Genomic DNA, 56,535 nt, shown 5'->3' with positions numbered 1-56,535 from the left:
AATCTACCCAATATCCAATAAAACTTCAGAAACATCCCACAAAATCTCCACAAATTTCCACAAAATTCAAGAAAAATTCCACAAAATTCAAGAAAAGCCCCACAGAATTCCAGAAAAATGCCACAAAATTCCCTAAATTTTCTCAAAACCCTTCCAAATTCCAGAAATGTCCAACAAAATCTCTAATTCATATAAAATTCAAAAGAAAAAAAAATAAACTTTTGAAAATCCTACAAAATTCCACAAAAATCTCACAAAAATCCCTAAATCTCCTAAAGACCCAACCAAATTCCTGCAACATCTCACAAAATATCCACAAATTTTCACAAAATCTAATAAAAATCCCTCAAAATTCTTCAAGTATCCTCCAAATATGAAAAAATTCAAGAGAAAATTCCTCAAAATTCTACAACAATCCCACAAAATTCCCTAAATCTTCTCAAAACCCAACAAATTCCAGAAACATCCCACAAAATATCCACAAATTTCCACAAAATTCAAGAAAAATGCCACAAAATTCTTGAAAAGCCCCACAAAATTCCCGAAAAATTGCCTCAAAATTCCCTATATCTCCTCAATATCACACAAAATTCCAGAAACCTCCCACAAAATCAGTACAAATTTCCACAAAATTCAAGAAAAATCACACAAAATTCCCTAAATATCCTCAAAACCAGACCAAATTCTAGAATCCTCCCACAAAATCTCCATAAAATCTAAGGAAAGTCCCTCAAAAGTCATTAAAAGCCCCACAAAATTCCAAAAAAAATCCCACAAAATCTCCTAAATCTTCTCAAAACCCTACCAAATTTCAGAGACATCCCATAATATCTAAACCAACTCCCACAAAATCTAAGAAATGTCCTTCAAAATTTTTCAAGTCTCCTCTAAATCCCACAAAATTCTTAAAAGCCCCACAAAATTCCATGAAAATCCCACAAAATTCCCTAAATCTTCTCAAAAACTTTCCAAATTCCAGAAATATCCCTCAAAATCCACAAAAATTTCCATAAAATCTAAGAAAAATCCTTCAAAATGCTTCCACTCTTTTCAAAATCCCTCAAAATTCTTGAAAAGCCTCACAAAATCTCCAGAAAAATCCCACAAAATTCCCTAAATCTTCTCAAAACCTGACCAAATTCCAGAAACATCCCACAAAATCTCTACAAATTTCCACAAAATCTAAGAAAAATCCCTCAATATTCTTCAAGTCTTTCAAAATCCCACACAAAATCCCCCAAAATTTCAGAGACATCCCACTGAATTCTTAAAATTTTCTCAAAATATCAAAAAATTCCAGACAAATCCCACAAAATTCACTAAATCTTCTCAAAATCCCACAAAATTCCAGAAACACCCACAAAATTCTGAAAATCCCTCAAAATCTCGCAAATTTCTTGAAAAAACCCGTAGAATTCCCTAAATCTTCTCGAATACCTGTCAAATTTTAGAAACATCTCACAAAATCTCCATCAATTCCTACAAAATTCCAGAAAAATCCCTCAAAATTCTTCAAGTCTCCTCAAAATCCCACAAATCTTAGAAAAATCTCACAAAATTCCGTAAATATCACACAAAATCTACTCAGTATCCCACAAAATTCCAGAAACATCAAACAAAATTCCAGAAACATCTCACAAAATCTCCAATTCTTTCAAAATCTAAGAAAAATCTCTTAAAACTCTTCAAATTTCCTCAAAATCCTACAAAATTTCAGAAAATTTCACAAAATTCCAAAAAATCCCACAAAATTCCAGAAGCATCCCAGAAAATTCTTTAAATTTTCTCCAAGTCCCACAAATCTCCAGAATAATCCCACAAAATTCCTGAAATCTTCTCAAAACCCTACCAAATTCTAGAAGCATCCCACAAAAGCCCAACAAATTTCCACAAAATCTTAGAAAAATCTCATAAAATTCTTTAAGTCTCCTCCAAATCCCACAAAATTCCAGTGAAATCTGATGAAATTGTTGGCATTCAGGAACACAGATGATTTTTCCCCATGGCTGCTGTGGGGAGTGTGGCCATTATCTGAGCACAAAGCTGCAAGCTGCTATCTTTCCCTGCCTTTAGTGGCAGCCTGTGGTGAAACTGAGCAGCGGCACAAAGTGCAGGCCAGGCAGGGAGCGGCCTGGCCCGGCAGCCCCGCTGTGCAAGGCCCAGCCAAGCCTCTGAGAAGGGGCTCCTGGCACTTGCCAGTCTCCATCCTCCCCGGGAAGCGCAGAGCTGCGGCCAGCCCCGCTCCCCTCCCGTGGCCTTGGCTGGCCTGGGGGGAAGGAGGCTGAAGCCGAGCCCTGCTACCTCTTCAAAAGGCGCAAAGCAAAGAGAGCCAAGAGAAATTGCCGGCCTTAGGGCTTCAAGTGCTGTTCCCAGCTTGATGGCACTTTGCAATGGGCAAAACTGCTGGCACTTCTCAGCAATGGCCTCTTATGGGCCAGGAGAAAAACTCCTCTCAGCCTCCAGCAGCTTCAACTTCCTTAGGTGTTTGTTTTTTGAAATGTCAATCCATAAGACGTGGGATTTTGAGAAAATGTAGGAAATTTTGTGGGAATTTTGTGGAAGTTTCTGGAATTTCTCTGGAATTTTGTGGGATTTTTGTGGAATTTGGTGTATTTTTTGTGGAATTTTGTGGGATATTGCAGAGATTTATGGAATTTTGTGGAAGTTTTGTGGAATTTTGTGGGATATTGCAGAGATTTATGGAATTTTGTGGAAGTTTTGTGGAATTTTGTGGGATTTTGAGGTGATTTAGGGAATTTTGTGGAGTTTTTCTGGAATTTTGTTGGACTTTGAGATAATTTACAGAATTTAGTTAAGGTTTTTTGTAGGGTGCATTTTATGGACTATTTGTGGAATTTTTCAAAGTTTTCAGGAATTTTGTGGAATTTTCTGAAATTTTTGGGATTTTGAGGAGAATTCAAGAATTTTGAGGGATTTTTGTTGGATGTTGTGGGAATTTGAAGAGATTCAGGGAATTTTGTTGGGTTTTTTGTGGAATTTTGTGCATTTTTTCAAGAATTTTGTGGGATTTAAGGAAAAATTAAAGCATTATGGGGTTTTTCCAGTACTTTTTGTGGAATTCTTCTGCAATTTCGTGGATTTTTTCGGCAATTTGTGAGATTTAAACAAAGTTTAGGGAATTTTGTGGAATTTTTCTGCCATTTTATGGGATTTTTGTGGGAATTTTGTCAGATTTTACTGGAATTTTTTGGGATTTTTTTATTAATGGAGAAGACAATGGATATTTTGCCAAACCTCCTTTCAAACAACAATACATCGATCAGCACGACAGAAAAGAGGAAAAGAAAATCTTCCCCAGTTAGAACAGAGCCAGAGTCCCACCATTTTCCCCTCCACTTTCATTTCTTTTCTCCATTTAGAGGCAAACCTTCCATCTCCAAAAGCTTCCATCTCTCACTTCCTGATGCCGTTTGCCACCCTTTAGCCTCGACCCCCACGGATCTGAGTGCTGTCCATGTGGGGCTGGGGATGCTCAGCCTGGAAAGAGAAGGGGCTGGGGAGGCCTCCCTGCAGCTCTAGGAAAGATGGGCACAGAGAGGAGAAGGCTTTCAACTGCAGGAGTGAGATTGAAGTTGGATCTAATGCAGCTGCTCTTTTCCACTCAGGCTGCTGGGCCACTGGCCCAGGCTGGGCACAGAGGCTGGGGATGCTCCATCCTTGGCAACATCCAAGGCCAGCTGGGAGCAGGGCTCTGAGCAACCTGTTCTGGGGGAAGACTGCTCAGCTTGGAACAAGATGGTCTTTAGGGTCCCTTCCAAGCCCAAGCACCCAGGGATTCCATCATTCTAGCATCTCCCTTGTCCACTTCAGCCTGGGCCTGGGCTCCTGGCACTGATGTCACAGTGCACGCTCCAGCTAGAACTTCCAGCATCCAGCAACGGCCACAACACAACCCTTGGCTCCTTGTGTCAGCACGCTCTTCACCCTGCTCCAGGCCTACCCCTGTCACCTTGCTGTCACCTGCTCCCTCATACCCCCAGCAGTCCCCAAAGCTCCCCGTTGTGTGCATTTTGCTCTCCATCCCTGCAGGATGTCTGCATTTGCTCCAAAGAAGGTATGGTACTATTCCATGGAGGTGGACACCCCGCAGCTGCATGGCTGGGCTGGAGCTCTGTGGGATAGTGTGAGAAAGGGACCCCACTGGGAGATTTTGCTACCTCTACAGGCTGGCACAGACACAGAGGAGGAGATGGAGGTGGATACACAGATGGATACGGACGAGAAAATGGAAGTGGATGGAGAGGAGACGGGAGAGGAAGAGATGGATGTGGATGTGGATGAGACAGAGGAAGAAATGGAGGTGGACATGGAAGAGCACATTGAGGAGATGGAGATTGATATGGAAGACGAGGAGGAGGACATGGTGTTGGGATGAAGAGCGATGCCAGCAGTAGAACAGGCAGGTGCTCCCCACAGGCAGAGTGGGTCCCCTGCTGCCAGCCTGGGGCTGGGCTGGGCACTCCCTGCTCAGGGACACGCTAGCCCATGCACTGGATTCTGCTGGCCATCCCTGGCCTGGCCTGGGCTTGCTTTGGGCCACACAAGCCCTGTTCCAGTGCCTGGGCCACAGCCCCCAGCCCCAGCCAGCCTCACTTCTGGCAGCAGAGTCCCACTGTGCCAGTGTCCCAGCCTGGCAGCACATGGAACACCCCTCCATGCCTGACTGCACTGACCGTGCTACTTGTTTTTCTTCTGAGGCACATCCCGGACACAGATGCCACCCTGCTGTATATACGTTTTACAGTTGTTGTGTTCCAAAACACGTTCTGGAGTTTGCTGTAGTGTTCTGCAAATGCGTTTCATGTAGTTTTGTTAGATATGTTCTTAGGTAAATAGGTTCTATAGGTTCTTGTTGTTGTTACCAATATTCTTACAATGTAAATATGTTGTGTAGTTCATTCTTGTTCCTTTTCTTCTACAAATAAACATTCTTTGTTTTTCACTCCCCAGGTCTCTTTGCATTTCCTTCGGGCACATTTGCAAAGTTGTGGATTGTTCTGGGAACAATGCTTTCAGGACTCTAAAGAGAATATCAAAACCGCTCTGCCACACTCTCAGGTGCTGCAGCTCCAAAAAGCACTGGCTCTCTTTGCTCACAGAGTCACAATTGTGCTGGCATTTCTACCACAACACAGGACAGTGATTTTTTTCTTTTTCTCCTGGAAATACCTACAGCACTTCAGGGTAGCAAGGCAAACATGAGCCTCTTTTATTGGCCCTTGAAATTGGACATGTGAAATGAGGTACACAAAGCCACAGGCCAGCTGAACCTGGCATCTCTGAATGGGTCTTCACATTCTTCCCAGGAAGATGAATGGCAATCACGATTTTGGCAGGGAAACTGCATCAGCTGGCAATTTGCTGTAGAAAATGTGCTTTCTGCTCCTCTCACAGCCACAACTCCTACCCATTTCTTGGAAGTCCTTCTTAGATAAGGACCATGTTCAACTGAGTGGCAGTGAAGCCAAATGGCAATCCAGCAATCAATTGTCCTGTCCACAATCTCCTCCATCCACGTGGAAGGTTACTCACGGGCACACAGGAGTAAGTGTAGTGGTTTAGATTTGCTAATTTCATTTTCCCAGGTGGAGCACCAAAGTTATGTCGTGGTTTTAAAGCAGTAACTGAAAAATTACTAGAAAACTTACTTATTTCTTGCTGTGAGATATGGATTAGAACAAGAGCAAAACAGGCTTAAAACTTAAAAGGAATAAAGAAAATTTATTAACAAAACTACAAGAATAAGAAAACCAGAATAAACTTCCAGAACAACCCTTTTAACCCCCACTACCTAACCATTCTCTTGTTCACATGACAACATAGAGACAAAAATCTTTGGAACTTTGGTGTTTAAAACATTCCTAATTCCTGCTAGAGTCTTTTCATCACCGTTTGTAGAGAAACAGAAGTCTTCTGCTAATCTATGGAGTTGTTCATGAGAAAATTATTTCTGTTATAGTTTTCTATTTCTGCCATGCCAGCTGCCCAGAAATCCTGTCAGCAGTTCACTCCTCCCATTTCACATCACTCTGAGGTGTGTATGGGTCAATGAGTCTAGGGATGTCATTTTAAGGATGAGTTATTCAAAGGCAAAAGTTCTCTTCATCTGTCTCTGTGAGCTTCTCTGGAAACAGAAGTTTTCTCTTTGCCTCTCAAGGCTGCAAATCTTCAACTATTACTTGTCCCCCCTCTGTTCCAGGACTTCACTGTATCACAATTACTCCACCTTTTGCTCAAAATCCGCACTTTGAACACTCCATTCCTCCCAATATACTCTATCATGAATTAAAGGAGTTTTTTTCAGATCACTATTGTCCATCTCCATAGCTTTAACAGAAAAATATTTCAGCTTAATTAAAGCATCTCCTTATTCTCCACCTCTTCTGAAGCTTAATTCTTTCCTTTACTGTCTCTTATAGTTTATAAAGTCTCTTTACATGTTGATTCCTCTCTTTTTCTCTCTCTGGGTAAAAGGATTAATCTGCAAGTCTCATCTGGGTAATGAAAAGGTTAAAATCTTGCCCAGGCTTTGTAGATGGTTCTGTGATCTCTGCCGGAGCAGCGGCTGGAGCTGTGTGCGCTGGAAGATTCTTCATGGCTGCTCTGGAGAGTGTGGTCACTGTCTCAGCCCGCCGCAGCTCAAGAGCTTTTTCTTTCTTTCCTGGGCAGTCTGTGGTGAATTCAGTCGCAGCAAAAAGTGCAGCCGAGCCAGGGAGCGGCCTGGCCCGGCCAGAGCCCGGGGCAAGCCCCGCAGGCCCCATCTCCCGGCCGGGAGCCGCGGCAGGCCCAGCCCAGCCCCTGCCCGGGCCGCATGGGCTGGGCCGGGGCCGGGAAGCCAGCTGGAGCTCAGTTACCTTTCACAGCCAGCAAACCAAGAGACAAAGAAATTCCCAGCCTTAGGGCTTAAGCTGCTCTTCACAGCTTGATCTCACTTTGCAGTGCTTAAAACTGCTGTCAATTCTTAGACATGGCCAGCTGTTGGCGAGGAGACAAACTCCCATCAGCCGCCAGCAGTTTGAACTTCCTTAGGTGTTTCTCTTTGTTTTCTTCAATGCCTTCAAAATGCCTTTTCCTCAAAACCCTACCGAATTCCAGAAACATCCCATAAAATTCCCTACATCTTCTCAAAACCCTACCAAATTCCAGAAACATCCAACTAAATGTCCTCAAATGCCCACAAAATTCAAGAAAAATGCCCTAAAATTCCCTAAATATCCTCATTAATCCACAAAACTCCTGAAACATCTCACAAAATCTCCACAATTTTCCATAAAATTCCAGAAAAATCTCATAAAATTCTTGAAACATCCCACAAAATTCCCAAAGAATTCTAAAAAATTACCTAAATCTTCTCAAAATCTTTCCAAATTCCAGGGACATCCCACAAAAGCTACACAAAGATCCACAAAATTTCAGAAAATTCCCACAAAATTCCCCAAATCTCCTCAAAATCTTACAAAATTCTTGAAAAGCCTTAGACTATTCCAGAAAAAAATCCCTCAACATTCTTCAAATCTCCTCAAACTCTCCCAAAATCTGATAAAAATACCACAAAATTCCAGAAACATCCCACAAAATGTCTTCCAATTTCCACAAAATCTAAGAAAATACCTCAAAATTCTTCATGTCTCCTCAAAATCCCAGAAAATTACAGAAACATCCCAAGAAATCTCCTCCAATTTCCACAAAATTCCAGAATATCCCACAAAATTGAAGAAAAATCCCACACTATTCCCTAAATGTTCTGAAAACCCTACCAAATTCCAGAAACATCCCACAAAATCTCCACAAATGTTCACAAAAACTAAGAAAAATCCCTCAAAATTCTTCCTGTCTCCTCAAAATCCAAAACAATTCTTAAAAAATCCCTCAAAATTCAAGTCTCTTTAATATCCCACAAAATTATGAAAAAATCCCCCATAATTCCCTAAATCTTCTCAATATCCCACAAAATTTCAGAAAAATCCCACAAAATTTGAGAAAAGTCCCACAAAATTATTTAACCTACATTTGTCTTGGCAGTTTTAGATCCCGGCTGCTCTTGCCCCTCTTCTGCTTGCCACCTGAATTTTAGCAGTACAGCTGCAATTGCCTCTTCCAATCACTGCTACCCACTGTGCTTTTGTGATGGGGAACTCAGGATTTTTGTTTCAGGCATCATGAGTAGCAGACATTAAAATGCTCCCAAGTCCCTGAGCACTAAGTCGAGGGGAATTAAAGCCACAAAGGTCACATTTGCAGTGCTCAAACACAGCCCTGTTGCTGCTGCTGCTGCTGAAATAGAATCAACTGACAGAGGCCATCACAGAAATTGCCTCTGCAGTGGCAAATAAAATGAAAAAATCCACCAGGAGAAAGAAAAACCAGAACTTCCCAATTCACTTCATTGTTTCTTCTGAGCAGCAGAAGAAAAAGGAACAGGGCACCTTTCAGGCAGCTCCACAAGCTCAGGGTTCTCATTTCCTGGGGAATCGGAGATGCAATTGGTCTTGTTAAAAGGATAAAAGCAAAGGGAATGAATTGGGAATTATTAGGAAAAATTACCCTTCTTACACACAAAGTTCACCAAGTCATTCCCTGCATTTCTCCTTTTCACTGTCTTTCTTTCATCCACTGGGAGGTCCAGCTTATCATGTTCTGGTGCTTATCATCCACTGATTGTGCTCTTGATTTCTACCACTGCAAAAGACATAGAATCATCTCAACTGAACACAGAAACAAACTCTCTCTGTCAGCCCATCTTCATGTTCCAGATCACTTTCAACATGTCCATGGGGCTGTTGGAATGATGAGCTCTCCACTGCTGGCTGCAGGCTCTGGAGATTCTTTCTCCACATTCAGCCAGGCTTGTATTCCCTCACAATTCCTGGTACCTCATCATGTTTTCTTTGGCTAGAAGAGTAACGATGAAAACCTTAGCAATGGCACAACTCCCCAGTGCACAAGGAAAAGAAAGAACAAGTTGTCAGGTTCTTCAACCATTTGTCCTGCTTTGCTGCAAGAGTTGTGCTGCACTCACAGTGTGGGGAGCCAAGAGAAGCTGCAGCTGGGGGCACATCTTGTGACAGGAGCTGCGCCTCGTTCTCCAGGACAGGTTTTTGGAAAGAACAGACAGGACTGTGGAGAAAATTCTGGGAAAATTGAAACAGCTTTTTAAAGAAATGAAAATAAAATCAAAAGAAACAACCAAAATGTTTTTCTCTATTTTTCTCTATTTATTTTTATGTTCCCCTTTTCCATCTTGCACTGTTTCTCCATCCCATTCATTCCAAATGGATCTCACCTCTAAGATTTGAGACTCGGCAAGTTTTAGACACTGTAAAATACCATGAGCTATACCCAGTTTGCCTTGCCCTGTTTTACTTGGAAAGCAATGCTGGAGACACAAGTGCAGTGCTTGGATCAGGTACAAATTCTGCATTCAGGGAATGTGCTCAGACAGTGTTTGACGCTCAGCAGGGACAAGGCACAGCAGCAGCCAAGGGCATTGCTGTGTCCCTGTGCAGGAGTCCAGACTCTGGCTCTTGGCTCACCAGGGCAAAGTTCCCGTGTTTGGCCAGGCTCAGGGGCTGCCCGGGGAGCGCGGGGCTCGGCGCGGGGCCGAGCGGGCAACGGACAAACGGACACGGGGACAAACGGCCCCGGTGCTTCAGTTGCAGCGGCAGCAGCGGCAGCAGCGACAGCAGCGGCAGCAGCGGCAGCAGCGGCAGCAGCGGCAGCCGCGGCAAGAAGAGAATTTAGCAATTTTCTGTCTCTCCTCTCCCTCTCCCGCAGTCCCGCATCCTCTCCCGGTCTCCCTTTCCCGGTGCCCCCTCCTCTCCAAGCCTCCCTCTCCCTGTGCCCGGCTGGGCCATGCCCCCGGCCCACCCCCGGCCGCAGGTGGGGCTGCCCCGTCCCCGTCCCTGTCCCTGTCCTGTCCCCGTCCCCGTCCCCACCCGTCCCGTGGAGGTCTCCTCTTTGCCTGGGTCTCTGGCTGTGCTGGGCGGGCATCAGTGCCTGGGGCTGGGGCAGCATTGCCACCCTTTGGCTCCACCTGCCCTGCCCTGGGCCCCAGCCCCGATGCAGGCTCCGGTTCCGGTTCTGGTTCGGGCCCCGGCTCCGGCTCCTCCCAGGACGCGCGGAGGACACAGGCGGCGCGGCCGCTGTCGCCGCCTCCGCTGCGGCTTCCCGGGCCTGAGCTCCGCCACTGTCGCGTTCCAATGAGGGAACGCCTGCGAATGCCCTGCCCGGGGAGGTCGGGGAGCGCTCGGGGGCCGTTCCTGGCCCCAGGCCGAGCGCTGACGGCAGCGTCTCTTCCCCAGGGAAGGAGCAGCAGGCCCTGCAGCAGCACTACAGGATCAACTCGCTGCTGGGCCACGGTGTCACTTTGACAGTGACGTGGCCAGGATGAGCATTGCTCTCCTGAGCCATATTTTCACGGATGAAGACACCCCAATATCCTGGCGCAGGGCCCTGCAGCTGGCTGAGCCGCTCCTGAAACTCCTGGACAATGTAAGGTTCTGTGCCCCAGCCACGGCCACTGCCTCCTGCCCGGACACTTTGTGTCCTGTGCATTTGCAGGCCTGCGCCAATGTGGGCCACAAGAAGCCAATGAAGAGGTCATTTTTCCTTCCATTCTTTCATACAGCCCGATAGCCAGGTGCAGCTGCTCTCCATGTTTCTCCTTCGAAGAGTGATGTCTTCGGCAGAAGAAGAAGGAAGAAAGCCCCTGAAGGAACGAGTGTACCAGAGCCTGCTCCCACTCTTTTTCCACTGCCAAGATGAGAATCGGCATGTGGCAGAGGTGAGGACTCCTGGGCTGCTGCTGCGCCTTGGCAGGGGGCTCAGCTGCCTCCTGCCCTGACGCAGGCTTGCAGGCTGCAGCCTCCTCCATCCCTTGGCACTGGGACACTCCTGTGCCCTGCCTTGTGGGGCCATTTGCGGCTCTCTGCTGCTCCCCAGGCCTCTCGGACAACGCTCCTTCGCGCGGCTGGCTTTCTGAAGAGGCCAGACCTGGAAAAAGCTGTGAGGAAGGAGAAGCTGTGGAAGTTTGCCAGGCTCGTGGTAAGGACGGCCTGGAAGTGCCAGCCTCAGGCTAGAGAAGCCCCCTGGCCCCGGTGCTCAGTGTGTGGGGCTGGCAGCTGTGCCCGTGTCCCCTGCTGCAGCCGGGGGCCGCACGGCTTCTTCTCCAGCCCCCTGTGGCCCCGAGCCGGGTGCCGATGGAGCCCCGGCCCAGCGGGGCTGCGGGCCGGGCCAGCACCGCGGCTCCTCGGACAGCAGCCGGCCCTCTGCCCCCTCCAGAGCCCGGCGCCAGCGGCTGCTGGCCGGGCCTCAGGGCTGGCCGGTCACGGGAGGCCGGGGCCGGCCGCAGGCAGCAGCACCCGGCCGAGGGGCAGAGCCCGCGCCAACCCTTCCCTCCTGCCGCTCTCTCCAGCTGGCAGACCACAGGATCCCCTTGGCCGAGCACCTGCGCCGGGCCCTGCAGTACCTGCAGGACCCACAGGAGACCCTGAGAGCGGCGGCCATCAGGGTCATCGGTGAGTCCCGAGCCCGGGCTCCCTCCCCGCCCCTCCGCAGCTCGGCCCCAGCCCCGGCTGCTGCCCCGGCAGCGGCACCCGGGCCCGGCGCCCTGGAGCCCCGGCTGTCCTCGGGGCTGCTGCTGCCGGCCTCTGGCAGCCGTGCCCTTGGGCTGGGTCAGGATGCGGCAAGGGCCCGGGCTGAGCCCTGCCGGGGCAGGAGGCCGTGTGGCCACAGGGCTGGCAGCGTCGCTGGCAGGGAGCTGTGCTGCTGGGACCCTGACAGGCTCTGTGTTCTCAGGGATGGCCGGGGAGCAGCTGAGGGGGCAGCAGGCAGAGCTCCAGGTCTTGTGCAGAGGTGAGCCACGGCAGCAGGCTGACAGTGTTGGCTATCGGGGGCAGCTGCAAGCCCTGGCCAGGCTGTGGAGGGCTCTGCTCCCTGTGCCGATGAGGGGCGGCGTGGGCAGAGCACAGTGAGATTTCAGGGCCACGTGGGGCATTTGTGGCCAGCAGCTTCGGGCTGACCCCCTTGGTCCCTGCTCCCTCCTGGCCAAGGCAAGAGCCGGCTGGCATGGCCCTGGCAGGGGGCTCTCGCTGGGCCCCCACAGCTCTGGGATCTGACCGTGGCTCTGTTTGTCTCTCTTGCAGCCCTCGAACGCCTGACGGAGGACAGAAGCGGTGCCGTGTCAGATCTGGCACTTGAAACGCTGTATGTCCTCCGGGCCATCCAGAGTGCCCGTTACTCCATTCTCCAGAGGATGCAAGACCAAATCCTCAGGGCATGGAGGACACGGCCTCGTCTGTCGGGCCTGGGCTGGCTGCGCTGCTGGAGGTGTACTCAAAGCTGACCTGAGACATTTTGTCTTCAGGGGCGACACAGGCAAGACAGGATTTTTTATTTCATAACGGTTGTTCTTTTCCTTTTTTCTCTTCTTTTTAGTATGTAAATAATATAGATAATGTTAGGGCTGAGAGGCTCTGTCTTCTGGGGCCACATGGGCCATCTTTAATTTTTGTTTCATAGAGATTGTTCTTTTCTTCGTTTCGTTTCCATCTAGTATGTAAATAATATAGGATATGTTATAAACCACAAGAGTCCCAAGACCTTTCTTTTGCTGCCCAGGGTGTGCGGGGCATAGGGGAAGAGAGGGAAAAGGGTTCTTGTGTTCAGCAACCTGCCGGGGCATGCAGTGGTGCAGGGGAAATGGCCAGAAGCCCCTTGGCCTTTGGTGGTTGTGCTGAAGCCACAAGCCCTGTGGCAGGCAGGAAGCGCCATCTGTGTCCTGCTGCCCGTGTGTTGGTGCCGTGATGGCTGAGGAGCTGCTGGAGCTCCTGTGGGGCTGCGGCGCTGCTGCCGGGCCAGGCTGGGGGAGCCCCTGAGGGCACGGGGTGCTGGGAGGCCGTGAAGGGATGAGGGGCTGCGGAGGCCCAGACGGGACAAGGCAGTGGGAAGGCACGAGGGGCATGTGTGAGGGAGTGGGTGGCAGGAGGTTCCAAGGGGACAGAAGGCCCTGGAGGAGCCGGGGGGTGGGAAGCCCTGAGGAATTGGGTGTCAGAGGCCATAAGCAGCCCCCGGGCTGCCGCCTGGTCCCTGACACCCAGCTGCTCTGGTGCTTCTGCAAAATGTCCCCCAGGCCTGCAGCAGAAGGCCTGGAGGCTGGGACATCACCCCAGCGGGAGGGTGGGGACAGCCCGAGGTGCCCAGGCTGGGCTGGCTGGGGACATGGAGGGCAGGGGGTGCTGCCAGGCCACGGCCACTGGGTGCCTCCAGGAAGGGGCAGTGGGCAGAGGCAGGGCTGGCGGCCAGCCCGGGCCCTCGCGGCTGCCCAGGCCACGCTGCTGTGACCGAGGCCCCCCTGACTCAGAGCTCGGGGCCCACAGAGCTGCTGCCACCATGGGGAGGGTGGCGATGTCTCCTCCAGCAGGGCTGCCCAGTGGCTGCTGCCCAAGCGGCTCTGGAGCCCACAGAAACAGCAGCAGAGTGTGCCCAGGAACAGCAGCAGCCCCAACGTCGGCACCTGCGCACTGAGGCGTCCACAGCAGCCGGGTGCCAAACAGGGGGAGGCTGTGGGCACAATTGCCTTTGCTTTGGCAAAAGGCTTCAGCAGAGTTGGCCACAATGGCTTTCTCTTCACTTGCAGCCTCACAGCAACGCTTGCCAGCTTCAACTGCAGCCTGTGCCTGTGACTGACTTGGATGGCCGTGCTTGAGGGCGAGCTCGCCTTCCACACTCAGGTGTCCCAAGGCAGCGGCATTGGCACCATCCTGAGTGAGAGAGAGAGAGAGAGTCTGATGGGGCAGGAGCCCTGTGCTGCAGCTGCCCTCCCTCTCTTCTGTCCAGGCACCTTAAAGACACATGAAACAAAATCCTGGACTTGCTTGGAAGCAAAGGAAGAAGCAGCATGCACTGAAAAAAAGCAGGGACTTACACGGCTCAGTTTTGCTCTCCACTTGGGCAATCCCAGAATCCCTTAGCACTTGGTGTTGCAAAGTATCATCAACATCATCCAGTCTCCAACCACCCTGCCATGGGCACAGGTGGTGTGCAGGCACAGGTGTCACTAGAACTGGGAGAACACTTCTCCATGTTGACCATTTCCTCTCCTAGATTTCAAGCAGAGATGAAAAAATCATCTGGTGAATGACAGGTGAATAGTGTAGCTCACAGAACTAGGAGTAGGAGTCTCCAGTGGCCCATGGTGTGTCCATTCAACCATTGTTAGATTGTCCAGTTGGAGCTCAGCGCGGTGCAGCCCGGGCACAGGCACCAGGCTGGTCCATTTCAGCATCCCAAAGTCTTGGTGGCTCCCTGTGCACCCATTGTCTCCTGCATCCATTCTTGATCTCCCAGTTACTGCTGTGCAGGACATGAGAACAGAGGAGCAGCTTGTTTGGCTCATTCTTGCCTTTGCTGCTCCTGCCTTATGGATGCTAAATCTGAGCCACAGTGCCTGTACAGATTACAGGCCGCCTGGCTCCTCGGGCTGCCTGAGAAAATAGCCTGGGAAAAATATGAGAAGGAATTAAAACAATTCTCAGAGATACTAAACAGCCTTGCAGGTGTTGTTTTGCAACCTGCTGTTTCTCCTTGCAAGAGAGAGTCAAGGGGGGCAGAGTGCCCCTGACCAATGATAGTGACGTAGTACTTTGTTAACCAATAAGAGTTTCCTTTCTGTACTTTTCCACGTATATGTCTAGAGACAGAGCTGAAGCAATAAACTGGGAATTCTCCTGTCGTGTCTCCCTTGAGAGTCCATGGTCGTTCCTTAAAGCCGTTCCCAATCGGAGCGACATGCCTAAAGGAATCATCAGGACTATATGCTGATGGAATGGGATCGCCAAACAGCAGGGACTTTGTCTGTAGAGTCTAAAACTAAAACCTTGTCTGACTGTTCAGACACTCTAAAATCCAGGGTGAGAATGACAGCTTTGGTATGGAAGAATCCTAGAAATCTTGACTTGTGATTTTTCTAGTCAAGGATTTTAATACTAATGTGGAACCTACAAAAATATTCAAACTTGTTTTCATTGGCAACCCCTTTGAAATGGCATCAGCAGAGCTCCAGGGGACAGGGTATGACAGTGGGGACAGTACTTGGCAGCTCATGGCTTCAGATGTGGGAGGCAGATATTTTGCGTGGGTACACATTGAAGTTCAAGTTTTCCCAGGGTTTGGATTGACTCGTCATTGCAGGTAACTTTAATCAATGCAAAAGGATGTAAAAGCACAATTTCTGGAGAATGTGCACTAGGGAGGAAATAGGGAGAAAACCTTGAACACAGCCAGCAGGCTCTGGAAAAATCTAAAAAATTAAAACTAAAAATAGATGTAGCTCTTTGACTGTCCAGGCAGGACTATTTCTGTCTGGAGGTGATTGTAAAACATTTTAAAATCTTAGGAAATTCGGGAACTCAGGAAGAAAGTTAGGCTTGCTAAAGATTATGTGAAACCGTACCTGTGTAATCAAAATATGATAAATGATAGAATTGTTAGATGTGATTAGATATAATTATTGTTTAAAGAACATGAGGAACAATGTTAGGGGGCTGGGGTGGGATAACGAGAAATCCATGCTTGGGTAAAAACAATGCATACAATAGAACAATGTAAGTTTAATAATTAATATCTAAGTTGTATAACGATAGAGTATAAAACATGTTCAACTCAAAAACAAATCGGGTCAGATTTGGGTCTGTGTACCCCTGACACCCAGAGCTCTTCAATAAAACACCTTCATATAATCATTCTGTGATGATGTGTGTTCCAGATCTCTAACAATTTCATCAGATTTTACTGGAATTGTGTGGGACATTTCTGGAATTTTGTGGATTTTTTTTGTAGAATTTTGTGGGATATTGATGAGATTCAGGGAAATCTGGGATTTTTCTTGAACGTTGTGGACATTTGTAGACATTTTGTGAGATGTCGCTGGAATTTTGTAATGTTTTGAGAAGATTTAAGGAATTTTGTGTCATTTTTCTGGAATTTTGTGGAATTTCTCTAGAATTTTATGGGGTATTGAGGAGATTTTGTGAGATGGTTCTGGAATTTTGTGGGATATTGAGTTGATTTAGGGAAATTTGTGGGACTTTTCCTGAATTTTGTGGACATTTGAGGAGATTTTGAGGGATGTTGCTGTAATTGTGTAGGTTTTGAGAAAATTTAGGGAATTTTGCGAGGTATTTTCTGGAATTTTGAAGATTTCTCTGGAATTTTGTGAGATTTGGAGGAGGCCTGAGGAATTTTGAGGAGTTTTTCTTAGATTTTGTGGAAATGGATCGAGTTTTTTTGAGATGTTGCAGGAATTTAGATGAGTTTTGAGAAGATTTAGGGAATTTTGTGATATTTTTCTCGAATTTCAATGGGCTTTCAAGAATTTTGTGGGATTTTTCTTGAATTTTGTGGAAATCTGTGGAGATTTTCTGAGATACTGGAGAAAATTGGTTCGGTCTTGGAAAGTTTAAGGAATTTTGTGGGTTGTTTCTGGAATTATATGGAATATTGTAAAGATTTAGGGGAATCTGTGGGATTTGTCTTGAATTTTGTGGACGCTTGTGGACATTTTGTGGGATGTTGCAGGAATTTGGTTGGGTTTTGAGAAGATTTAAGGAATTTTATGGAATTTCCTGGAATTTTGAGGATTTCTCTAGAATTTTGTGGGATTTGGAGGAGATTTGAAGAATTCTGAGGGATTTTTCTAAGATTTTGTGGGAATCTGTGAAGATTTTGTGAGACGTTGAAGGAATCTGGTTGGGTTTTGAGAAGTTTTTAGGAATTCTGTGGTATTTTTCTGTAATTCTGAAGGGCTTTTCCAGAATTTTGTGAGGTTTTTCTGGAGTTTTGTGGAAAATTGTGAAGATTTTGCGGGATGTTTCAGGAATGTTGTGGGAATGTGTGGGATTTGGAGACTTGAAGAGTTTTGAGGAATTTTTCTTAGATTTTGTGGAAATTAGTGGAGATTTTGTGAGAAGTTTCAGGAATTTGGTTGGATTTTGAGAAGATTTAGGGAATTTTGTGGGATGTTTCTTGAATTTGCTGGACATTTGTGGCAATTTTGTGAGATATTTCTTGAATTTGGTAAGGTTTTGAGAAGATTAAGGGAATTTTGTGGAATTTTTCTGGAATTTTGTGGAGCTTTTCCAGAATTTTGTGGGACTTGTAGGAGACCTGAAGTATTTTGAGGGACTTTTCTTAGATTTTCTGGAAATTTGTGGAGATTTTGTGAGATGTTTCAGGTATTTGGTTGGGTTTTGGGATGATTTAGGGAATTTTGTGTGGTTTTTCCTGTATTTTGTGAACATTTTCTGGGATTTTTCTGGAATATGGTAGAATTTCTCTAAAATTTAGTGAAAATTTGTGGAAATTTTGAGGAATTTTGCTTAGATTTTGGGGAAATCAGTGGAGATTTTGTGAGATGTTTCTGGAATTTGGTAGGGTTTTGAGAAGATTTAAGGAATTTTGTGGTGCTTTTCAAGAATTTTGTGGGATTTTTCTTGAATTTTGTGGATATTTGTGGTCATTTTGTGAGATGTCTCTGGAATTTGGTAATGTTTTGAGAAGATTTAAGGAATTTTTTGGCATTTTCCTGGAATTTTGAGGAGTTTCTTTTGTATTGGTTTAGATTTGCTAATTTCATTTTTCCGGCTAATGCACCCAATAAATGTCGTGTTTTTGAGGCAGTAACTAAAAAATTACTAGAAAACTCACTTATTTTTTGCTGTGAGATATGGATTAGAGCAGGAGAAATACAGGCTTAAAACTTAAAAGGAATAAAGAAATTTTATTAACAAACTACAAGAATAAGAACACCAGAATAAACCTCCAGAAAACCCTTTTTTCCCCCACTACCGAACCATTCCCTTGTTCACATGGCAACATAGAGACAAAAAACCTTGGAACTTTGGTGTTTAAAATGTCCTAATTCCTGCTAGAGTCTTTTCATCAGTCTTTGCAGAGAAACAGAAGTCTTCTTCTGCTGATTTGTGGAGTTTTTCACAGGAAAATTATTTCTGTTATAGTTTTCTACTTCTCTGATGCCAGCTGCCCAGAAATCCTGTCACCAGTTCACTCCTCCGATTTCACATCACTCTGAGGTGTGTATGGGTCAATAGGGGTGTCATTTTAAGGATGAGTTATTCAAAGGCAAAAGTTCTCTGCATCTGTCTCTGTGAGCTTCCCTGGAAACAGAAGTTTTCTCTTTGCCTCTCAAGGCCGCAAATCTTCAACTATTACTTCTCCCCGCTCTGTTCCAGCACCTCACTGTATCACAATTACTCCACCTCTTGCTGAAAATCCACACTTTGAACACTCCATTCCTCCCGATATACTCTGTCATGAATTAAAGGAGTTTTTTTTCAGATCACTATTGTCCATCTCCATAGCTTTAACAGAAAAATATTTCAGCTTAATTAAACCATCTCCTTATTCTCTACCTCTTCTGAAGCTTAATTCTTTCCTTTACTGTCTCTGATAGTTTATAGTCTTTTTATATGTTGATTCCTCTCTTTTTCTCTCTCTGGGTAAAAGGATTAATCTGCAAGTCTCATCTGGGTAATGAAAAGGTTAAAATCTTGCCCAGGCTTTGTAGATGGTTCTGTGATCTCTGCCGGAGCAGCGGCTGGAGCTGTGTGCGCTGGAAGATTCTTCATGGCTGCTCTGGAGAGTGTGGTCACTGTCTCAGCCCGCCGCAGCTCAAGAGCTTTTTCTTTCTTTCCTGGGCAGTCTGTGGTGAATTCAGTCCCAGCAAAAAGTGCAGCCGAGCCAGGGAGCGGCCTGGCCCGGCCAGAGCCCGGGGCAAGCCCCGCAGGCCCCATCTCCCGGCCGGGAGCCGCGGCAGGCCCAGCCCAGCCCCTGCCCGGGCCGCATGGGCTGGGCCGGGGACGGGAAGCCAGCTGGAGCTCAGTTACCTTTCACAGCCAGCAAACCAAGAGACAAAGAAATTCCCAGCCTTAGGGCTTAAGTGCTGTTCACAGCTTGATCTCACTTTGCAGTGCTTAAAACTGCTGTCAATTCTTAGAAATGGCCAGCTGTTGGTGAGGAGACAAACTCCCATCAGCCGCCAGCAGTTTGAACTTCCTTAGGTGTTTCTCTTTGTTTTCTTCAATGCCAATCTATCACAAAACCCTACCAAATTCCAGAAACATCCCACAAAATCTCCACAAATGCCACAAAATGCCAGAAAAATCCCTCAGAATTCTTCAGCTCTCCTCAAAATCCCACAAAATCCCATAAAAATCCCACAAAATTCCCTAAATCTTCTCAAAAGTCTACCAAATTCCAGCAACATCCACCAAAATGTCCTCAAATGTCAAAAAAATTCAACAAAAATGCCCTAAAATTCCCTAAATATCCTCCTTATCTCACAAAATTCATGAAACATCTCACAAAAACTCCTCAATTTTCCACAAAATTCCAGAAAAATCCCACAAAATTCTTGAAACATCCCACAAGATTCCCAAAGAATCCCAAAAAATTACCTAAATCTTTTCAAAACCCTTCCACATTCCAGAGACATCCCACAAAACCTACACAAAAATCCACAAAATTTCAGAAAAATCCTGCAAAATTCCCTAAATTTTCCCAATACCCTAACAAATTCAAAAAACATCCCATAAAATCTATACAAATGCCAACATATTTGAATAATCCTAAAAAATTCCCAGAGCTCCTCAAAATCCCAAGAAATTCTTGAAAAGCCTTAGAATATTCCAGAAAAAATCCTACAAAATTCCCTAAATCATCTCAATATCCCAGAAAATTCCAGAAACAACCCAGAAAATCTCCACAAATGTGAAAAAAATTCAAGAAAAATCCCACAAAATTCCCTAAATCTTCCCAGAACCATACCAAACTCCAGAAACATCCCACAAAATCTAAACCAACTCCCACCAAATCTAAGAAAAAATGGCTCGAAAATCTTCAAGTCTCCTCAAAATCCCACAAAATTCTTGAAAATCCTTAGAATATTCCAGAAAAAATTCACAAAATTCCCTAAATTTTCTCAAAACCCTACAAAAATCTGGAACCATCCCACCAAATCTCCACAACTGCCCACAAAATCTAAGAAAAATCCCTCAAAATTTTCATCTCTTTTCAAAATCCCTCAAAATCTCTTAAAGATCCCCAAAAATTCCAGAAACATCCCACAAATACCCTAAATCTTCTCAAAATTCTACCAAATTCCAGCAACATCCCACAAAATGTCCTCAAAAGTCCACAAAATTCAAGAAAAATCCCACAAACTTCCATAAATCTCCTCAATATGCCAAAAATTCTTGAAACATCCCACAAAATCTCCACAAATGCCCCCAAAATCCAAGAAAAATCCCTCAAAATTCTTCAAGTCTCCTCAAAATCCCACAAAATTTTGGAAAAGTCCCACAAAATTCCAGAAACATCCCACCCAATCTCCACAAATTTCCACAAAATCTAAGAAAATACCTCAAAATTCTTCATGTCTCCTCAAAATCCCTCAAGATTCCAGAAAAAGTCCCACAAAATTCCCTAAATCTTCTCAAAACCCTACCAAATTCCAGAAACATCCCACAAAATCCCCACAAATTTCCACAAAATCGGAGAAAAATCCCTCAAATTTTTTCAAGTCTCCTCAAAATCCCACAAAATAGCAGAAAATTCCACAACATTACAAAAAAAATCCCACAAAATTCCTGCAACATCTCACAAAATCTCCACCAATTTCCACAAAATTCAAGAAAAATCCCTCAAATTCTTCAAGTCTCCTCAAAATCCTACAAAATTTTGGAAAAGCACCACAAAATTCCAGAAACATCCCACAAAACTCTCGAAATCTTCTCAAAACCCAACCAAATTCCAGAACCATCATACCCAATCTCCACAAATTTCCACAAAATCTAAGAAAATACCTCAAAATTCTTCATGTCTCTCCAAAATCCCTGAAAATTGCAGAAACTTTCCACAAAATCTCCACACATTTCCAAAAAATCTAAGAAAATCCTACAAAATTGAAGAAAAATCCCACACTATTCTCTAAATGTTCTGAAGTCCCTACCAAATTCCAGAGACATCCCACAAAATCCCCACAAATTTCCACCAAATCTAAGAAAAATCCCACAAAATGCTTCAAGTCTCCTCAAAATGTTTCAAGATTCCAGAAAAAGTCCCACAAAATTCCCTAAATCTTCTCAAAACCCTACCAAATTGCAAAAACATCCCACAAAATCTCCACAAATCTCCAGAAAATTCAAGGTAATCCATCAAAAATCTTAACGTCTCCTCAAAATCCCACAAACATCCCACCAAAATCCCACAAAATCTCCTCAGTATCCCACAAAATTTTAGAAAAATTCCACAAAATTCCAGAAAAATCCCACAAAATTCCCTCAATCTTCTCAAAACCCAACCAAATTCCTGCAACATCTCACAAAATCTCCACCAGTTTCCACAAAATTCAAGAAAAATCAATCAAAATTCTTCACATCTCCTCCAAATTCCACAAAATTAAAAAGAAATTCTGCAAAATCTAAGAAAAATCCCACAGAATTCTTCAAGTCTCCTCAAAATCTCACAAAATAGCAGAAAATTCCACAACATTAGAATAAAATATCACACAAAATTCAAGAAACATCCCACCAGCACTCCACAAAATTCCACAAAATCTAAGAAAAATCCCACAAAATTCTTCGTCTCCACAAAATCCTTCAAGATTCCAGAAAATTCACACAAAATTTTCTAAATCTTCTCAAAACCCTTCCAAATTTTAGGAACATCCCACAAAATCCCCAAAAATTTCCACAAAATTCAAGGAAAATTCATCAAAATTCTTAAAGTCTCCTCAAAATCCCACAAACATCCCAAAAACATCCTACCAAAATCTGACAAAATATATCCAATAACCCACAAAATTTTTTCCTGCAATCTTCTCAAAACCCTACCAAATTCCAGAAACGTCCCACAAAATTTCCTCCAATTTCCAAAAAATCTAAGAAAATTCCAGAAAATTGAAGAAAAACCCCACACTATTCCCTAAATGTTCTGAAGTCCCTACCAAATTCCAGAAACATCCCACAAAATCTCCACAAATCTCCACAAATCTCCACAAAATTCATGGAAAATCCATCAAAATTCTTCACGTCTCCTCCAAATCCCACAAAATAGCAGAAAATTGCACAGCATTACAAAAAAAACCCCCACAAAATTCCAGAGGCATCCCACAAAATCTCCACAAAATCTAAGAAAATAGCACAAAATTCTTCATGACTCCCCAAAATCCCCACAAAATTCCAGAAACATCCCACAAAATCTCCTCCAATTTCCAAAAAATCTAAGAAAATTCCAGAAAATTGAAGAAAAATCCCACACTATTCCCTAAATGTTCTGAAGTCCCTACCAAATTCCAGAGACATCCCACCAAATCTCCACCAAGTCCTACAAAATTCCAGAAAAATCCCACAAAATTCACTAATTCTTCTCAAAATTCCACAAAATGTCCACAAATTTCCACAAAATCTAAGAAAAATCCCTCAAAATTTTTCAAGTCTCCTCCAAATCCCACAGAATCCCAGAGAATCCCACAAAATTCCAGTGAAATCGGATGAAATTGTTGGCATTCAGGAACACAGATGATTTTTCCCCATGGCTGCTGTGGGGAGTGTGGCCATTATCTGAGCACAAAGCTGCAAGCTGCTATCTTTCCCTGCCTTTAGTGGCAGCCTGTGGTGAAACTGAGCAGCGGCACAAAGTGCAGGCCAGGCAGGGAGCGGCCTGGCCCGGCAGCCCCGCTGTGCAAGGCCCAGCCAAGCCTCTGAGAAGGGGCTCCTGGCACTTGCCAGTCTCCATCCTCCCCGGGAAGCGCAGAGCTGCGGCCAGCCCCGCTCCCCTCCCGTGGCCTTGGCTGGCCTGGGGGGAAGGAGGCTGAAGCCGAGCCCTGCTACCTCTTCAAAAGGCGCAAAGCAAAGAGAGCCAAGAGAAATTGCCGGCCTTAGGGCTTCAAGTGCTGTTCCCAGCTTGATGGCACTTTGCAATGGGCAAAACTGCTGGCACTTCTCAGCAATGGCCTCTTATGGGCCAGGAGAAAAACTCCTCTCAGCCTCCAGCAGCTTCAACTTCCTTAGGTGCTTCTCTTTCTTGTCTGAAACGTCAACCCATCAGACGTGGCATTTTGGGAAAATGTAGGGAATTTTGTGGGATTTTGGTGGAATTTTGTGGATTTTTTCTGGAATTTTGTGGGATTTTGATGAGATTTAGGTAATTTTGTAGAATTTTTCTGGAATTCTAGAGGATTTTGAGGAGATTTCAATCATTTTGTGGGATTATTCTGTAATTTTCTGGAATTTTGAGGAGATGTATGGAATTTTTTAGAAGTTTTGTGGAATTTTGTGGGATCCATCGGGAATTTTGCAGGATTTTGGGGTGATTAAAAAAATTTTGTGGGATTTTGAAGAGATTTAGGGAATTTTATAAGATTTTTGTGGAATCTTATGGGATTTTTACTGGATTTTTTTTTTATTTTTGTGGGATTTTGTGGATTTTTTCTGGAATTTTGTGGGATTTTGAGAAAATGTAAAGTATTTTGTGGGATTTTTTCTGGATTTTTGTAGATTTTATGAAAATTTGAAGAATTCTGTGGGATTTTTGTAGAATTACATGGGATTTTGTGGAATTCTTGGGATTTTTGTGTCATTTTATCAGATTTTACTGCAATTTTGTGGAATTTTTCTTGAATTCTGTGAGATTTTTGTAGAATTTTATCAGATTTTACTGGAGTTTTGTGAATTTTGGTGGAATTTTGAACATTTTTTGTGGAATTTTGTGGGATTTTGAAGAGACTTAAAGAATTCTGTGAGATTTTCCTGGATTTTTGTGGACTTTTGTGGGATTTTTGTGGAATTTTTCTGGAATTTTGAGAAAATTTAAATATTTTTGTGGAGTTCTTGTGGAATTTTGTAGGGTTTTTTTGAATTTTATGCAATTTTGAGAAAATTTAGGGAATTTTGAGGAATTTTGAAGTGATTTGGGAAATCGTGGGATTTTTCTGAAATTTTGTGGATTTTTTCTGGAATTTTGAGGGTTATTTCTGGCTGTCTTTGAAAACTGGAGAAGATTTTGTGGTATAGTTCTGGAATTTGGTGGAATTTTGAGTAGATTTAGGGAATTTTGTGGAGCTTTTCTGCAATTTTGTGGGAATTTGAGGTAATTTAGAAAATTTAGTTACTTTTTGTAGAATTTTGTGGATTATTTGTGGAATTTTTTGAAAGTTTTCAGAAAATTTGTGGAATTTTCTGAAATTTTGTGGGATTTTCAGGAGATATCAAGAATTTTGAGGGATTTTTGTTGGATGGAGTTTGGAGTTTAGTTGTGGGAATTTGAGGAGATTCAGGGAATTTTGTTGGGGTTTTTTGTGGAATTTTGTGCATTTTTTCTAGAATGTTGTGGGATTTAAAGAAAAATTAAAGAATTATGAGATTTTTCATTAATTTTTGTGGAATTCTTCTGGAATTTTGTGAATTTTTTCTGCAGTTTTGTAGAATTTTTTCTGCAATTTGTGGGATTAAAACATTTAATAATAATAAAAAATTTAGGGAATTTTGTGGTGGTTTTCTGCCATTTTGTGGGATTTTTGTAGATATTTTGTCAGATTTTACTGGAATTCTGTGGTATTTTTTTATTAATGGAGAAGACAATGGATATTTTGCCAAACCTCCTTTCAAACAACAAAACTTGGGGCAGCACGACAGAAAAGAGGAAAAGAAAATCTTCCCCAGTTAGAACAGTGCCAGAGTCCCACCATTTTCCCCTCCACTTTCATTTCTTTTCTACATTTAGAGGCAAACCTTCCATCTCCAAAAGCTTCCATCTCTCACTTCCTGATGCCGTTTGCCACCCTTTAGCCTCGACCCCCACGGATCTGAGTGCTGTCCATGTGGGGCTGGGGATGCTCAGCCTGGAAAGAGAAGGGGCTGGGGAGGCCTCCCTGCAGCTCTAGGAAAGATGGGCACAGAGAGGAGAAGGCTTTCAACTGCAGGAGTGAGATTGAAGTTGGATCTAATGCAGCTGCTCTTTTCCACTCAGGCTGCTGGGCCACTGGCCCAGGCTGGGCACAGAGGCTGGGGATGCTCCATCCTTGGCAACATCCAAGGCCAGCTGGGAGCAGGGCTCTGAGCAACCTGTTCTGGGGGAAGACTGCTCAGCTTGGAACAAGATGGTCTTTAGGGTCCCTTCCAAGCCCAAGCACCCAGGGATTCCATCATTCTAGCATCTCCCTTGTCCACTTCAGCCTGGGCCTGGGCTCCTGGCACTGATGTCACAGTGCACGCTCCAGCTAGAACTTCCAGCATCCAGCAACGGCCACAACACAACCCTTGGCTCCTTGTGTCAGCACGCTCTTCACCCTGCTCCAGGCCTACCCCTGTCACCTTGCTGTCACCTGCTCCCTCATACCCCCAGCAGTCCCCAAAGCTCCCCGTTGTGTGCATTTTGCTCTCCATCCCTGCAGGATGTCTGCATTTGCTCCAAAGAAGGTATGGTACTATTCCATGGAGGTGGACACCCCGCAGCTGCATGGCTGGGCTGGAGCTCTGTGGGATAGTGTGGGAAAGGGACCCCACTGGGAGATTTTGCTACCTCTGCAGGCTGGCACAGACACAGAAGAGGAGATGGAGGTGGATACACAGATGGATACCGAAGAGAAAATGGAAGTGGATGGAGAGGAGACGGGAGAGGAAGAGATGGATGTGGATGTGACAGAGGAAGAAATGGAGGTGGACATGGAAGAGCACATTGAGGAGATGGATATTGATATGGAAGATGAGGAGGAGGACATGGTGTTGGGATGAAGACCCATGCCAGCAGCAGAACAGGCAGGTGCTCCCCACAGGCAGAGTGGGTCCCCTGCTGCCAGCCTGGGGCTGGGCTGGGCACTCCCTGCTCAGGGACACGCTAGCCCATGCACTGGATTCTGGTGGCCATCCCTGGCCTGGCCTGGGCTTGCTTTGGGCCACACAAGCCCTGTTCCCGTGCCTGGGCCACAGCCCCCAGCCCCAGCCAGCCTCACTTCTGGCAGCAGAGTCCCACTGTGCCAGTGTCCCAGCCTGGCAGCACATGGAACACCCCTCCATGCCTGACTGCACTGACTGTGCTACTTGTTTTTCTTCCAGGACTGAGGCACATCCCGGACACAGATGCCACCCTGCTGTATATACATTTTACAGTTGTTGTGTTCTGATAGACATTTTGGAGTTTGCTTAAGTGTTCTGTAAATACGTTTCATGTAGTTTTGTTAGATATGTTCTTAGGTAAATAGGTTCTATAGTTTGTTGTTGTTGTTACCAATATTCTTACAATGTAAATATGTTGTTCATTCTTTTTCCTTTTCTTCTACAAATAAATATTCTTTGTTTTTCACACCCCAGGTCTCTTTGCATTTCCTTCGGGCACATTTGCAAAGTTGTGGATTGTTTTGGGAACAATGTTTTCAGGACTCTAAAGAGAATATCAAAACCGCTCTGCCACACTCTCAGCTGCTGCAGCCCCAAAAAGCACTGGCTCTCTTTGCTCACAGAGTCACAATTGTGCTGGCATTTCTACCACACCACAGGACAGCAATTTTTTTCTTTTTCTCCTGGAAATACCTTCAGCACTTCTGGGTAGCAAGGCAAACATGAGCCTCTTTTAGTGGCCCTTGAAATTGGACATGTGAAATGAGGTACACAAAGCCACAGGCCAGCTGAACCTGGCATCTCTGAATGGGTCTTCACATTCTCCCCAGGAAGATGAATGGCAATCACTATTTTGGCAGGGAAACTGCATCAGCTGGCAATTTGCTGTAGAAAATGTGCTTTCTGCTCCTCTCACAGCCACAACTCCTACCCATTTCTTGGAAGTCCTTCTTAGATAAGGACCATGTTCAACTGAGTGGCAGTGAAGCCAAATGGCAATCCAGCAATCAATTGTCCTGTCCACAATCTCCTCCATGCACGTGGAAGGTTACTCACGGGCACACAGGAGTAAGTGTAGTGGTTTAGATTTGCTAATTTCATTTTCCCAGGTGGAGCACCAAAGTTATGTCGTGGTTTTAAAGCAGTAACTAAAAAATTACTAGAAAACTCACTTATTTCTTGCTGTGAGATATGGATTAGAGCAAGAGCAAAACAGGCTTAAAACTTCAAAGGAATAAAGAAAAATTATTAACAAAACTACAAGAATGAGAACACCAGAATAAACTTCCAGAACAACCCTTTTAACCCCCACTACCCACAATTCTTTTGTTCACATGACAACATAGAGACAAAAACTTTGGAACTTTGGTGTTTAAAATGTCCTAATTTTTGCTAGAGTCTTTTCATCAGTCTTTGTAAAGAAACAGAAGTCTTCTTCTGCTAATCTATGGAGTTTCTCACGAGAAAACCATTTCTGTTACAGCTTTCTATTTCTGCCATGCCAGCTGCCCAGAAATCCTGTCAGCAGTTCACTCCTCCCATTTCACATCACTCTGAGGTGTGTATGGGTCAATGAGTCTAGGGGTGTCATTTTAAGGATGAGTTATTCAAAGGCAAAAGTTCTCTTCATCTGTCTCTGTGAGCTTCCCTGGAAACAGAAGTTTTCTCTTTGCCTCTCAAGGCCTCAAATCTTCAACTATTACTTCTCCCCGCTCTGTTCCAGCACCTCACTGTATCACAATTACTCCACCTCTTGCTGAAAATCCACCCTTTGAACACTCCATTCCTCCCAATATACTCTGTCATGAATTAAAGGAGTTTTTTTTCAGATCACTATTGTCCATCTCCATTGCTTTAACAGAAAAATATTTCAGTTTAATTAAAGCATCTCGTTATTCTCCACCTCTTCTGAAGCTTAATTCTTTCCTTTACTGTCTCTGATAGTTTATAAAGTCTCTTTACATGTTGATTCCTCTCTTTTTCTCTCTCTGGGTAAAAGGATTAATCTGCAAGTCTCATCTGGGTAATGAAAAGGTTAAAATCTTGCCCAGGCTTTGTAGATGGTTCTGTGATCTCTGCCGGAGCAGCGGCTGGAGCTGTGTGCGCTGGAAGATTCTTCATGGCTGCTCTGGAGAGTGTGGTCACTGTCTCAGCCCGCCGCAGCTCAAGAGCTTTTTCTTTCTTTCCTGGGCAGTCTGTGGTGAATTCAGTCGCAGCAAAAAGTGCAGCCGAGCCAGGGAGCGGCCTGGCCCGGCCAGAGCCCGGGGCAAGCCCCGCAGGCCCCATCTCCCGGCCGGGAGCCGCAGCAGGCCCAGCCCAGCCCCTGCCCGGGCCGCATGGGCTGGGCCGGGGACGGGAAGCCAGCTGGAGCTCAGTTACCTTTCACAGCCAGCAAACCAAGAGACAAAGAAATTCCCAGCCTTAGGGCTTAAGCTGCTCTTCACAGCTTGATCTCACTTTGCAGTGCTTGAAACTGCTGTCAATTCTTAGAAATGGCCAGCTGTTGGCGAGGAGACAAACTCCCATCAGCCACCAGCAGTTTGAACTTCCTTAGGTGTTTCTCTTTGTTTTCTTCAATGCCAATCAATCACAAAACCCTACCAAGTTCCAGAAACATCCCGCAAAATCTCCACAAATGCCACAAAATTCAAGGAAAATCCATCAAAATTATTCACGTCGCCTCAAAATCCCACAAAATAGCAGAAAATTCCACAACATTAGAATAAAATATCCCACAAAATTCGAGAAACATCCCACCAGCACTCCACAAAATTCCACAAAATCTAACAAAAATCCCTCAAAATTCTTCGTCTCCACAAAATCCCTCAAGATTCCAGAAAATTCACACAAAATTTTCTAAATCTTCTCAAAACCCTACTAAATTTTAGAAACATCCCACAAAATCCCCACAAATCTCCACAATATTCAAGGAAAATTCATCAAAACTCTTAAAGTCTCCTCAAAATCCCACTAACATCCCAAAAACATCCCACCAAAATCCCACAAAATATATCCAATAACCCACAAAATTTTAGAAAAATTCCACAAAATTCCAGAAAAATCCCACAAAATTCTGTCAATCTTCTCAAAACCCTTCCAAATTCCAGAAACATCCCACAAAATTTCCTCCAATTTCCAAAAAATCTAAGAAAATTCCAGAAAATCGAAAAAAAACACCACACTATTCACTAAATGTTCTGAAGTCCCTACCAAATTCCAGAAAAAGTCCCACAAAATCTCCACAAATCTCCACAAAATTCAAGGAAAATCCATCAAAATTCTTCACGTCTCCTCAAAATCCCACAAACATCCCAAAAACATCCCACAAAATCTCTTCAATATTCCACAAAATTGCAGAAAAATCCCACAAAATTCCCTAAATCTTCTCAAAACCCAACCAAATTCCTGCAACATCTCAAAAAATCTCCACCAATTTCCACAAAATCTAACGAAAAATCCCAAAAATTCTTCAAGTCTCTCCAAAATCCCTCCAGATTCCAGAAAAAGTCCCACAAAATTCCTTCAATCTTCTCAAAACCCTACCAAATTCCAGAAACATCCCACAAAATCTCCTCCAATTTCCAAAAAATCGAAGAAAATTCCAGAAAATTAAAGAAAAACCCCACACTATTCCCTAAATGTTCTAAAGTCCCACAAAATTCCAGAAACATCCCACCAAATCTCCACAAATCTCCACAAAATTCAAGGAAAATCCATCAAAATTCTTCACGTCTCCTCAAAATCCCACAAACATCCCAAAAACATCCCACAAAATCTCCTCAATATCCCACAAAATTCTAGAAAAATTCCACAAAATTCTGGAAAAATCCCACAAAATTCCCTAAATCTTCTCAAAACCCTACCAAATTCCAGAAACATCTCACAAAATCCCCACAAATTTCCACAAACTCTAACAAAAATCACTCAAAATTCTTCAAATCTCCTCAAAATCCCTCAAGATTGCAGAAAGAGTTCCACAAAATTCCCTAAATCTTCTCAAAACCCAACCAAATTCCAGAAACATCCCACAAAATGTCCACAAATCTCCACAAAATTCAAGGAAAATCCATCAAAATTATTCACGTCGCCTCAAAATCCCACAAAATAGCAGAAAATTGCACAGCATTACAAAAAAAATCCCACAAAATTCAAGAGGCATCCCAAAAAATCTCCACAAAATCTAAGAAAATAGCACAAAATTCTTCATGTCTCCCCAAAATCCCAGAAAATTCCAGGAACATCCCACAAAATCTCCTCCAATTTCCAAAAAATCTAAGAAAATTCCAGAAAATTGAAGAAAAATCCCACACTATTCCCTAAATGTTCTGAAGTCCCTACCAAATTCCAGAGACATCCCACCAAATCTCCACCAATTCCTACAAAATTCCAGAAAAATCCCACAAAATTCACTAATTCTCAAAATTCCACAAAATGTCCACAAATTTCCACAAAATCTAAGAAAAATCCCTCAAAATTTTTCAAGTCTCCTCAAAATCCCAGAAATCCCACAGAAATTTCCACAAAATTCCATAAATATCCCACAAAATCTACTCAATATCCTACAAAATTTCAGAAAACATCAAACAAATTCCAGAAACATCTCACAAAATCTCAACAAATTTCCACAAAATCTAAGTCTGTCAAAATTCTTCAAGTCTCCTCAAAATCCCACAAAATTCCCTAAATCTTCTCACAACACTACCAAATTCCAGAAACATTCCACAAAATCTACACAAATCTCCACAAAATTCAAAAAACATCCCACAAAATTCCCTAAATTTTCTCACTATCCCACAAAATTCCAGAAACATGCCACAATATTCCTTAAATCTTTTCAAAATTCTACCAAATTCCAGAAATATCCCGCAAAATCTCCAGAAATTTCCACAAAATTCAAGAAAAATCCCTCAGAATTCTTCAAGTTCCCTCAAAACCCCAAAAAATTTTTCAAACGTCCCACAAAATTCCACAAAAAATCCCACAAAATTCCCTAAATCTTCCCAAACCCCTACCAAATTCCAGAAACATCCCACAAAATCTACACAAATGACCACAAAATCCCATAAAAATCCCATGAAATTCCCACAGCTCCTCAAAATCCCACAAAATTCTTGAAAATCCCCACAAAATTCCAGAAAAATCCCACAAAGTTCCCTAAATCTCCTCAGTATCCCACAAAAATCCAGAAACATCCCACAGTATCTCCACCAATTTCCACAAAATCTAAGAAAAATCCCTCAAAATTCTTCATGTCTTCTCAAAATCCCACAAATACCACAAAAAATCTCACAAAATTCTGTAAATATCTTACAAAATCTACTCAATATCCCACAAAATTCCAGAAACATCTCACAACAGCTCAACAAATTTCCACAAAATCTAAGAAAAGTCCCTCAAAATTTTTCAAGTCTCCTCCAAATCCCACAGAATCCCAGAGAATCCCACAAAATTCCAGTGAAATCGGATGAAATTGTTGGCATTCAGGAACACAGATGATTTTTCCCCATGGCTGCTGTGGGGAGTGTGGCCATTATCTGAGCACAAAGCTGCAAGCTGCTATCTTTCCCTGCCTTTAGTGGCAGCCTGTGGTGAAACTGAGCAGCGGCACAAAGTGCAGGCCAGGCAGGGAGCGGCCTGGCCCGGCAGCCCCGCTGTGCAAGGCCCAGCCAAGCCTCTGAGAAGGGGCTCCTGGCACTTGCCAGTCTCCATCCTCCCCGGGAAGCGCAGAGCTGCGGCCAGCCCCGCTCCCCTCCCGTGGCCTTGGCTGGCCTGGGGGGAAGGAGGCTGAAGCCGAGCCCTGCTACCTCTTCAAAAGGCGCAAAGCAAAGAGAGCCAAGAGAAATTGCCGGCCTTAGGGCTTCAAGTGCTGTTCCCAGCTTGATGGCACTTTGCAATGGGCAAAACTGCTGGCACTTCTCAGCAATGGCCTCTTATGGGCCAGGAGAAAAACTCCTCTCAGCCTCCAGCAGCTTCAACTTCCTTAGGTGCTTCTCTTGGTTTTCTGAAGTGTCAGTCCATCAGACGTAACATTTTGAGAAAATGTAGGAAATTTTGTGGGAATTTTGTGGAATTTTGTGTATTTTTTGTGGAATTTTGTGGGATATTGCAGAGATTTATGGAATTTTGTGGAAGTTTGTGGGATTTTGAGGTGGTTTAGGGAATTTTGTGGAGTTTTTCTGGAATTTTGTTGGACTTTGAGATAATTTACAGAATTTAGTTAAGGTTTTTTGTAGGGTGCATTTTATGGACTATTTGTGGAATTTTTCAAAGTTTTCAGGGATTTTGTGGAATTTTCTGAAATTTTGTGGGATTTTGAGGAGAGTTCAGGAATTTTGAGAGAATTTGTTGGATGTTGTGGGAATTTGAAGAGATTCAGGGAATTTTGTTGGGTTTTTTGTGGAATTTTGTGCATTTTTTCAAGAATTTTGTGGGATTTAAAGAAAAATTAAAGCATTATGGGGTTTTTCCAGTACTTTTTGTCGAATTCTTCTGCAATTTCGAGGATTTTTTCTGCAATTTTTGATATTTAAACAAAGTTTCGGGAATTTTGTGGGATTTTTGTGCCATTTTGCGGGATTTTTGTGGGAATTTTGTCAGATTTAACTGGAATTTTGTGGGATTTATTTATTAATGGAGAAGACAATGGATATTTTGCCAAACCTCCTTTCAAACAACAATACATCAATCAGCACAACAGAAAAGAGGAAAAGAAAATCTTCCCCAGTTAGAACAGAGCCAGAGTCCCACCATTTTCCCCTCCACTTTCATTTCTTTTCTCCATTTAGAGGCAAACCTTCCATCTCCAAAAGCTTCCATCTCTCACTTCCTGATGCCGTTTGCCACCCTTTAGCCTCGACCCCCACGGATCTGAGTGCTGTCCATGTGGGGCTGGGGATGCTCAGCCTGGAAAGAGAAGGGGCTGGGGAGGCCTCCCTGCAGCTCTAGGAAAGATGGGCACAGAGAGGAGAAGGCTTTCAACTGCAGGAGTGAGATTGAAGTTGGATCTAATGCAGCTGCTCTTTTCCACTCAGGCTGCTGGGCCACTGGCCCAGGCTGGGCACAGGGGCTGGGGATGCTCCATCCTTGGCAACATCCAAGGCCAGCTGGTAGCAGGGCTCTGAGCAACCTGTTCTGGGGGAAGATTGCTCAGCTTGGAACAAGATGGTCTTTAGGGTCCCTTCCAAGCCCAAGCACCCAGGGATTCCATCATTCTAGCATCTCCCTTGTCCACTTCAGCCTGGGCCTGGGCTCCTGGCACTGATGTCACAGTGCACGCTCCAGCTAGAACTTCCAGCATCCAGCAACGGCCACAACACAACCCTTGGCTCCTTGTGTCAGCACGCTCTTCACCCTGCTCCAGGCCTACCCCTGTCACCTTGTTGCCACCTGTTCCCTCATACCCCCAGCAGTCCCAAAAGCTCCCCGTTGAGTGCATTTTGCTCTCCATCCCTGCAGGATGTCTGCATTTGCTCCAAAGAAGGTATGGTACTATTCCACGGAGGTGGACACCCCGCAGCTGCCTGGCTGGGCTGGAGCTCTGTGGGATAGTGTGGGAAAGGGACCCCACTGGGAGATTTTGCTACCTCTGCAGGCTGCCACAGACACAGAGGAGGAGATGGAGATGGATGTGAAAGAGATGGAGGAAGAGATGGAAGTGGATATACAGATTGATACAGAAGAGGACATGGAAGTGGATGGACTGGAGACGGGAGAGGAAGAAATGGAGGTGGACATGGAAGAGCACATTGAGGAGATGGAGATTGATATGGAAGACGAGGAGGAGGACATGGTGTTGGGATGAAGAGCGATGCCAGCAGCAGAACAGGCAGGTGCTCCCCACAGGCAGAGTGGGTCCTCTGCTGCCAGGCTGGGGCTGGGCTGGGCACTCCCTGCTCAGGGACACGCTAGCCCATGCACTGGATTCTGCTGGCCATCCCTGGCCTGGCCTGGGCTTGCTTTGGGCCACGCAAGCCCTGTTCCAGTGCCTGGGCCACAGCCCCCAGCCCCAGCCAGCCTCACTTCTGGCAGCAGAGTCCCACTGTGCCAGCGTCCCAGCCTGGCAGCACATGGAACACCCCTCCATGTCTGACTGCACTGACTGTGCTACTTGTTTTTCTTCCAGGACTGAGGCACATCCTGGACACAGATGCCACCCTGCTGTATATACGTTTTACAGTTGTTGTGTTCTGATAGACGTTTTAGAGTTTGCTTAAGTGTTCTGTAAATACGTTTCATGAAGTTTTGTTAGACATGTTCTTAGGTAAATAGGTTCTATAGTTTATTGTTGTTGTTGTTACCAAGGCTTGGATGTCCCTGCGGGAGCTGGCACAGCCACCCCAGGAGTGGGCTCCCTGTGCACAGGGGGTCCCACTGACAGAGCTCACCCTCTCCTTGCAGTTTCTCTGCACACACTTGGTAGCTGGAGGGGCAAATCCCAGTGGGCCCTGTCCCATGGCATCCCACATGGGAGCAGGGCTCAGCCTCATCCATGGCTCTTCCCTGGCTAGCCCCAGGGCTAAGGAGGCTGCACTGGGCTGCGGGCAGCCTGCTTCCTGGGCACCCTGAGGGGCTGGAGCCAGCCTGGAGGGAGCCTCAGCACAGGGGCCTCTGGCCCACATGCACCAAGATTTCCTTTGGAAACCCCCTCTCTCACCACACTCTGCTACAAGCACAACATCAATTGTTCCTCCTAGTTAAAGGGGAGACCTTAATTGGCACAAATTTGTCCCTTGGACTTTCTAGCACAGCAAATGTCAGCGCTTGTAATCCCTGTTCTGCACTCCCTGCTCGGGCACCAAAACATTGGAACCTGCCAGAACATCTTGAATTAGCACCAACCTGCAGAGAGCTACAGGGGCAGAACCTACCCCCAACCACACAGGGACATTGATGGGCTGGGGCAGAGCTGAAACTAAAGTATTTTAATGCCAAGAGACAGGATTTCTTATTGCTGAATTCATTCTCCCAGGACAAGAATGAAAGCTTTCAGTCTCCTCACCTGCCACACGTCTATTGCCAAGGTTTGCTTCTGGGTTACGACTGATTTTTATTCATCGCTTCACAACTCTGATGCTCTTCCTGCCTAAGGTGCAGAGATGATATTTCAGCTATTTCAGAGCCAGGTGAGCTCAGCACAGCTTGTGCAGCACGCAGAATTTCCAGACCCACAGATTCAGGCCATGCAAACTGATACTTTTTCATCTCTGTGCAAAGATCACTGCAAGGATGTCATGATGTACCACACACTGCTCAGAGCTGTCCCTTCTATCCAGCTCTCCCCAGTCACTTCACACACTTCACTCCAAGCACTTTCTGATAGAGTTCAGTAGCACATGGGATTTCATCCTGGCTTTTCTTCCTTTTCTCCTGAGCTGTCTCCAGACACAGTGTGTGGGCACTGCAGCAGCATGAACGTGGCACCTCCCTGACACTGAGATTCATGTCACAACTTTTCATCCAAAGCAGCAAAGAAATGATTCCCACTGGCTCCCACACGGCTCCCTGGCAACTTTGTGCTGCTGCAGCTCCAGCACCAGCCCTGTGTAAGAGACGGTCCGAAGATTCCCTCATCTGTCTCACAACCGTCTCAAGGACAGAGACTGAGACCCTGAATATCACAAGGGACTTGGTTTGGGGGTTTGGGCCTAGCTGAGATGGATGTTTGCTCAGTGATTGTTTGCAGGTGGCTGCACGGTACACTGCTCTCGTTCCTGCTGGTGAGCAGAGGCTTGGTAACCTGCGCAACGGGTTTTCCACGACTCATGGCTCTCATTCCTGCTGGTGAGCAGATGTTTGTGCGTGGTACCCGGTGCAATGGGTTTTCCACAACACCTTGTCCTTGTTCCTGCTGGTGAGCAAAGACTTGCAAGACATGGATCGCTCTGTACCCTACACCTGCTCCCTGCGCAATGGAATTTCATTACAATGATCATCAATCTCATCTGGTTTTGGCCCTGCGCCCCTCGCTTTGCAAAAGACTATAAAATTATACCCCAAACTTACCTTCCTTTGAGATCTCCCCAACGGACAGAAGACTCTGCGTCGTTGGACGGCTGAGTGGACTTCGACGTTGGTAGCTATAATCCCCTTACTCTCTTTTCCTTATGCTTTGCTTTCTCTTTTCTTTCCCTCTATCGCATATTAGTGCTGATGAGCACTCAATAAACTGTGTTTTCTTGTTTAAGTCCTTGGTTTGCTGATAATCTTTTGTACTCTAAGACCGGCTAAAAGAACCACATCACGAATCCCACCTTGCGGATCGTGACATAAATTGGCGTCACGGACAGGATTCTGAGAGACAGAAGGGGTTGCAGGTTGTTGTGCAGTCTGTATCAGGGGAAGGACGTTTCGCTTCAGCCGCACCTAGCCTGCCACGCTGGTGAGCAGTGTCTAGAAAGCAAGGGAGGCGACTCGAATTTCTCGCAAACTGCACACGCCCAGGTGAAAAGCACCCCTACACTCATTTGAGGGCTCTGTCTTCAGAATTTTACACGGGATCTTTGAGTACAAAAGGTGGCTGCACGGTACACTGCTCTCGTTCCTGCTGGTGAGCAGAGGCTTGGTAACCTGCGCAACGGGTTTTCCACGACTCATGGCTCTCATTCCTGCTGGTGAGCAGATGTTTGTGCGTGGTACCCGGTGCAATGGGTTTTCCACAACACCTTGTCCTTGTTCCTGCTGGTGAGCAAAGACTTGCAAGACATGGATCGCTCTGTACCCTACACCTGCTCCCTGCGCAATGGAATTTCATTACAATGATCATCAATCTCATCTGGTTTTGGCCCTGCGCCCCTCGCTTTGCAAAAGACTATAAAATTATACCCCAAACTTACCTTCCTTTGAGATCTCCCCAACGGACAGAAGACTCTGCGTCGTTGGACGGCTGAGTGGACTTCGACGTTGGTAGCTATAATCCCCTTACTCTCTTTTCCTTATGCTTTGCTTTCTCTTTTCTTTCCCTCTATCGCATATTAGTGCTGATGAGCACTCAATAAACTGTGTTTTCTTGTTTAAGTCCTTGGTTTGCTGATAATCTTTTGTACTCTAAGACCGGCTAAAAGAACCACATCACGAATCCCACCTTGCGGATCGTGACACCCTGGTGCACAGCAATTTCAGGAGGAGACACACCAAAGGAATCAGCCATTCCCAGAGAAGAAACATCTGTTTGCATGGCCCAAATCCCCACAGCACCGCAGACTGTGCTGACCCTGCACACTCTGCATTTGCACTTCAGCCTCCGTGCCTCACTTTTCCTCTCACTAAAGTCCCCCCAGTTTCCCTCATGCTCACATTCCCAAGAGAATTCAAAGCAGCATTAGGAGCAGGGAGAGATGATGGGAGCTGTCCCAAGGCTCAACAAAATTTCTCAGGCCTGACAATTCTAGTCAAGGACAGAGGAAAAACCTGCATGGAAGAGTTGTGAAATCAAAGCAGTCATCAAATTTAGGTAGAATGAGAGAAGCTGAAGAGGTTTTCAGTGTTTGCAACAAGATTAGCAGCTCCAGGCACAGGAGGGATGCGACATTTTCCCCACTGTAACAACTCTGGGATGCAAATTGCATCTCAAATCCTTCTCCCCAGCTCTGGGACTTGTTCAGCCCCCAACATGGTGCTGAATTTTTCAAGCAAAGTGGAAGCTGGTCAGAGAGGTGGCTTGCAAATCCAAATCACAGAGGACAGCTTGGAAGCAGCAGCCAGAGCAAAGAGAGGCAGAGCCTGGCCCTGGGGTGCAGCACAATGTTGTGGTTTAGATTTGCTAATTTCGTTTCCCGGCCAACGCACCAAATAAATGTCATGGTTTTAAAGCAGCAGCTAAAAAATTACTAGAAAACTCACTTACTTCTTGCTGTGAGATGTGGATTAGAACAAGAGCAAAACAGGCTTAAAACTTCAAAGGAATAAATAAAGTTTATTAACAAAACTACAAGAATAAGATCACCAGAATAAACTTCCAGAACAACCCTTTTAACCCCCACTACCCAACCATTCTCTCGTTCACATGACAACATAGAGACAAAAACTTTGGAACTTTGGTGTTTAAAACAGTCCTAATTCTTGCAAGACTCTTTTCATCACCGTTTGTAGAGAAACAGAAGTCTTCTGCTAATCTATGGAGTTGTTCATGAGAAAATTATTTCTGTTATAGTTTTCTATTTTCCTGATGCCAGCTGCCCAGAAATCTGTCACAGTTCACTCCTCCCATTTCACATCACTCTGAGGTGTGTATGGGTCAATGAGTCTAGGGGTGTCATTTTTAAGGATGAGTTATTCAAAGGCAAAAGTTCTCTTCATCTGTCTCTGTGAGCTTCCCTGGAAACAGAAGTTTTCTCTTTGCCTCTCAAGGCCTCAAATTTTCAAGTATTACTTCTCCCCTCTGTGTTCCAGCACTTCACTGTATCACAATTACTCCACCTCTTGCTCAAAATCCACACTTTGAACACTCCATTCCTCCCAATAATCTCTGTCATGAATTAAAGGAGTTTTTTCAGGACACTATTGTCCATCTCCATAGCTTTAACAGAAAAATATTTCAGCTTAATTAAAGCATCTCCTTATTTTCTACCTCTTCAGAAGCTTAATTCTTTTCTTTACTGTCTCTAATAGTTTATAAAGTCTCTTTACATGTTGATTCCTCTCTTTTTCTCTCTCTGGGTAAAAGGATTAATCTGCAAGTCTCATCTGGGTAATGAAAAGGTTAAAATCTTGCCCAGGCTTTGTAGATGGTTCTGTGATCTCTGCCGGAGCAGCGGCTGGAGCTGTGTGCGCTGGAAGATTCTTCATGGTTGCTCTGGAGAGTGTGGTCACTGTCTCAGCCCGCCGCAGCTCAAGAGCTTTTTCTTTCTTTCCTGGGCAGTCTGTGGTGAATTCAGTCCCAGCAAAAAGTGCAGCCGAGCCAGGGAGCGGCCTGGCCCGGCCAGAGCCCGGGGCAAGCCCCGCAGGCCCCATCTCCCGGCCGGGAGCCGCGGCAGGCCCAGCCCAGCCCCTGCCCGGGCCGCATGGGCTGGGCCGGGGACGGGAAGCCAGCTGGAGCTCAGTTACCTTTCACAGCCAGCAAACCAAGAGACAAAGAAATTCCCAGCCTTAGGGCTTAAGCTGCTGTTCACAGCTTGATCTCACTTTGCAGTGCTTAAAACTGCTGTCAATTCTTAGAAATGGCCAGCTGTTGGCTAGGAGACAAACTCCCATCAGCCACCAGCGATTTTTACCTCCTTAGGTGTTTGACTTTGTTTTCTTTAATGCCAATCTATCACAACACCGTAGGACAGCCTGGGCTGGAGAGGGCACAGCGATGGGCAGCAGCTGCAAGGCCCTGCCAGAGGCAACTTGTGCAGCCTTTGGCCATGGCTGCTGGGCCTGGGCCTGAGGCCAGCAGGGGACAAGTGACCCTGGCAGCCCTGGGGCCTCATTGCCTCCTTGTCCCTGCCCAGCAGCCTGGCAGGGGTCGCCCCATGGTGCTGCCCTTGGCATTGCACATCCCCACATGCCAGTGGTCCGGGAAGAGCCCTGAGCAATGAGGGAGGGACAGCATCTGCCTTGCCAGGGGCTGGGGCTCAGCCCTTGGCCCTTGGCATTCCTGAAACACATCCAGCTTTGCTCAGCACCACAGACACCTTTCCCTTGCTTGTCCCCAGCTGCCATCAGGGCCTCCAGTGTTCTGCTCTGCCTGGAACCTGGGGACACTTTCTCACTCGTGTCTCTCATTTCAACTACAAGAAACTTCAGTGTTTCCATCTGACTTTGAGCTCTTGAGAAGTTTCTGGAGCACACTCTGAGGGACTGAGTGTGATGCAAAGAGCCCCAAAGGCCCGAGAGGGTGATGAAAGTGCTGGTGCTGTGTCTGTGCTGCTGAGCTGGGCCGGGCTCCTGGCCCAGAGGCAGCTCCTGGCAAGGGCAGCGCTGCAGAGAGACAGCTCTGGCCAGGAGCAGCTCCTGAGCACAGCCCAGCAGGGCTGGGGCCCTGCCAGGGCAGCTCAGGGACACGAGCAGGCCCAGACAGAGCTGCCAGGGGCTCAGCACTGGCAGGGGCTGTGCGAAGTCCCAGAGGGGGCTGTGTCACAGTGGCACCTCTGGGGCTGTGTCCTGGAGCCCCAGAGCAGCTGGGATGTCAGAAAGGGGCTGTGTGACAGCTCTGAGTGGGTTGTGTGAGGTGACAGATGGGGCTGGGACATCACAGAGTTTGTTGTGTGAGGTCACTGAGCAGCTACAGCATCATAGAGGGGATTCTGTGACATCACAGAGCAGGCTGTGACATCACAGAGAGGACTGTGACATTAGACATTAGATACATGACATCACAGAGCAGGCTGTGACATCATGGCATGTCTGTATGACATCACAGACCTGGCTGTGAGATCAAAGTGTGTTCTGTGACATCACAAGGTGTCTGTATGACATCACAAAGAGGGCTGAGTGACATCACTGATGGCCTTGTGACATCACAAAGCTGGCTGTGACATCACAGAGGAGGGTGTGAGGCCATTGAGCACACTCTGCCTTCATAGAGGGTGGCTCTGTGACATCTGAGAGTGGTTTGTGACATCAGAGTGTCACTGTGTAGCATCATAGAGCAGGCTGTGACATCACAGTAGACTGTGACAATATCTGCTGTCTTTGTGACATTACAGTCTTCTGTGACATCCCTCCACAGCTGTATGACGTCACAGGATGACATCCCAGAGTTGGCTCTGTGACATCACAAGGGCTGCCCAGAGTGGGCTGTGACATCACAGGGGGCAGTGTGACATCCCAGGTGTCTGTGTGACATCACAGGGGCAGTGTAACATCCCAGGTGTCTGTGTGACATCCCAGGGAACTCTGTGACATCCCAGGTGTCTGTGTGACATCACAGGGAGCAGTGTGACATCACAGGGGCAGTGTGACATCACAGGGGGAAATGTGAGGTCACAGGTGTCTGTGTGACATCACAGGGGGCAGTGTGACATCACAGGGGGCAATGTGAGGTCACTGGGGAGGTCACTCCACCCCAGCCCCTCTCACAGTTCCCCCCAGAGAAGTCCAACGCTGCTCCTGCACAGCGGGGTCCCCTGTCCCCCCGAGTTCCCCCACCCCTGGTGCCGCAGCCTCCCCCAGAGGATGTTCCATCAGATCGACCCCAGAGCCTGACACAGGGACGGGGCTGGGGCCGTGGAGGTGGGACAGGGGGACAGGGACCCCCAGGAGCATCCCTGTGTCCCCCAGGGCCAGAGCCTGGGCCAGGGCTCCTTCACCCTGTCACCAACGAGGGCTTGAGAGCGTTTGAAAAATCCCCGGCAAGGGAGCAGCAAAAACCAGATTTAATATTGACAGCAGCACAAAGTTCCTTGGCAAGAGTCACTCTGTAACACCTTGGGCAGGAGCTGACCTGGCTCTGTCACTTTGGGCTGCACCAGGAGTGGGTCACAGCCCAGGAGCAGGATGAGCCCAGCTGTGACTGGAGCACTCGCTCTGTGGCTTTTGGCTGTCAGTCTGCGCTCTGAGGAGACAAGGATGAGAGGGAGGTCTTTTGCATGGGATAACAGAGGATTTATTGCTCTGGGGAATCTTGGGGGCAAAAGACAGAAAATGCGAGCGTGCAACAGCTGAAATAGGGAGGTGGTTCAAAGGGAGGGTACAAAGCATCAGCTAATCAGAGATATCCTGGGGAGGGTAAAAGGCAGGGTTCACAAAATCATCCTCCAATGAAGGAGGTATGGGGGGAAATTGGGTCACATGGACTAATCAAACATCGAAATTTAGGGGATTTCTGAAGTGGAATTCCAAGCATGCAGTGGGTCTAAGGTAGAATTTACAGGTGACTCAGGGTAAATTGACCAGGTGGTGTGGGAGGGTCTCATTTGGACCAAACCTTCAACTGGGGCAATGACAGAACATACCATGAACAAGAAACACACTGCAACAACCACCCTTTGTCCTGTTGTGGCAGGCCCCACTAAAACCTTTATCCACCGTTGCATTTCCAATGAGCCGGGTTTCCATGGCAATTGCCAGGACAGGTGACCCAGGTGTGGTGTCCCAGTGAGGGTTGCCATGGAAACAGGTGGCAGCACTGACCCTTTCTGTCTGGCTGAGCTGACCTTTGGCCCTGGCAGTGGCGTTTGCTGCTGGTTCCACGACGCCTGACCAGCCAGCGCGGCACAGGGCAGGTGGCCGTGGCACAAGCCCCCAGCAAGGGATCCCCTCTGGCTCTGGGCAGTGACAGCAGCCCTGAGCAAAGGGCTGGCACAGTGGGGTCAGTGCAGTGTCCATGGCAACAGCCCCTTGCAATGGCCCAGGGCAGGTTGGGATGATAATCCACCCTCACATCTGGCCCAGGGCAGCTCTGCAGTGCCCTTCCCCACAGCCTGGCTGCACAGAAGCACTTCCAGGGCTCTCTGCATTTCCCTTCCCTCACTCTTGCCTCACTCACACACCTCCCAACCACCCACTTGGTGCTTTCAGCTGCAAGGAGTTCAAAGCTTGTCTGTCCTTCAGCAGCTGCTCTAATTCTGCCTTCACCCAACTCTGGGTTTGTGTTTATTGCAGAGCTTCCTGTGTGTCTGAAACATTCCTTGCCTGGTTCTGCCTTGGGGAAGGGGAACCTCCTTGGTGGCACCTTGGGCTGGCACACACTTGAGGAGGGTGTCTGTTTTCCACGGGGAAACTCAGCAGTTTTAGACTGCTAAAATGAAAGAAGAAAACCCCTCTTTGCCTGAGTGCAACCAGTTGTGTGAGCAAAGCAGATCCCAGAGGAGTGAGGAGAGACAGGATGGGGCTGGGGAATGTGGAGCAAGGTTGTCCACACTGGGTCAGATCTCAAGACAGAGCTTCTCTGACCTGGCCAGACCTCCTTAGGAGAGACCCTGGATCAATAATGATCACTGAATGCTGCAATCACCTCTGCTCTAAAGTGAACAGGAATAAAAGACACCCTTTAAAATAGGAACACATATTTCCTAGAAGTTCTTTGAACTATTTCTCCATAACTATTGCAGGAAACTTTCCTAAGAACTGCACCAGACCAGAGGGAAATCAAGGCACAGCCATGGTTTGTTGGGACTTGCTTGATCCTAATGAGCCCCGTGGTGCATTTGGAGCTGAGCCCTGGAACCTCAGGGCCTGAGAGGAGATTGCACAAACCTTTCCAGGAGTCCAAGTCAGAGGAAAATATCCAAAGTTTCTCCAAAGATTAATGGGTGCCACTGAGGTCCATCCCCAGCACAGGCTCCTCATGGACTCCTTGGAGGAGAGAACTGGAGGCCAGGATTGCACAGAAACCTCTCAGAGACTCAGTGTGGAAAGGACAATCCAAAGCAGCTGAAAAAGCCCTGAGTATCTCAAAGTATTGATGAGCCCCACTGAGTGTCAATGCAGAGCTCCCAAGGGACTCGTTAAAGCAGATAATTGGGGCCATGATGGCACAAACTTCTCAGAGATTCAGTGTGGGAAAGAAAAAGGAAAGTACCTTAAGAACCTGAAGTACCTTGAAGCATTAATGAGCCCCACTGAGTGTTGTTACTGACAAAGCCTCTCAAGGGACTAATTACAGCAGATAATTGGAGGCCAGGATTGCACAAACTCTTAAAAGACTCCAAGGCAAAAGCCAAAGTCCTTTGAAAAAGCTGCAGTTGCTGGGAGCATGAAGGAGCCCCCAGGGCCATTCCTGAGCAAGGCTCCCCAGGGACTCCTTCCAGCAGATCCCTGAGGCCACTGGCATGTGGGCTAGGGGGGATGCTGAGGGCAGGCCAAGGGGGTGACAGTGGCCAGCCTTGCTGGGGCTGTGCCAGGAGGCCCCAGGGCCTCAGGACAAGGTGTCTCCTCACAGCCCTTGCTGGCACAGAGGCTGCTGTGGCCCAGGGCACCAAGATTTGGCTTCTCTTTGTCCCGACCTGTCATCAGTGCCTCCAGTTCTCTGCTCTGCCTGGGGCCTGGGGACACTTTCTCAGTGCTGTCCCTCAGTGGGACCCATTAAAAGGAAAAGAAACTTTGGAGTTCCATTCTGACTTGGAGTTCTTGAGAGCTTTCTTCCCCTCCCTCTCAGGGACTGATGTTCAGGGCCTCAGCACAAAGCCCCAAGAGGCTCATTAAAGTCCTGCTGCTGTGTCTGTGCTGCTGAGCTGGGCCGGGCTCCTGGCACAGAGGGCAATCCTGGAAACCAAGAAGAGTTTCAAAAGCACATTTCTCTTGCTGAGCAGCTCTTCTGCCAGCCCAGCAGGGCTGGGGCACTGCCTGCAGCCACCCCAGGCACAGCCCAGAGGCACAGAGAGCTTCAATCAGTCAGGGCTGGGAAGGTGCTGAGAAGTGGCTGGGGCAGAATCCCTGCCAGCCCTTGACACAGGAAGCCTCTGGCTGCAGGACAATGCAGCTGCAGCTCCTGGAGGCATCTCCTGAAGCTGGAACATGCCAGTGCCTACAGACTCTGTGAGTACATTCTCTGCCTGTCCCTTGTGCAGAGCAGCCAGGGGTGCCCAGGGCTGTCCTGCAGAGCAGGGTCCTGCAGCCCAGGGCGCTGTGCTGGGGCAGGGACTCTGCTGCCTGCCAGGGACAGCTCTCAGCCAGCCCGGGGAGCTGCTCCCAGCGCTGGGGAGAAGCTGTGGGGGGAAGGAGCCACCCTGAGCAGGGCAGGGGCTGCTGCTGAGAGGGGCTGTGTGGGGCAGGGCTGCTCCCAGCTCCAGTCCTGCCTGGACAGAGCTCCAGAGGACACTTCCCAAAGGAAGGTGAGACTGGGATTGCTGTAAAGATCAGGAGATTTCCTGAGTGTTTTCAGTTTCTTTCTTTAAGCAGGGTGGGAAAGTTGCAATGATGACAAAAGGATTTTTACTTTTTATATATTTTAAATATATTTTTAGATTTGTAAACTATTATTATATAGTTATAAAATCATAATCCTTAAGTAACTCTATTAAACTACTATTATATACTTCTATAACTATTATCCTGATTTAGCTCCAGTCCATTTCCTAACCTTTCTCTTAGATTTTAGAACAATAAAGTGACTTTCTAAATAGATTTCTGAAATACTATATAGTCTTATCATCAGAAAGAGGAGCTACTGGAAGAACATTTTGCTTTTTAACTGGAATGTGAGCAGTCATAACAAAAAGCGGGGCAAAGAAACCCTCGGACCTACTCGAATGGGTTGAGTCAGGGGCGTGTAGCTGGGGCAATGAATCTCCTATTGAATGTTTCTGTTAAATATCCTAATTAATCAACCTTCTTAAATTGTTGAAATAAGTGGCTGGGTATGCCACATCCCCACTGGGACACCTGGAAGCTTCCAATTAAACTGGTTTTTACTTTACTGTTCTAACACTGTTAAAAATTTGTGGTTTTTTTCTCTTTTGATTATAGACAACAGGGTGATGAGAGAAGCAGAAGAGGAATTGTAATCCCAGAATCACAGAACATTCTGAGTTGAAAGGGACACACCAGGATCAGCAAAGTAATGTTGGAACATTTACAGAGATGCCAGAATTGTAACTTTGGGTGCTCAGTCTCTCTGCTGGGAGCCTCCTAAATGGCCTAAATGCATGCTCTGATATTGTCATTGTTACCTGGGGCTCTCAGGGAGGCTCTGGCATCTGCAGCAGCTGAGTCAGGCCCTGCCCTTGGGATTGCTGCCAGGCAGGTGTGTCCATGGGAATGGGGTGTCCCAGCTTCCCTGTGACCTGTGGGGCTGTGGGCAAAGCAGTCCATGGGAAAGGGGAATGAGCTGAGCTGCCTCCCTGAGATCCCATCATGGGCACACCTGGGCATCTCCTTGCTGTGTCCTTCCAAGCTCTGAGCTGCCCTCCTGGCTGCAAATCTGTGCCAGAGCCTCTTGGACTTCCCTGAATGTCCCACGGGGAAGGGCAGAGATGTCACAGCTGAGGAAATGCTGCTGGCTTTGCCAAGGGAGCCGTGAGTGTCCTTGGCAGAGGGGGGTGCTGAGACCTTGCCCAGAGACCTTTAGAGAGGGTGAGACATTCAGGGATCCCTCTGCCCTGGGCAGGGTCTGGTTTATGCCAGGGTGACACAGGAGTGTGATTGTGCTCTGATTCCAGCCAAAGGTGCAAAGCCAGGGCAGTTGGGAACAAGCCCATCCAGTCCCTCACCTTCCCAAAGCCACAGGGAATCCTTTGCCTCTCACATCTCTCAGTGGCAAACTCTGAGTGCAGCAGAAATGCTGGGGATTTCTGACCTCAGAGAACCAGGAATGATGTGTGGGCAGGAGAACAATTCCTAAAACCATCTCCTGCCATACTTCAGAATTGTGTGTGCAGGTGCTACCAAGCCCTTCTGCTTTAGGAGTGATTCCCCTGACAAATCCTGAATTTCCAGCCTTGTTCCTCTGCCATATGGCCACAAACCCAGGGCAGCAGGGCAGGGATGGCTCCTGGAGAGCCCCCAGGCACAGGCCTGGCTGCTCCTGGCACACTCAGCACAGCTGGAGCTTAGGCAGGGACCTGGGTGAAGGTTTTCCCAGAGCAGGAACAAAGGTGAGTCCCAGCCTCTCCTGACTTGTCACTGTCCTTTATCCATGAACAGGTCCCCATGTGCAGCCACAGCAAATGTCCAACAGCAGCTCCATCAGCCACTTCCTGCTGCTGGCACTGGCAGACACGCGGCAGCTGCAGCTCCTGCACTTCTGCCTCTTCCTGGGCATCTCCCTGGCTGCCCTCGTGGGCAACGGCCTCATCATCAGCGCCGTAGCCTGCAGCCACCACCTGCACAGCCCCATGTTCTTCTTCCTGCTCAACCTGGCCCTCACTGACCTGGGCTCCATCTGCACCACTGTGCCCAAAGCCATGCACAATTCCCTCTGGGACACCAGAGAAATCTCCTACACAGGATGTGCTGCACAGCTCTTTTTCTTTATGTTCTTCCTTGGATCAGAATATTTCCTCCTGACCATCATGTGCTACGACCGCTACGTGTCCATCTGCAAACCCCTGCACTATGAGACCCTCCTGGGCGGCAGAGCTTGTGCCCACATGGCAGCAGCTGCCTGGGCCAGTGCCTTTCTCTATTCACTGCTGCACACGGCCAATACATTTTCCCTGCCCCTGTGCCAGGGCAATGCCCTGGACCAGTTCTTCTGTGAAATCCCACACATCCTCAAGCTCTCCTGTTCACACTCAAACCTCAGGGAACTGGGGCTTCTTGCAGTTAGTGCCTGTTTAGCACTTGGCTGTTTTGTCTTCATTGTTTTCTCCTATGTGCAGATCTTCAGGGCTGTGCTGAGGATCCCCTCTGAGCAGGGACGGCACAAAGCCTTTTCCACCTGCCTCCCTCACCTGGCTGTGGTCTCCCTGTTTGTCAGCACTGGCACATTTGCCAACCTGAAGCCTCCCTCCATCTCCTCCCCATCCCTGGATCTGGCACTGTCAGTTCTGTACTCAGTGGTGCCTCCAGCCCTGAACCCCCTCATCTACAGCCTGAGGAACCAGGAGCTCAAGGCTGCAGTGTGGACACTGATGACTGGACAATTTCAGAAACATTAAACTGCTGGCCTGTTTCTGCAAATCACTTGTAATAAAAGTCATCTTTGATAGTTTTTGTTTTCGTTTTGGAGATTCTTTTTCTTTGTTTTACGTTTAAATCTTGTCCACAAATAAATGTCATTGTTTGTGCCATTTCTCATTTTGTTTCTCTCCACCTTCCCTGTGGCCACACACTGTGTCAATGAGGGGCTGAGCTCTTGTGGCTTTAAATGAACTAAAGGTTCTCCCAGCAAATTTTTCTCCAGAGATCTGCCTTTTGTTCCCTTCTCTGGAGCTGCAGCAGCAATGTCTGTGTGTAGAGCTGGGGACAAGTCAGGGGTGGCACTGAAGCTCTGCTCCTGCTGGCCACACCATTCCTGATCCAGGCCAGGGGCCTCCTTGGCCACCTGGGCACACTGCTGGCTCATGTCCAGCCTGCTGTCCATCAGTGCCCCAGGTCCCTTTCTGCCTGGCTGCTGTCCAGCCACTCTGTCCCCAGCCTGGAGCACTGCAGGGGTCATTGTGGCCAAAGTGCAGGACCCGGCACTTGGACTTGTTAAACCTCATCTTGTTGGGTTTGGCCCCTGGATCCAGCCTGTCCAGGTCCCTGTGCAGAGCCCTCCTACCCTGCAGCACATCAACACTCCCAGCCAACTTGGGGTCACCACGGTTCTATGGGGCCCTGGAGTGTCCCAATGGTCTCCATGATTCCATGAGGCCTCCCAGGGTCACAATGTCCCTTTGGTTCCATGGGACCCCTTGGTGTCACAAAGTCCCGTGGATCCTTGGGCCCCGCAGTGTCACAATGGCGCCTTGGTCCCCCAAGGCCCCACAGTGTCACAGTGGATCCTTGGTTCCATGAGGTCTCACAGTGCAGCAATGCTCTCCTTGGTTCCACACTGTCACCACTGGGCCTCTTGGGCACCATGGTGTCAAACATGTTTCCTTCATTCCATGAGTCCCTGAGGTGCAACACTGGCCCCTTGGTTCCATGGGGCCCTGCAGTGTCCCAGTGGCATGGGCCTCATGACACGAGGTCCTGCTCTGTTGCAATGCTCTGCATGGTTCCACAAGGCCCTGCAGTGTCACAGGGGCCTCTTGGTTCCATGAGCCCAAGAAAGAGGTGGCCTCTGGAATAGTAAAATTGATCAACAACCTCAGAGTGGCTGAGGATCCCTCACCATCACAACAGGAATGAACAGGATTGGACACAGATTCCTGGCTGCCCCAGCTTTGGGATGGTCCCTGGACCTGGAGTAGGAGCAGCTCTTGAGGGCCCCAAGGCCAGGGCTGTTGTGCTGGCCTGGGCAGATGGGATGGCAGGAGGGGCTGCAGAGTTCTCAGCACCTCAGGGAGAGGGGAGCAGGGCACCCAGGGAGCCTCCTTTTCCCTTGGCCAAGCACCTTCCCCCATGGCTGAGGTGTTGCCTTCGGTGGCGTGGTGACCTGGTTCAGGAACGGCACCGTGACCAACCCAAGGTCGCTCGGTCCATGTGCTCGCAGACTCCAATGTGGTGGATGGCAAATGGCATTTATTGGTAAAAGATACATCATTCTATAGTATGTGTCCATTACATCACTTCCGTCTGCTTACATCATAAACTAAACTCTGCTGGCTATCAGGAGAGGGGCCCTATCTTCCCGTACAGCGTGATATCTTCCGACTGCCAGACCGTAACTAACTACATTTCCCCCCTCCCTATGCACAATTACCTTGGCTAAGACATAACAGTCTTAACGTTCTTAACATCTTAATAATCTTAACATCATAACAATCTTAACCAGATAACAATCTTAACATACTAAAAGCATCCTATTTTTATTCTATGCTTTATAACAATTACAAACTCATATTAAAAGCATAAGGTATGTTAAGCAAGAGATAACCGGGGTGTAACTGGGAATAGCTAAAGGGAATTTCAAACAAGAACATTTTTAAAGCAATTGCTGGCATTCTATCAACATGATGCTAACTTTCTCTAGGCGACTTTTAACAAATGACACAAGCTTATTCAATATACAGGGTCCAAAAATCAATGCTACCACAATCATTATGACCGGTCCTGCTAAGGTAGATATGAGTGGCCAGCCACAGTGAATGGTCAAACCATGATGTAAACCAATTCTGCTGTGCTTCCCGTTCTCTTTTCTGCTTTTCTAATCCTTCTCGTAATCTGGCCGTGGTGTCCCTCACTATTCCTGTGTGATCTGCATATACACAACATTCTTCCCTCAGTGCAATGCATGTCACAATCCGCAAGGTGGGATTCGTGATGTGGTTCTTTTAGCCGGTCTTAGAGTACAAAAGATTATCAGCAAACCAAGGACTTAAACAGCAAAACACACTTTATTGAGTGCTCATCAGCACTAATATGCAATAGAGGGAAAAGAGGAGAAAGCAAAGCCTAAGGAAAAGAGAGTAAGGGGATTATAGCTACCAACGTCAAAGTCCACTCAGCCGTCCAACGATGCAGTCTTCTGTCCATTGGGGAGATCTCAAAGGAAGGTCAGTTTGGGGTGTGATTTTATAGTCTTTTGCAAAGCGAGGGGCGCAGGGCCAAAACCAGAGGAGACTGATTATTGTTGTGTAAAAACACTCGCTTGCGGTGAGACTTCTCCAGGGTCAAGCTGCTCAAGTATAAGCAATTTATTATAAGGGTAAAAAGAGGGGAGACCCGTGTCCGCCACCAGCCTCGGCGTCCATGTGGTCAGGAGGAGGAGGGAGAGAGCGGGCAGAGCAGAGGAGGTTGGAAAAGGGGAGGGAGGGAGTAAGAGAGCAACAGAGGGAAAGGGGAGGGAGGGAGTAAGAGCAACAGAGGGAAAGAGGGAAAAACCAGAGGGAGAGAGCAGGAAAGACTAGTGAGAGGGGTAGGAGCAGGGAGAGGGGGCTGAGAGTTAAGAGTGGGGGAGAGGGGTAAAGGGGTAAGAGGTGAGGGAGAGGGGTTCAGAGGTAGGAGAGAATAGTTAAGAGAGCAAAGTTCTTGTTACAATCCAATATATCTTTTTCTATAATGAATATTCTAATTCCCAGTAACCAATCACTATGAGACACACCCAGTAAAGAATTTACATACAGCCTATGAGCTTCCCTATATTAACATACAGTGTTGCATTTTAAATTCTACAAAGCTTTACAAGTTCTTTCCTTGCTTCTTGACCTTTGGACTTTCTATCAGCAGAAGGACATTGTTTTATCAACAGGGATTCTTCTCTAGCTGGCTAGGCTATTGTTCTTTGGTTAACCAGTACTCAGTATCCTATGACTCAAAGCAGACTTTCCTTGCTACTTCGATTCTAGCCTTCATATTTTAGAATCTTCTGCCAAACAATCACATTCATAAGGGTTCCCTGTTTCACCCTCCCCAACAACTGATGATCATTGTGATGAATTCCATTGCGCAGGGGGCAGGTGTAGGGTACGGAGCGATCCATGTCTTGCAAGCCTCTGCTCACCAGCAGGAACGAGAGCCGTGAGTCATGGAGATCCCGTTGTGCAGGTTACCATGCACAAGCCTCTGCTCACCAGCAGGAACGAGAGCAGTGTACCGTGCAACCACCTGCAAACAATCACTTGGCAAACATCCACCTCAGCTAGGCCCAAACCCCCAAAGCAAGTCCCTTGTGATATTCAGGGTCTCAGTCTCTGTCCTTGAGACAGTTGTGAGACAGATGAGGGACTCTTCGGACCATCTCTTACATGGGTGACAAGGTGGGAGTTGCAGCTGAAGCCTTTCCTACATTCCCAACACTCACAGGCCCATTCCCCACTGTGGATCATCTGGTGGCAGATCAGGCTGTTGCTCTGGCTGAAGCTCTTCCCACACTCCAAGCACTTGTAGGGCTTCTCCCCATCCTGAAGCTGCTCATGGACCACCAGCTCAGAGCCCCAGCTGCATCTCCGGCCGCCTTCCCAACACAGGGTGGGTCTTTCCTCTTCAGAGTACCCTGGACTGGGTTTGGAGCCCCTCTTCCTGTGGGATCTCCAGGGTTTTTCTACCCCATTAGATACTTGTGCCCTGGAGCTGCTCAAAATGGCCGCTTCCATGAGGTTCTGCCGTGGGGATTTGTCCTCCCTGGTCTCCATCCTCAGCTCCTTGTCTGGGGGAGGAAGGACAAGGAGAAGATGGGATTTGCCTCCGTGCCAGAGGGAAGGGGAAGGAGATCCCCCCAGTGCGTCCCCGGCAGGACGGCGTTGGCAGCGGGGTTGTCCTGCAGCCGGGGGCCAGGCTGGGCTGGGAGATGGAGCAGGAGTGAGGGGGAAAGGGGCACTGACTTCCTCCTCACCTGCCTGGCTGTCCCAGGGCATCTTCCTCTTCCTCACAGCCTCCTCCTCCATCCAGTTAAGGTTTGGGAATGGGAAATCCTGGTTTGGGGAAAAATACAATTCATGAGCACATTGGATTAGGGGGTTCCTCCTGCCCAAGTCCATCTCTAGAAATCACAAGTTATCCATAAAAACTTCCAAAACATCAAGGTTCAGCCCTAAAAATGCCTCTCAGGAGTTCTCCATCTCTGGTATCTCCCCTTTGGTGTTCAGGGGTTCCCTCCTGTCCCAGCTGCTGGGAGTCATGCTTGTACTGGGGGGTCCTCCGTCTACTCGATCCCATCCCTCCTCAGGCTGCTGGGAGTGCCAGGAATCCAAAAAGTTCCCCCCATTTCCATCTCCCCACTTAGGGATGCTGGGACCCCCCAGCGTCCCCCCAAGGGGCATTTTCCGCTCAGCTTTGCAGTCCTTAAGTCACAAATATCCCCTCCCCAAAAACCCAACCCAGGAACCTCCCACAATATCTGGGCTGAGTTCCCCCTCCCCAGTCACCTGTGGGATGGGGGGTGATGATCCCACTAGTGGGGGACTGTGAATTCCGGGAGTTCTTGACCTCTTGGTTCCTTCTCCTTTCCCTGATCCTCTTTTGTCCCTCCTCTTCCTGTTGAAGTTCATTTAAACAATTATGGTCTGTCCCAGGGGAAGAACTCACCCTTGGTGTTGTATAAGGTCAGTCCCTACCTAACCTCCCTTTGCTTTTCCCTATTCCATTGGCTGTAACCCCCCTGTACCCCCTCACCACCCCTCCCCCAAGTTTAAGAGATAGCACCCGAGGAATCTCAGCCTCTTCCTTGCCCTGGGTGATCCACATGAATAAACCCAGGACCACGTCTCGTAAGTCTGAGCCTTCTTTACCTAAAATATTTTAGGTCCCTGTTGTATATATTTTGAGACCCCTTCCCGCCCGTGTTCTGTGAAGGGCGGACACATCCCCATGGGCGACAAGAATGAAGGGGTTCGTGGAGTATTTACAACATCTTCCTCCCTCTCCTCCCCTTCCATCCCTTTTCTTTCTCCTCCCTAACATCAGCTCCTTCTCCTGCTTCCATTCTTTCTCATTTTCTTTCTTCATCCCTCCTGTTCCATCCCTCCTCCTCCTCCTCCCCCAGGAGCAGTGACACCCTCGGTGCCCCGTTCCCAAACCCCTCACAGCCCACGGCAGGAGCGGGGATGGAGCCGGGACAGATCGGGATGGGCAGCGCGGGGCTCTCCGCTGCTCCCACCCGCTGGGGACGGGGGGAACCCGGCCCGGGGAAAAGGAGAGGGAAACTGGGAAAACTGGGGGCTGCAGATCCAACCTGGGGCTGGCTGGGGACCCTGGCTGGGGACTGCCAGCCCTTGGGGCTCCTCTGGGGAGATGCGGGAGGGGGGAACACAGAGAGGGCTGGGGGATTCCAGGAGTGGCAGCACTGGCAGGGACTGGTTTGTACTGGGATCATCCTGGCCGTGGCTGGGATTGCACTGGCTGTGTACTGACATCATACTGGGATCATACCGGGAGCAGCTGGGCCCATGCCAGGAGAGACTGCAATCACACTGAGGGAAACTGGGATCATACTGGCAGTGAGTAGGAAACTGCAGGGAGCAATTGAAACCAGGTTGGGGGCAAATGGGATATAATGGCAGTGACTGGGATCATGCTGGGGCTGACTGGGAGCACCTGTGAGCAACTGGGGTCATGCCAGGAGCAACAGGCAGGAACTGGGAGTGACTGGGTGCATGCTGGGGGTAACTGGAAGCAACAGGACTTATACTGGGATGAACTGGAATCATGCAGGAGGTGACTGAGATCATACTGGCAGGGAGTCCAGCTACGCTGAGGCTGACTGGGAGTGGTTGAGAGCTGGAAGGAACTGGGATGGACTGCCCTGTGCTCCCCAGAACACCAGTATCACCCCCATATGTCCCATAAGTCTCCCCCAAACTCTTCAGGATCCCCGAGTGCCCCCTCAGTGACTGTTTGGGACCCCCCAAAGCGTCCCTGGATCCCTGAATGCTCCTGACTCCACAGACGCCTCTTCCAGCCACTGCTGGGAATTCATCTCCCATCATCCCAGAACACAGTTCCACGCCAAAACCTCCTGCCGTGCCCCACGCCCTAAAGAGCCCGGTTAGAGCTCCCCAGGTTCCCCCAAGTGCTCCCGAGCCGTATACATTCGCCCCGAGGACCTGCAGCCACAGCTCGGATGCAAAAGTGTTTCCCAAGTGCCTTCCCGCACCGCCAAACCCGCCTTCCGAGCCACTTCCGGGACTACAGCTCCCATCATGCTCCGCGGCGCCCATAGAGCGCTATTCCAGCCGGGACTTCATCTCCCGTCATGCCCCACGCCTCATCGGAACCCATTGGAGCTGTGCTTACAAATCCCGTCATGCTCCGCGGGCCCATTAAACCCTATTATACCGGCGCCTACAACTCCCATCATCCCCCGCGGCCCATAGATTCCCGGTTATAGCCCCCCAAGTGTCCATCCGGACCCCGAAGGGCCCCCAGATTCCCCTCCCTGACCTCCAAGTGCCCCCCTAGACCCTCAAATGCTCCCCCAGACCCCGAATTGTCCCACAGAATCCCTAAGTGCCCCTCCAAGTGCCCACCCGGCTCCCCCAAGTGTCCTCCAGACACCCAAGTTCTCTCTAAATTCCCTTCCCAGACCCAAAACTGCCTCAAATGTTACCCGGAAAAGTCTCCGTGGACCACAAAGAGGCCCCTTTTGTGTTCCCTGATTTTCCTCCCTGTTTTCTCAGACAGTTCTCCCCTGTCTGAGAAAATGATAAAAAAGATGATTAACGAACTAAAAATAGGAATAATTTGCATAAAGAGGGAGAAATAGTGGTCAGTTAATTAATGAAGGGAATTGTGGTACTTAAAACCAAAGACCAGTAATGTTTTTAGTTGCTAAAAATGTATCAATTATTTTATATAAATATTAAAATTAGTTTATAAAAAGATAGACTAATATTATTATAAAAATTAAAATTTTATTTTTATTTATCTATTAGATTTTAATTATAAAGAAAAATTGATAAATGTTTTCGATGTTTTGGGATGTCAGTCCCAGGTGGGTGATGTCAGACATGCTGAGGCTCGGGGTGAGGAGCAGGTTGTCCAAACAGGGGCAGCCCACAAGGGGCTCATTCTTCTCCATGACCAGACCACCTCAGGAGACATTCAGCATCAAGATCACTTGGGGAATGCTTCTGTCACCTCTTCTCTCAACTAGAAAATAGAAAAATACACCCTTGATTTAAATAAAATAAAAAACATGGTGGATTTTCAAATCTTCCTCCTTAACAGAACTCCAAACTGACTCCAAGCAGCTGCACAAGCCTTGGACTTGAAGACAGTGGAAGGAAGAGAAAGAGCGCCCAAGGCTTTCTGTATTTTAATGAACCCCAGGCTGGATTTGGGGCTGAGTCCAGGACCCTCAGGCACTGAGAGAAGGTTGAAGAAGCTGCTTAAGGAGTCAGACGCAAAACTCCAAGTCCCTTGGAGCATCCCTGGGCCCCACTGACTGCCGGCTCCTGGCACACTCAGCCATGGCATGGTCCAGGCTCACGCTGGGACACCTCCTGCACCAAAATTCTACCCTGGCAGGGACTTTTCTTTCTCCTCCCCTCCAGGCTGAACCTGCCAAGCCGCACTTTGGGGAGGTTTCCTTCTCTTGCCACTGCCAAGGAAAGCTGTATCTCCTGCTGTTCACAAACAGAGAAGGGCTGCTGGGGGATGTGGGGGTTGGAGGCTGCCTGGGGTGCAGTGACCATGAAATCATCGAGTTTTGAAATATTCTGTGAAAGAAGGAGGAGCATCAACAAAACTCCTACACTGGACTTCCAGAGGGCAAATTATGGCCTATTCAGGATGGTTCTTTGGTTGCTAATGAATCAGGTACAGATTTTTTTAAGGGTAGGAGTCCTTAAACAAAGGGGTCCAGGAAGAACTGACATACTTCAAGAAAGAAATCTTCATTCCTTATTGGGGTGGATATGGTTACCAAAGATGAGGAAAAGGCTGAGGTACTCAACACCTTCTTTGCCTCAATTTTCAACAGTAAGACAGGTTTTCCTCAGGACAAGTGTTCTCCTGAGCTGGTAGATGGGGACAGGGAGCAGAACAGCCCCCTGTAATCCAGGGGGAAGCAGTCAGAGACCTGCTGAGCCACTCAGATGCTCACAGGTGGATGGGATCGGATGGGATCCATGCTAGGGGGATGAGGGAGCTGGTGGATGAGCTCCCCAAGCTGCTCTCCATCATTTCTCCTCATCAGTCCTGCCTCACTGGGGAGGTCCCAGAGGACTGGAGGTGCCAGTGTGAGCCCATCCCCAAGAAGGGCTGGCAGGAGGCTCTGGGGAACCGCAGGCCTGTCAGCCTGAGCTCGGTGCATGGTGAGGTTTTGGAACAGACCCCCTTGAGTGCCATCACACAGCACCTCCAGGATGGCCCAGGGCTCAGACCCAGCCAGCGTGGCTTTAGGAGGGACAGGTCCTGCCTGACCAACCTGATCTCCTTTTATAACCAGCTGACCCGCCTGGTGGGTGCGGGAAAGGCTCTGGATGTGTCGAGCTGGACTTCAGCAAGGCCTTGGACACGGAGAGCCACAGCATTCCCTGGAAAAGCTGCAGCCCACGGCTTGGACAGGAGCACTCTTTGCTGGCTGCAGAACTGGCTGGAGGCCGGGCCCAGAGAGTGGTGGGGATGGTGCTGCATCCAGCTGGTGTCCAGTCCCTGGTGGTGTCCCCAGGGATCTGTGCTGGGCCCAGGCCTGGTTAATATCTTCACTGAGGGTCTGGCTGAGGGGGTCGAGTCCAGCACTCACAAATGGCAGATGACACCAAGCTGGCTGCAA

General features: G+C 47.5%; 1 protein-coding gene and 2 long non-coding RNA genes across 3 annotated transcripts; 2 read left to right on the top strand and 1 right to left on the bottom strand.

Annotated features, from left to right (window-relative positions):
* Positions 1-33,250: 33,250 nt before the first annotated feature.
* Positions 33,251-33,751, top strand: LOC147646596 (uncharacterized). The gene is made up of 2 exons (XR_015281845.1): positions 33,251-33,411; positions 33,523-33,751. It is a non-coding gene; the product is annotated as an uncharacterized LOC147646596 (long non-coding RNA).
* A 9,637-nt stretch (positions 33,752-43,388) lies between these two features.
* On the top strand, positions 43,389-47,524 carry LOC147646595 (olfactory receptor 14J1-like). Its single transcript, XM_086873233.1, has 3 exons — positions 43,389-44,330; positions 45,261-45,356; positions 46,437-47,524. Exon 3 carries the CDS (start codon positions 46,460-46,462, stop codon positions 47,390-47,392), a length of 933 nt encoding a protein of 310 aa, XP_086729359.1. The 5' UTR covers positions 43,389-44,330; positions 45,261-45,356; positions 46,437-46,459; the 3' UTR covers positions 47,393-47,524.
* A 1,358-nt stretch (positions 47,525-48,882) lies between these two features.
* On the bottom strand, positions 48,883-53,926 carry LOC111946085 (uncharacterized). Its single transcript, XR_015281836.1, has 4 exons — positions 53,864-53,926; positions 52,187-52,295; positions 51,655-51,733; positions 48,883-51,468 (listed from the first exon to the last, which is right to left on the bottom strand). It is a non-coding gene; the product is annotated as an uncharacterized LOC111946085 (long non-coding RNA).
* Positions 53,927-56,535: the final 2,609 nt, after the last annotated feature.

The sequence above is a fragment of the Cyanistes caeruleus genome, unplaced genomic scaffold (genome assembly GCF_971803275.1).
Source record: "Cyanistes caeruleus unplaced genomic scaffold, bCyaCae1.hap1.1 HAP1_SCAFFOLD_91, whole genome shotgun sequence".
Lineage (NCBI taxonomy): Eukaryota > Metazoa > Chordata > Aves > Passeriformes > Paridae > Cyanistes > Cyanistes caeruleus.
The sequence above is the reverse complement of the archived record's forward strand: the minus strand, read 5'-3'. Positions and strand labels throughout refer to the sequence as shown.

Excerpts from the sequence above, each read along its gene's own strand:
- LOC147646595 (XM_086873233.1), top strand. The coding sequence starts at position 46,460 with ATGTCCAACAGCAGCTCCATCAGCCACTTCCTGCTGCTGGCACTGGCA.